This window comes from Nycticebus coucang, chromosome 10 (genome assembly GCF_027406575.1).
Source record: "Nycticebus coucang isolate mNycCou1 chromosome 10, mNycCou1.pri, whole genome shotgun sequence".
Classification (NCBI taxonomy): domain Eukaryota; kingdom Metazoa; phylum Chordata; class Mammalia; order Primates; family Lorisidae; genus Nycticebus; species Nycticebus coucang.
The window spans coordinates 55,479,655-55,551,743 of NC_069789.1; the positions used below are offsets into that span (position 1 = coordinate 55,479,655).

The following is a 72,089-nucleotide window of genomic DNA, read 5'->3' on the forward strand; positions in this document are numbered from 1 at the left end:
ATAGATACGTATCAAGATACATAGATGTATATCAAGACTGAGACCAATGCCTGCATAAGTTGGCACTCAAAAACTTATCTATTGGACATGTAAATGGGTGAATAGGGATGGGCTCTCACTCTTAATTTGCTCAGAGTCTCCTCGAGAAGGTAAAACTATCACAAAAAAGGTAGATAATCCAAGACTGGTAATGGAGAGCTATCAGAAATACATACACAAGTAAAAGCAAATGGGTTGTACAGATACAGGTATGTACTCTAGAACCAGAGCCAGCCGCAGCAGGGGGAGACCACTTAGTACTTGAATGATCAGTACAGCGTCCACAGAGGATCCAAGGATTGAATGGAACTTTGAAGAAGAAGTATGGTTTAGAAAGGAAGGGATCTGGTGGATTCTTCCTCCAAAGGAGGATCTGGTGGATTGATTCCTCCAAAGAGCATTCCTCTGCAATACAGAGCATTCCACCCATGAAGTCAGCACTCATTCAATCCCTCAAAGACACAGCTACTTTTCCTACAGTTGGGAATTTCAGGGCCCAAACAGAGAATTTTATTTTTATCTTTTTAGCAGCTTAAGACAACAAATATTTATTATGTCACAATTCTGAAGGGTCAGGAATATGGTGGTGGCTTGGCGGGGTGCTTCCTGGCTGAAGGTCTTTCCTGAGGTTGCAGCTGGAGCCGCCATCTCATCTGAAGGCTCAATGATGGAGGATCTGACTCCAATCTCCCTCACAAAGTTGCTGGCAGGATTCCGCTTCTCAAAGGCTATTGTCAGAGGACCTCTCTCTGTTCATTCTCATGGGCTTCCTCACAGGCCAGTTCACAAAATGGCAGCTGACTTTCTGCAGAACAAGAAAGAGAGAAGCATCTCCTGGGAGGGACTTGCTCCAGATATCCTCATGTCTCTACAATGGAATGAGGAGCATCCAGTCACACAGTCATCAGCGCAACAAGTACCAGACAGAGAATTTTAGCTTGGAAAATTTCATCCCATCTTCTACCCCTCCACCCCAAATAAAGGTGCAAAGGCAACTGAGAAAACAGATTGAGGCAGGAGGATTCTTTGGGAGATGGCTCTCTTGTGTTCCTGTGTAATCACTTGGTCATTCTGTTGGGCATCTCTGTTCAGGAACACTTTGAAGCACCAAATCGCCTCCTCATTGGGTTTGTATTGTGCCTGGAAAGACCCTGACATTAATAAAAGTTTATTATGGAGAGTAAAGACACAGCCTATGACTCATGATGCATATTCTTTTCATCTTTATTCATCACAATTCCTTCCATGTCTGGTTACTTTCAGCTTCTCCCTATCCAGATTATTCCAATGCACCTAAGCTAGGGGATATCCTCAGGCAGGGAAACTAAGAAGAAGGTACAAAAAAAAAAAAAAAAACAGCTGCAAATTAAGAAAGTGACAATTCTAAAGGGTTGACATTAACACCAGGGAATGTCTATGTTGGAAAAGACCTCAAAGCTCACTGACCCCACAGCACAGGGGCCATCTTTGCCCTGACTTAGATAGATGTCATTCACCTAACTGTGCTTCACGACTTCCAAGGCCTGGTAGCCACATCCTGCGATTGTCTGCAAACTCGTGGGGTGAGTGTGCAAGCAAGCCACATTAAATATACTCGAAGCCTTTCTCAATTTTGCACGGCTAGGTATGTCCTTGTGCTGCCTTACAAGAAATATGAGAGGAGAAGCTTTTATGAGGGGGAGAAAGCAAAGAGAGACAGGGTGCCTGATACTGCAGTGTCCAAGATGGAACGATTTTCCCCCTCACCTTCCTGGAGAGGTTTCCAAGTGCTATTTCTCAGAGCAATGCCACCTTCCTTGTTGGAGAGCACCCAAGGAGGCTTATACAGCCCCATCCCTGAAAGTTGACTTTAGTACTTCTAGAGCAAGACCTGGACCTCTGTATTTTTTTTAAGCTTCAAATCATTTTGAAGTGTATCCAGGTTGAAATTCACTTCCTTGGAGAGCTCTGAACTGGATCACTCCATCCCTAGTGATTAAAAAATCTCATGCAAGAAGATCACTCTTGGGTCCTCTGGCAGTTCCCTGCAGCGTGTTTGTGTACTGCTGAAGGCAGCTGGAAATAATGCTCTCCTGCTCTCCCCAACCCCAGCCGTGCCCTAACGGATCACCTGAAGCCCGGGCCTAGGCCTCTCCTTCTCAGCATATCACCCAGCTGTGCTCTTTGTTGTGGGCCAGCCAAGGTGCTGACAGGAACAAAAACGACTTGTTTTTGAAAGTAACGATACAAGCTATGACTCAGATGACGCACACACGTCCACACAGGGAGACTCTCACATCCGACCCACCTTCTTCAGTCCACAAAGAGTCACGTTGCTACTGTAACCACATCACTAATTCGGAAAGACGGGGACTCCTACACTCGGCCTCCAAGTCAATGCCTCTAATGGGGGCAGGGAACTGGAAGGCATCTAGCCCCAAATTCCTGACACCCCAAGTTCTCTTGGCAGCAACAGCAAAAGCCAAGGGTGTAACTGCATCGCAGGAGGCAGTGTTCTCAATTTATGGATTCTCTGGGCACTGGTTTAAAAAAGAACACTTTTGGAAGGAAACCTACCTTTTGAGTAATCAAAACCAGGTAATTCTGAGTAAGGCTGGTGTTTGCATTTTACCCACCTGAGACTGAATCTCTAAAAATAAAAACTCTCTGGAAAAGAGAAAGACTTCCCTTCCAGGGCCATGGCTGCATCTGTTCCTGAGATCTTGGCCAGGTTCTTGGTTTCTTTGATGCTCCCTTCATCTTCCTATCCCACTGTCTTCCTTAAGAGACATTTTCATCTGCCAAAAGATTGGTCTTTTTTTTAAGCCTGGCAATTAACCTTGCATGGAGATCCAGTTTTTACATTTGGGCAGAGAGAAGAGTGAGGAGATGGGACAAATGGGCAGAACTGAACAGGAAGGGAAGTGACAGTGTGTGGATCAGCATCCAGGCTTAGAGTTTGCCGATGGCAAAAAAAAAAAAAACATAGAAAGAAAGAAAAATCTATGCCCTTATTATGTCATTGAGAATGGAATTATTAAGCTATGACTCACCCATTGAACTCTTTCCCAATTAGCTTGGGTTGTGGAATCAAAAGACCTGGATTTACGTCATGGCCTCAGTCACTTATTAGCTATGTGATCACGGCCAAATCTGACACTCAGTTCCCTTATCGGTAAATTGAGGGTAATCACCTGATAGGACTGCTGTTAGTTTTGATGAGATGACATGTTAAAGTGCCTAGCACAGGTTTTTGGCACTTGGAAGGCAGTCAAAAAAAAAAAAGCACTAGATATGATTGATAATATAACCCCGCAACATCTACCTTTCCACACTTACCTCCTCTCACTCCTCTTACTATTCTCTAAAGCCACAATAAGCCACAGGCTTTGGAGTCTAACAGAATTGATCTAATCTCATCTCCATCCCAATTTATGAGCTGTGTGACCTTCCTAAGCCTCAGTCCCCTCCTCCATGAATAACAGTCACCTCACTATGTTTTTGCCAAGGTCCAGTGCGTCAATGCACAGAAGAGCCCAGGACTGAGCTTGGAGACCAACATGCTTCATCTTCTCCTTCCCCTCCCTCCCATAGCCTCCCATGTCTGTCCATACCTTCCGTTCGTGGTACTTTCACCCAACTGTTTCTTCCACCTGAAATCCCTCTTCTGCTCTTTCAGCTTGTTGAAGTCTTCCCAAAGCTGTCCTCATCCTACCTCATTCCCAACAGAAAAGATGCCCAGGTAAACCACCGTTCACAAAGAGTACTTACTGAGAGCCTGCTCTGTGGCACTCACTGTTACTAGTACCTAGATATATAGAAATGATTAACGTCTAGTCTCTGAGCTCTACAAATTCTGTCTAGTTAACAAAAGAATAAATAACTATCTGCCAATGAGGGAGAGTAATAGCAGAAGTGACTCGAAAGTGCAGAACAGCACAGAAGAGGGAGCTCTTTGGTCTGACTCAGGTGGGTTGGGGAAACCTCCACAGAGGCAAGGACCTTTGACTGGAAAGACAAGCAGAGAAGAGGAAAGAAGACTGCCGAAGACTGGGGTTGCAAATGTCTGAGATAGGCAGGTGGGCCAGTAAGGCTGGAGGCTGACCTAGAGTGGAGATGGCACAGAGACCCAACAGGACGGGAAGGAGGAGGGGACCAGGTGTGAACAGCCTTGACTCTCAAAAAAAAAAAAAAAAACCAGAAGAATTGTGTTTCTGCTCATGGGGACAGTGGAAAACAGAGCTGCCACCCCCTGAAGAACATTCTAGAACAGGCATAGTCTTTATAATGCTTCATCTCCAGCCCCATCATAACATTGGTTAAAGAGCCATGGACCAGGCTTATAATTCAGAGGACTTGGGGGTGTGGAAACACACTTCTACTGTTTTTTTTTTTTTAACTACAAGTGAACAACTTTTTTTCTGATTTCTTAAATACAATTGCAAAATTTAGAAAATCCCATTCCACTCACAAGGGAGTGAAAGTTAAAAGACCTGGTGCTTTCTGAGGAAGAATGCAATTTGGGACTGAAAATTTCACCAGCATCTCACCATCTGGACATCTCTCTCCCTGAACCAAATGGAGGTCAATGACCACAGGGCAGTAACAATGCCTCATCCTTTGGCCTTCTACAATGTGCTCCTGACCACAGGTCATTGGTGGTCCTGTCCCTCAGGCCTAGCCAACATCATTGCCACCCCCAGGCCCAGGGCAGCTGGCTGAGACACTCATACCCTGCTTCCTGGGCTTAAAGCACAAGACTAAGAGGGGCTGTGGCCAATCTTCCCATGTTTCTTGCACTCCAGACATACTGAGTGTCTCACCTTACTCCAGACACACCAGCCCTTCCACAATGCCTGAAATCTCCTGCCAGATAAATTGCTCTAGTTGGAAGAGTCTTATGACCTTCACCCCTATCTCCTGCCCCCTGCCCTCGGCCCCCTCAAACACACACACACACCACACACACCACACACACCACACACTCACATACCCAACTCACACTCTCCCTGGCAACCTCCTACTCACCCTTCAAGTTCAGTCATATGCCACTGTTCTCAGCAAAACCTCCCCTAGCCATCCCCTTCTCCCTCAAGTAGCAAATAACTCTCCCCTTGAGGCCTTGCAGCACTTCTTCTCCATCCCCTAATAACACAGTCCTTTTGTGCAGCAATACACTTGACCATTCATCTGTCACCCCCAGAGAACTGAGCTTTTTCAGGGTGGGGCTGGAGACTTACACATATCTCTCCTGAGTACCCAGAATAAAGTCTAGTTTCTAATAAAAACTGTGCCGTGAGTGATGGTATTTATCACTTAATCTGGAAGCTCAGTGGAGTAAAAATTGTCCTTGCCCCGTTTAACCTGATACCCTCAGCAGCCAGGACAGTGCCCGACAGGCAGCAGGCCCTCTATACAAATTGGTTAAATTAATTTAATTTAATCAACTTGGGACAATTCAATGAAATAAAAAACTTAGCCAGGTTGCTTAAGTTTCTTAAAAATTGATCTATTTAGAGATGACCTATGACTTTAGATGTTTATCAGGTACATGTCCAATTTCTTTTATTGCACAAGCTCTAAGATAAATTAAGATAAACCAGTTTATAGATAGGAGGGAGAGGAGATAAGATGTTTATAAAGACAATACTAACACTAGGTAGATACAAGCCAAGAAGAGAGATAGAAAAAGTGCCTCTCTCTTTTTCCCTAGGAGAGAGAGGACTTCTTTCAGAGGGTTAGTCATGGAGAACACATCGTTTGACTTGGGACAACATGTGTGAATTTTTTCCACCTTGACCCTAATGGCCATATGACCTTGGTCACTTGATTGGAGGATGGACACCTGACCTAAACTGAACTGTTGGTCTCTTAGGAATTGGACTTGGAACGTTAGAACACTAGTCAATCTTGGCTGGTCCCTTGAATTAAAGACAAGTAACCCTTAAAGCTATGTAGTTGTGGTCTCCTGAAAACTGCTCAGAAGTTCAGAGAGCTGGTTTGGGGAGAAAGCAGGATGCGGGGGCACCAAGAAAAGAAAGTAGTGGCTAGGTGGCCTACAGCAGCTTCTGTTCATGGATATTCTGAGACTAGCTTCCCTACAATAAATCCCCTACTTTTTGCTTTAGGTAGCTGAACTGAATCCATGCACCTAACAGCTTTGGTGAAGACTATGTAGGTGTGAAGAAATGGACATGACTAGGATGGAAGCTGATGGGAAAGGATAGGAGGGCAGGGTTTATTGGTCTTCCTTTCCACCCTACACTCCATCACTTGCCTTCAGCTTCTCCAACCCAGAGGCCCCTTCATTCCCCTAGACCTGGCCAGCAGCTTGGAAGTAAGGGAACTTGTGACTCAAGCAAAGGCAGTCCTGGCAATTCACCAATGCCCAGAAGCCCAGTCTTCCAGACCCTTGGAAGTGACTCAGCCCCGGGAACAGAACCCAGAAGTGTTCGCACATACACACACATGCATGGTACTGCACATCCATCCGTGTGGATGGTGAGGAACACACAGCTCCACACGCTCCTTGTATGCGTCTTCCTGGAACCATGTTTGAGTATGCAAGCACTTCTCTATGGAGGAAAATCATCACTACCAAAACAAAAAAACTGTTAGTACTGTAAGCTCCCTCCTTCTGGTGGCTTTGAGGTCTGCAAAATTGCACACACGGCAACCTCTTTACAAAAAATCAACACAACTACTCTGAACCGAAGCACACCCTCAATCAAAGCTCATAGCGTGTGTGAGAGCTACATGGGGAGCAGGACCAGTGGCATTTCTCAGTGTGGGACTCTGACATTTGTCAAATCGGGTGAGAGAAGGGGGCAGCCAGATTTTATAGTGCTCTGAGGCATATACAATAAGAAGGAGAACTCTTAAGAATAAAAAAAAAAAAAAAAAAAAACACATAAAATTACTAATACAAAATTAGGTCCAGGGCTTTGGAAAGGGCCAGTATAAGAAGGACATCGTGACCCTTTAGCTTTATTAGCTTCACAGGAAATCGACTTGGGGGTGGAGGGATGGGAGCTTGAACTTAAGGTTCACTTTCTTTTTCTCTGTCCTTGTCATTTCTATACAAATTGAAGCTCCCAAGGATTGTGGTTTCACAGCAATACTGCTTTCCTTGCAGAGGGGAGACCTAGGCTGTAGTGTGAGCTTGTATATAGCTCCTGTGGGTCAGAGAGGGGAAAACTGGATGAAATACTAGAACAGGAGCCTGACCTTGGCAGCTTGGAAGCAGAGCGAGGAGCCACTCTCCTACCTAGCAGTTCCCAAACTTCATCTTGTTTTTTTATTTTTTTGTTATTTTTGGTTTTTGTTTCTTAGATAGAGTCTCACTCTGTTTCCCAGGCTACCATGCCATGATATTGGCCTAGCTCATAGCAACCTCAAACTCCTGGGCTCCAGTGATCCTCCTGCATCAGCTCCCCAAGTAGCTGGAACTACAGGTGCCGACCACAACACTTGGCTATTTTCTTTCTATTTTTAATAGTGATGGGGTCTCACTTTGCTCAGGCTGGTCTCAAACTCCTGCTCTCAAACAATCCTCCCTCCTCAGCCTCCCAGAGTGCTAGGATTACAGGCATGAGCCACCATGCCTGGCCCCAAACTTGATCTTGATCCCATTACTTCTACCTCTCATAGATCATTCCCATTTCTTGACCCTCCCCCAGTCACGCAGTCTCTTTCTTGGGGGCAGGAGAGGCAGAAGACTGACTCACCATTCATCCTGCAGTACGTCTCTGGGTCTGGGAGGTAATGCAGCTAAGAATGGGATGGAGCCCAGCTCTGCCACTTAGCTGGGAGTCCTTGGGCAAATTATTTCAAACTTCCCTTCGACTTTCAGTTTCTTCTCTACACAACTGAGCAAAAGCTAGGCCCTATCTCATAGGGTTATCGTAAAAATAATTCTGTAAAAATGTCTAATACTATAAGGTTGACTCTCATAGGTCATAAGTTGCTAGAACTATTGGCCAACAGCATTGGAAGTTAAGGCTCTGGTCTTACCATTTCATGAAGAACATGCCCTCTTGTTGGAGAAGTCTCTTCCCTCATCTATCTCACTGAGGATCTTAAAGCATTTCTCAGATATCCTGCCTTGGAGCAGTGGAAAAGAACTTGAGGCACTTTCCCTTTCTCCCATTTTATAGCCAGCCAAGGTAAGGCCCAGAGCTGTTAAGGACAGGGCCAAAGCTTGAGAGAAAAGCAAACGGGATGTGTGTAAGTGGAGCAAAGGCCTCCTGGCCCTTTGGTGCTATTGTCTGGACAGAGAAAGGGTTAGAGCTGGCTCTATGGAAAACTTTGACTCTGCCTGGGACCCTGGTAAGGAAGCAGGGATGGGCTGCAAGTGGTCTCAGATGTCACCTGTCCACACGACCTATAGCAAGTATGTTCTGCTTCCTCCTTCAACTTCCATTTGGCACAACAAAACACAGAAGATTCTGGGCTCTCTGAGTAAGGATTGACTATCAGGAGGTCTGTCGGCTGATCTAGCCATAGCTTAGCCACTAGCTATCTCTGAAATTCACTTCTTCTGTCTGTAAAATCAAGGATTGAACTGGATAACATTTAACATTATTATCTTTAACCTATTCACAAATTGCTTCATCTCAAAGTCATTTGAAGAAAGAGCCAGAAGCCAGTATCCCTGAAGGAGGCACTTCCTACCAGGCACTAGGCCTTCTTTGGTTTCGCATTTTGTCCCAGAGAGTCCCAATCCCCAAGGGGACCAGGCCTGAAATGGTCAGCTGCCAGCACCCTTTGGCCATGGAAATTCTAGTGTTGGTAAGTGCTGGGGGTGGGCCTGGAGGAGGCACTGGGCAAGCATGGTTGGGTCTTACACAAGAAAAAAACCCAGAAAACTGAGGTGCTTGGATTACAAGAGCAATTTTTCAAGTAATATCTTTTTTTTAGGCAAATGAACACAGACACCTGCCCATTACCAGGACAGGAATTCACAAACTTGCTCCTGTTTTCTAGGAAAAACAATGAGGGATTCAGGCTCAAACTAGAGTAGCAGAAATTCAGACATTTGAAAGAGTACCTGAACTCTCTGAGGTAGGGGATGTGGAAATGGGTGACTGCAGGTCAATGTGGAAACTCTTCTGTGCTCTGACGTCCATGTGTTCTTTTTAGGAGGATGTATGACATGACCTCCACCTCACCCCACTGTCCTCCATGGATTCCCTTCCTGCCTGAGAATTCAAGAATTATGCATGAATTGAGCAAGAAAGTACAAAGGAGGACTGACATGGCAAAATCCCACAAGGCCCCGGTGAAAGGAACAGGTTTGGCAATGACTGTGTTACAGTGTGACCCCAGACAAGTGACTTAATTTGGCTGTGCAAAAATCAAGGATGTTCACATCCTGTCTAGCAACAGTCTCCACGCTGCACAGGGTAAAACCTAACCCGTCAAGGCTGAGCCCAGCCAAAGAGTCAGGGAAGATTGTTCCTCCTCTAAGCCTTACTCCTCTAAGCCTCACACTCAGCACAAAGACGCTCTGTGCCCTGGGTCACCAGGCAATGCTGGCCTCCTCCTGGACTGTGAGCAGCCCTGGGTTTGTAGCCCTGACTGGACAAAGAGTGGGAACCAGGCAAAGATGATGGCGTCCATTGCCTGCAGGGACTCCTAGAGTAATGGATGAAGTTGCCAGACTAACAGAGATCATGAAGGACACATAGACAGTCATGCATCACTTTAATGACAGGGATAACGTTCTGAGATATGCATCGTTAGGAGATTTCATCATTGTGCAAACATCATAGAATGTACTTACACAAACCTAGATGATATAGCCTGCTCCCACACACCTGGCAGACAGTATGTTATACTGCACTGGCTACTGTAGGCAATTGTAATACATTTATAAGTATTTGTGTATCTAAACACATCTAAACATATGATACAGTAAAGTAATGATACAGCAGTATAATCTTACTGGGCCAAGAGTCCTATATGCCATCCATCATCTACCAAAATGTCATTCTGCAGCACATGACTGTAATCTTACTGGAGCTCATGGAGAAAAACAATAGTAAGTAAAAAATAACACAGCACGAGCCACCCAACCAGTAAAGGATTGGGATGGTTAATTTTATCTGTCGGTCTGACTGGATCATCAGCTGCCTAGATGTGTGTTAAGCATTATTTCTGGGTGTGCTCCTAAGAGTGTTTCTGGAAGAGAGTAGCATTTGAATCTGTAGACTGAGTAAATTGTCCTTCCCAATGTGGGTGGGCACCAGCCAATCTGTTAAGGGCTTCACTGGACAAAAAAGTGGAGGAAAGGAAAATTCACCCCTCTATCTGACTGCTTAATCTGAAACACCCATCTTCTGTGGTCTGGGCAGTTCTGCTCACGGGCATTCTGATCTGAGCTGCAATCCACACCATAAACTTTCTGGCTGTCCGGCCTTTGAACATCATCAGCTTTCTGAGGTCTCTAATTTGCAGATAGCAGCTGTGGGACTTGTCAGCCTCCACAATTGCATAAAGACAAAACTTTTGTAAGAAATTATATATGGATATAATAGAGATTTACACATACATACATATATACAGATGGCTTTGATTCTCTGAAAAAAACAATTACAAGAATCTCCCTGTTGTCCAGCACCCATGGCGATTATTTTTTTTTCTGGATAAATGTTGTTTCCAGTTACTTAAGAGTTACTATTAAAAATAAGCCTAATTCTATACCCCATACCATGCGATGCCATACACTCTGTATTGACTTTAATATTAATTTTAGAATACACTAATTAAAAGCAAATAAAGGCAAATTTCATTTCCTGTAACACAGTTTTACTGTATTATAAAACAGCTTTATAAATACAGTGTACAATTTTAGTTAAATGGTGGTCAATACATTTTGCATCTTCACTACCACATTTTTTTAACTTCAACTAACACACACTAACACACATTAACACTTCAAACTGTTAACAGAGAGCACGTGGGAGCCACAGGAGTGATGCAGGAAGCGTCAGCTTACTGAGGGTACAGCACACGAAATTTAAATTTGACTTTTCTTTTTTTTTTGGCCGAGTCTCACCTGCCGTTTGCTTGAGTTCTGAATAATGGAGAGTTTACTATACAGGAATGAACTGAATTAATCAAAGAAGCTTTCTCCGAGGAGGTGAGAAGAGATGACTGGAGCTGGTGATTCTCATCTGTCATCTTAGCACTTTGGGAGGCTGAGGCAGGAGGTCTGCTTGATGGTGGGAGTTTGAGGTTGCAAAGCTATGATGCTGCTACTGCACTCTGTCTAGGTGACAGCGTGAGATCCTGTATAGAAAAGACAGAGAGAAAGAGAGAGAGAAAGGGAGTCATTATCCAGACACAACTGGTAGAGTGAGAATGACACAGGGGTAGACACATGCATAGCCATCCACACGCAGAGGCCACATGAGCTCACAGCAAGTTACTCCCAAGCCCAGAGTCTCTCTCCCCTTCCGTAGAAGAAGGTAAACTAGCTAGTTGCTATCGCTCCTGCCAACTACAGCATTCTACAGTCTGCGATCCTAAGAGTGTAGAAAGGAGTCCTAGGGAGAGTTGGCTTGGGTGGAGCAGATGTTAAAGAGAAGAGAAGTAGGTCAAGCTCTTGAGGCATCCAGTCTGGGAGTGATTCAGCCATGTCCAGTTGGGCTAATGAAATTCAAACACCATCCTTGATGAGACATCCACAACTAGTTCCTGTTGAACAGCCCCAGGGCAGAAGACAATCTATGGATATGACATAATAAACCTAGCTGGATGCAAAAAAAAAAAAAAAAAAAACCTGAAATGTCTCAGGAAGACAGGTAGGGTATAGAGAGGTGCTGCAGCTTTGAGATGACACATCCAACCCTCTAACAGCAGACCACTGCCCATAGACTGCTGCCAGGTTGAACCGCACCAGCCTTGGCAGCCAGGTGCTACTCTAATTCTCAGATTCTTCAGCTGGCCCACGTGTCTGAACTGTTTGTACAGAGAAAACAAGATCGCTCCACAAGGGATGCCCAGGCCAGAGCAGAACAGACAGAATTGTTTTAACTGGCTTGGGGATCTCCCTAGGAAGGATTTGGAAGACCGTGAGTGATATTCAGGGCACAGAGAAACATGGGGGGCCCTTCCTGCACTCATTGGCTTTTGCCCTGAGATTCCAATATTTTCTATCCCATAGCACCTTTGCCAGTTCAAATAGGTGCCATGGGCAAAACTAGGTATGGAAAGTGGGGAGCGTGGCAGGATTCCAACTTCACAAAGCTTGGGCTGGGTACAAGTCATGAAACATGGTCCAGGGAAATCCCCACACTGAAGTGCCCCAGCTGGTTTCCCCATCACTTTGGGTAACTTTCCATTGCCACACACCCACCCCTCCCTACCCCCCAGGTCTCTTCTAAAGAATTTATTGCTCACCTAGTAACTAGTCAGGCATGAGAATCAGAAGCCATGAGCCCAGTTTCTGAACTCTAGAAACTATAATCTATGTGAGAAGATGAAACTTACATTCATAAGACATGTAGGGAGGACCCCGGAGTCTATACAATGACCCAGGGCCAAATGGCAGCACAAGAAGCCTGATAGGTTGGGGGGCGGGGGGGCGGTCCACGTGACCTGGAGCAGTGGGAAAAGGGTTCAAGGAAGAGAGACAGCCAGTGCACAGCACACAGGAATTAGGGGGCAGGGCAGGGAGGGAGGACAGGGAACAGGGGACAGACACTGGAGTACAGGATGTGACTGACCCTAAAGAAAACTCAAGTGAAATAAACCACCACTTATTGTGTGCCTACTGTCTATATGCTGTGCCAGGCACTTTCCTTCTGTTTCTTCAGTTTATCCTCCCAACAAAAGTGGTAGTGTTCTTATTTCCAGCTGGCCAGTGGGGAAACTGAGAGGTCTAAATACATTTAGACTTGACCTGATGGCCAGTGAGAATCTCTGCCAGTGGCTAAAGTGGGGCATAACTTGATAGTAATGATGACAGAGTCAGATTGGCCTGGGTGTGGTGTCCCGGGTGCTGGAGCACACTGCCCACCAACCACCTGAAGGGTCATGACCCAGGAGCAACGCTAAATGCTGACCTCTGACCTGGGGAGTTCGTCCTTTTGACTCAAGTGCACTAATACCAGCCTTTGCACCAAGGGCCTCTATCCACACCTGCTCTCTTTCCCCCAGTGCCCAGCCTCTCCTTGTCAGTGGCACCCTCCTTCCGGGCCCTTCCACTGGGTGAGGTAACTGTTAGGAGCCCAGCGAGGTGTGACCATAACAGCCACCCAAACTGTAGCTATGACTAATCGAGTAGCGCTAGAAATGCAGGAAGCATTAATAATTATTACAATGGTGTTTTTCTGCTTTGTTTTTTTTTTTTCTATTTTTTGAGGTTCCACGCATGAGGTTGAGGGTGAAAGGAAGGGCTGAGCTTTCCGGAATTGAGAGGACGAGCCGTTGTGTTCCACCTCCCACCCTGTTGTGGGCGAGGGGACTCCCTGCAGGGATCCTAGTTGACTCTCCAGGAGGCACCTGGATAGAGGTCTGAGCAATCTGGGGCCTGGGATGAGTCAGGCCAGTTGGGGGAATCGGAGGCATTCTTTCGGAGCGCAACTGCGTGCAGTCGGGGAATCCCTCAAAGGAACCATGGACCCACGCTGACCAAATCCGGCTTATAGGAAAGCCCTGTCTTGCTACATGACCCCTGATTCATGGCTTTCCCCTCCTGGGGCCTGTCTCACGTGCTGCCCCTGAAGTAGCCACCACCAGCTGCCTCGTGCTATTTTTAAAATAGTCACCCTTCAAAGTCCTCAGAGGACAAACTCCACCTGAGAAGAAGAGACTGAAGTGTCAAAACCATAAAAGCCATCTTCAGAAGGCGTAGGCAGCATCCAGCTCCAGACACAAACCCCTGAGGACAGGGCTGACCAGCCTGGGTGACTGTCTGGGGTCTACATGTGTCAACCACAAACACATTCACGCTCACAAGTGCAAATCCTTCTAACTCTAATTGATCCTTAAAGCCCTTCATTCCACTGTTGTTAAAATGCAAACCATTCCAGCGGAAGGAAGACTAATATTCTAACATTTATTCAGTATTTTCTATGTACTGGGCACCAAGAAGTACTTTATTTCAGCTAATCATGTGCCAATTGGTTCCTCCATTACTCTGATAAGGGACAGCAGAGAATGGCGTCTGCAGCCACACCACCCAGGATTTCAATCCTTGTTCTGACACTAGCTATGTGGAATTAGATTGGGCACATCACCTCTCTGAACCCAGATTCCCCCAGCTATACGGTGGGCTTATAAGAAGTACTTAATATCAATTACACAGATAGATAGTAGGATTGTTGTGAGAATTAAAGAAATTAATATACATATGCCATTTAGAACAGAGCCTGATGCATTCCAAGGGTTAGCTTTTGTTTTGATTGTGTTGTTTATTCTGAAGAATACATGATTCTTACATCAGACTCAGTCCTAGAAACTGCTGTTAAAAACAGAGGGAATGTGAACGTGCCAAACCCCAAAAGGACAGCCAGAGCATCACATTTTTGTCATTGCCCAGCTCTTCCTAAGGTAGCCCTGTCTGAGAGCATACTTAACTGCTGTACAGCCTTTAATTAGGGGAGAGAGGCCCTACCCAGGTTGGGACTGGAGCAGGAGAAGATGATCTAAGTAATTTAACTGGTCTCCCCTTGCCCAGAAATACCCAGTAATATTCACTCAGGAAATAGATGGGCAGTTGGTTTGTTTACATATTATTTCCAGGGTAGACTTTTCATACTGTTCCCCAGGCTTCCTCAAAAGCTTAGAACAAAAGGAAGGCATCCCAAACGCAACCTTCACAAGCCACAGATATTACCAAGATGTGGCAATTCTAGAGAATTGGGCGCTGTTCATCTTTCACACTGGGAAAGGCAGATGAGACAATAAATCCAAAAAGCTTGGAAAGGCCCAGAGCCTGCCCCCACCCACCACCTCACACACACACATACATACAGCCAGGAATGTTCCAGTTTACTTAGATACCCTATCTGGGATATTACCAGTTAAAACTATAGATGTTTTCCTGGAAGGGTGAGAGATTGCAGTTGTAAACTATCTTAAAAGGTGTTCAGTTGGCCAGTTACCTATAAGAAAAGGGGGCTTTTGCCAGGGGGAGAGAAGCCAGCACCTGTTTAGGGTGAAACTCTTGAAGCTCTTCATGATGGAAACCACACTGAGGCTTTGGAAGCCAACGCACTGCTGAGAGGGCACCAGAGACCCAAACATGGCTCTCAGGAAGAGATGGGGCTGGGCACAGCACGCAGGGAACCAAAGTCAAACTGAGGAACCCCTGGTCACACCCAGCAGCAGAGCCGCTGAGAATTTGCCCAGCCCCATCCTGATAATGAGCAAATCATCGTAATTGATGAGTCTTCTCCATCCAATCCTCCTGCAGTCCCTTGAAACAATCTCTTTTTTACCAAGGGGGAAGTGGAAAAGGTCACGCTGGCAATTTGATGGGAATCTGAGTATTGGTGGATATAGGGACCCTGCTCATCTTCCGTCTCTTGATCAGTAGATGAAATGGTAAATCTGACAAGCCCAGGGAAAGCCCCTCACCCCTCAGTCCAGGAATGTCTTACACACACTGCACAGGAGAGAATAACTTAGCAAAAAGGACTCAAGAAAGATACAAATGCCATCTACCAAGTAACTTCCTGGAATCTCCACTAAGAGAAACTCCTGTGGAATAGAGGCTCTTGCCTTCTCTCCTGCCGGCACTGCCTTAAGGCTGGGGTGTGTGCTAAGGGGATTCCAGAGATGGCAAAACCCCTAGCACCTTTCCAGCAACTGCTTCTACCCCCTAACCTGGTCCTGTCAGAGGTGGGCAGGGGTGGGGCGGAAAGGGGATGAAGTGTTAGAGGCTGGGACAAGCTTGTAAACCCCCACACACCTGCTGGAGCCCTAAACCTGCGTCAGAGTCTGTCTCCATCGAAAGGAAAGAAACCAAGGGTGCCACAACCAAATCACAGTAGCTGGAGTGGAAAATCTAGCTCTGACACAGGCTGTTGGCTCTGGGGAAAATTTTGCCGATGAACCATATTGAGATTCAAACTTGTTTATTTTCTACAGTTTCCAAACTTGGGTTGTTATTTTTTTTCTCTCTCTTTCTTTTTCTATTTGGAAGGCAGTGCGTATTTTCCCTTCCCAGCTCATAACCTTGGGCACAACCAGAGGAAGAGGCCGAATGCCGTGAAGCTCAGGTTTTCTTCTGGGGTATTGAGAAAATGGCATGATAAAAGAACCACACCCTCGTGACACGTTTAAACCGTTTAACAATTATGGGCGCCACATTGTCATCTCAGCATGCTGTTGTGGGGGAAGGAATGAACTGATTATTGGAAGACCAAAGTTCTAGTTCCTTTCAAGGACTTCCTCTCGGGCAAGTCCTTGAAAGGCTCTACATTTCAGTGTCTACACCTGTAAAAAAAAAAAAAGAGGGAAATAAAGAAATGAACTGTAAAATAAATTCCAAAATTCCTTTCAGCGCTAATAACTCTAAGCATTTGACTTGGGCTTGAGTCTTAGCTCTATACATTCAGGCTGTCTGACTTTGGGCACATCAGCTAACCTCTGTGAGCCGCAGTTTCTTCATCTGTAAAACTGCGGTAAGAACCCCTGATGCTTCTACCTCCCCAGGTGGCAAAGAGGATCAAATGGCACAGTACAGATAAGGGCATTTTATAAACCCTGGAGTTGCAGACACATGGAGAACATGTGTGTCATCTCCACTTACCAGGGCAAATATCAATGGAAGAAAGAACATTCTGATGATCTGGAACTCCAGGCACTCCATGAAGTTATCAACAGGTTTATAGTCAATCAGGAAAGGCCTTGATTGGGCTGAAAAAAAAAATTGGGCCATCAGGATCCTTAGACACTATGGAATCTTTGCTAACAGGCCTTATGAAATGACCATTAGTCATTACTTGAAGGCAGGGGGCTAGACCAAATGACTCCTAGTTCCCTTGTAGTGCAAGAATTTTTTTTTTTTTTAGTTTCTCATATAGGGGCTAGACTAGAGAAATAATCCACATAGCTAAAGACACTTGGATGAAGCTGAACCATTCCAATCTCTAAGGCTTATTGGAACCTGGGGATGGCTTCCTGGAGAATGCTTTTAAAGGATGTGAGTTCACGGACGTTTTCCAAAGCATTGGGAGGATGGGTGGAGTAGCGAGCAGATGAGATAAAAGAAATGCAGAGGAGTAATTTAGTAGGTTTCAAGCGAAGTTCATTGAGCAAGTACAGCTACTCAGAAAATTCTCGCTGAGATAAGAAGTTTCATGGTATAGTCCTGTTAAAGATCTAAGTTTGGGGGTCAAATCTGGGTTCGTATTTCTGCCCCAACCTCTTACTAACTATATGACCTAGGATTAGTCATTTGAGCTTTATTTTATTTCTTTGTAAAATATTATGGTTGTTATAAAATGTAAAATGAAATAATATAAATAAAGTATCTGGCACATAGTGAGAAATCAAAGAGTGATAAGGGAAATCCGAGTAAGGCAGGGTGTGGTCTGCTGCAGGCATGAGCAGAGGCCCCAGGGCTCCGTTCAGGGTGTGCCATGGTGCACAGCGGGCACGCAGTGGGCGCACAATATACAGTAGCAGAGAGCTGGCATCGGTTAGTCACGGGACAGCTGCAAGGAGTCACAGACACACACGTGAGCACACACTCACACAACAGATAAGATTGCTTAAGTCGTCTCTGGGATTGAGAAGATGAATAAGAGATCTGCAGACCAGTGTGTTTCCCCAACCATGTCACAAGGAAGGAAGGTCCACAGGGTCCCTGAGAACCCTGGGTAGAGGGGGATTTTAGAAGGAAGCTTGCTGAAAAGCACAGATTCCCATGCTATGGATGTGGCTGGTGGGAAGGAAAATAAGCCTGATGGGGCTGCACCACATGGTACAAGGAGAGGGGAACGCAGCCCAGGGACAGGGTGTGTGGCATGGTGGCTTGTGGCAGGACTGGAGAGAGAAATTCCTGGGTCCTAGTCCTGCTGCCAGCTGTGGGAAAAGCCACCAAGGCCTCCCTCCTTGAGCCAAGGACAAGACCACAGTGGGGCCAGCTCTTCTCTGTGTTTAGCTATTGTGTGGCCTTTAAGCATTCCCGCCTATCAGCAAGCCCCTTTGATCATCAACATGGAGAAAGAACTGAGGAGGCTCCGCAAGTCACAGAGACTCACTGTAGATGGATGACATCTCCAAAGTCACACAAGAGAAAGACAAAAACCCAGCACTCCTTTTCCTGGACCTGGGGCTTTTCCATTTGAGAATCTGAAACCCAAACCCTAGTCAAAATAAGCAAAACAGTGACACCAAGCTAGACTGTGTCTCCTCTCTATCCTTGGCATACACAGTAGAACCTCCATTGTTGACCCCCTTCTACATTAACGTCCTCCTTACGTTACCCTAATTTTCATAGACCAGACATGCACCCCATGTATGTATCAGGACAGTAGGCCTAGTTTCTTGTATTGACCACCTCTGTATGTTGACCAGTTTGTTACAGTCTCTTGGGTGGTCAACTTACAGAGGCTCTACCTTATAAAACAGGTCTCAAGGACAAAAAATGCACAACACACACACACACACACACACACACACACACACTTGTGTGCGTACACCTGCAACCATGCAGGAAAAGCTGCTTCACAACTCTAGGTAGTGCGCACAAAGTGCAGCCAAGGATGGTCATAAGCACTAGGACATTTTTTTTTTTTAATGAAATCTCACTGGTGTCAGGTTGTTGAAGCCTCATGGAAAAGTGGCACTGAACTGGAAGGAGCCCGTCAGATGAAAGGCGGGTGGGTGCTGCAGGCCAATAAAGCCATGTGTGAAAGCAAGGACATGGGAGAGGACACGGGTGTCTCTGACAATGGTGACGGCCCCCTTGTTTCAGCCAGAGGCCTTGCACAGAGACTCTGTGGGAAAAGAAGGCTACAAAGGCGTCTGCGAATGCCAAGTTAGGCTGACCGGGCTCTATTCTAAAGACACAGGGCAGCCATTGAAGGTTTATGAGAATGGGGATCTGGGAATAAAGTTAGTGTGTTGAAAAGTGTTTTTCCTGCCTTGGTGGCCTGGAAAAATCTAAAATGACTTCAGTAGTGTATTCTGTTCTCTGGTGGCTCATAGGACAGAGGGGGTGATACATGATAGGGATTAACTTGGTTGCCCTCAGAACATCAAGAGCAGTGACTGCCAGCTACAGCTGAACTCCATGTGACCCTTGGCTCAGCGAGGGCGTGACATGCAGGTGACCAAAGGTGGGATCGCTGTGACCGGATCGTAATTCACACAGACCACATGGACCCAGATCTTGATCATGGTGGTCCTGGAGCCCCAATTTTCCCTCTGCTGCAGGATGCACAGGAGCAAGCTCTGGCTCCATCTGGCCTGCTGCAACCCAGCCTCTCCTCCTCCCCTGCAGTTTACCCTAAGGCTTACTGATTTTACATGAAATGAAACAAAAGCCACAGCTGTGGTCACTGTGGCCTGAAGCTCCGTGTCCCACTCCAGCCCATGCGCCTCCACCAAGGGCCCCACCTCAGTACTTGGCAGCAGCCTCCACCCACATCACAACAGACTCGGTGGGATGTTAACTCCTCCTCCCCTCGCACCAATTTTGGATGTTCAAAGTCATTTCAGGAGGCCCAGAAGGGAAAGCGAAATTGTGGTGGCATCAACAGTCACAGCTGTTCTGATAGCAATGGTCGTAGTAGTTGCAATAGTCAAGGTATAGTTAGTGTTGTTGTAGTGTAAGCAACAGATCATCAAGTAAGAGTTGAGTATTTGCCATGTGCCAGGCACTATGACAAGCATACACCCCACTTTCTTCTCCTAAGCAGGAGGTAGCTGTTTTTATTGTTTCCATCTTACAGATGGGATAGGTTTTCCTTGGTGAAGGACGTGGGGTTCTGGATTCCAATGGCAGAGCTTCCAGCTTGCCCATGACTCCCCCTGAGATTGCCTTATCCTCTCTCTCCTCTCCCACTGCCTCAGCCTCTCCCCCAACACCACCTCTCCCTAACACAGTTTAGCTCTAGGGACTCCTTTAATCAGGGATATATTTTTGTAGTTCTGTGCAGGTACCATTCAGCTTTTGCACATATATCTATAAGTCACTTTTTGGAACCTGGAAACTCCTCTTATAAATGCTGATTTGTTCCCAGCTTACAATGAGGTTGGGTTGCATTATAGCACCAACCTCAATTCACGTTCTTAGGAGCTAGGATCTGTGAGATGAACAAAGGAAAGCTCCCTTCTCCTAGGGACATATGACCAGCCTTCAACATTTGAAATAAACAAAGTTGTCTTGGGTCACATCCTATCATGCTTTACTCCCTCTCCCTGGGACCCCCTTCTGGGTTCCTTCCTGCTTTTCCCTCTGAGGGGCTCTAGGCCCTGGATTGAAACCCCACCTTCTGCCCTGCTTACCCAAGTGCTCCCCAATGACTTGCTCTCCTCCACTTATCCCAGCTTCTGATCCAGCCTCACACTGAGCTCAGCCTCTGGAGCCAGCATGCCCAAGGGTTGCCTGCTCCTTTTTCACTGCTTCTTACCCACTGTTACATTTGATCCTCTGATACTCTAAAAGTTAATGGACCTTTTCTTTTCTTTTCTTTTCCTTTTCTTTTTCCTTTCTTTCTTTCCTTTTCCTTTCTTTCTTTCACAGAGTCTGGTCTCAAACTCCTGGCCTCTAGCAACTTTCCAAAGGTGCTGGGTCTGTACGTTTGGGTCACCATGCCCCACTACTGCTGGTTATTTCATAAAGGCTTTCTCAGGAGCAGGGTTGAGGAAGAACCAACTGCTGCCATTTCAGTCTATAGGAAACAGCCACTTCTGAATTGGGGGGCGACACATGCATTCTTTCACACCGTCTCTGTGATATTGCTGTATGGGTCTTCAGTCTAACCACGCTGCCCGGAGCTTCCCTCATGGATCCACAGATCTGCCGATCCAGAGCCTGTATGATGCGCATGTTCATATTCATGGTTTTCACCATGGTGACCAGACATCCTGTTTCCAGGACTGTTCATTCCTCTGCCTTCTCTCCTTTCCCCTGTAGGATTTGATGGAGGGGCTGGAGGGCTTTAGTGTGTCAAAGCCTGTGGTAGTTGGCACCTCCTGGGAATGAACCAGCATTCAAGCCAGCCTCATGGTGCTCTGCCATGGGAATCCAGCACCCATGGTCACCTCCCCCAAGAGGACCTATTATCTGAGCCCCGTGTCAGGAGCCAACCACACCAAGAACACTTCCTCCTTGGCGCAGGCCTGCCTCACAGCAGACATCAAAACAATGCAGACATTTTAGCACTCGGCGCAGATACTTTCTTGAGAACACGGGGGCCCTCCTGAAAGAGAGGTGAAGCACTCTCTAGGGCTTTCCAGTAATATTTTTTCCTCCCCGAGAGAGTCAGTGTGAGAAATCCACTTCCGGAAAGTGATCACCTCCCTTCCACGCCCCCGCCAACCCCGGGTCCACGCTCTTGAGGAAAAGGCAGCATCACGTCCTCCTTACCAAGCTGAGGCCCCTCTGATTTCCACTGCTCTCAGCAGGCCTGACTCACAACGAAACTGCAACCTCAAAGTGCTGGGGGCCAGGATTGCGAGAAGGAAACACAGGTGAACACACGCAAAAGCTGCTTGAAGAAAAGGGTTTTTTTCTCTTACAGAGTGGCACTTGCAAGGCTGGGCAGAAGCCATGAACTGAAAGAGGGTGAAGGGGCCTGGTCTTGTGCTGACCTGGTGGATTTGGCAAGGAGGGAAACTGTGCCTCAGAACTACATGTGTCGACTCAACTACCGGGCTTTGCTGCAAAGATAAGCCCAAAGGCAGAGCACATCTTGGGTTTCCACTAACAGAACACTTGGACCCAGGGTAGAGTTGGGGGGTCCAAAGTGGGGAAGGCAGGTCCCACCTTTGCCATCAGAGGTATATGAAATGTATTACATAAGGAAGGCTTCAGTATGCAACCTTAGCCATTCTTTTGTGTAATCAGTCAATTGACTTATTACCAGTTTATATCTAACCCTCTACTTGAGGTTCCTGACCTCAAAGTGCCAGCTAGGGACAGTCTCAAATCACCCAGAAGCCAAGGCACAAACAGATTCTCTTCACTTATTTCAAAGAATAATATTTCTTCTTCTTCTTCTTCTTCTTCTTCTTCTTCTTCTTCTTCTTCTTCTTCTTCTTCTTCTTCTTCTTCTTCTTCTTCTTCTTCTTCTTCTTTCTTCTTCTTCTTCTTCCTCCTCCTCCTCCTCTTCCTCCTCCTCCTCCTCTTCTTCATCTTCTTCACAGTTTTTGGCTGGGGCTGGGTTTGAACCCGCCACCTCCGGCATATGGGGCTGGTGCCCTACTTCTTTTGAGCCACAGGCACCACCCCAAAGAATAATATGTTTTAAAGCATTACTTTTAAGATTAAAAGGTAATACTTATTACAGTAAATGCCCTATTTTCTGGAACTCAAGCAACTGGCACACAACCTGGCCAAACACACACACACACACACAACAGAGTTTAAACTTGGTGTGCCATGCCGCCAATAAGCTGACGCTTTATGCACCACTCCAACAGCTTCCACATACTCTCTTAACAGTTTTAAGTGTTAATGTGTGTTAGTTGAAGTTAAAATAATACGGTCGCTATGTTGAAAAGTGTTGATCACCATTTAACTAACATCGAACACTGCATTTACAAAGCTGTTTTATAATACAGTAAAACTGTGTTACAGGAAGTGAAATTGCCTTTACTTGTCTTAATGTGTTTCTAACTAGTATATTCCAATATTAATATCAAAGTCAATCCAGAGTTTATGTTATGGTATGGTATGGCTATAGAATTAGTTAGGCCTATTTTTAATATTAACTGTCAAACAACCAGAAACTACATTTATCCAGAATTGACCCATCTCCATCGATACAGAACAACAGGGGAATTTAGTAGTTTAATTGAGTCTTATTTGAACTATATCTGAAGGTTGTAGCATTTTAGGACCTTGGGAGTTCTTAGTCCAACTCTGGGGGAACAAAGAATTTCTATTTTCATTCACTTTATAGAAGGTCTCCCCCAGTCGGATGAGCAACCAGAGATCAAGCTTTAATTTGAGCACACAATGTCTGGCTCAGTTTCTAAAAGAATACCCACCTAATAAGGTAATTTCTCAATCAGTCACATCAGTGGGGTGAGAAGATCATGGCAAGCCAATGATATTGATAAGATTGGATAAATCCTGGCCAGGTAAGTTGGGGAATGTATGTTTTTATTTCAAAGGTGCTTCTAAAAACCTGATACAGCAGAATTTGTAAGCTGCCCCTCAGAATTGAAGGAGAGAGAAAAAGAGGGGAATAAAAGGCAGAAGTGGAAAGGTGAGCCCAAGATTCGCCTGCAGCAGAGCTCCCCTGACAGCTCTGTGACCCCCGACCACATGCAGCCCTGGAGCCGGCTCCCTGGCCTGGGGAAAAGGGGTTTATAGTCATGGGAAGGGCACTGGCCAATCAGCCCCCAAACTCCTGTGGGCTCTGACTTGACACCACAAACACTCCCCATGAGGAACTTCAGCTTCTATGACATATGAGGGGCTCATGGGACCCTAAAGGACCACAGTGGCTGTTTTGGAAACTCTGAATAAAGAAGATAGAAGTATCAAAATTGAGTACATAGGATTCATGCTTCTCCATTCTTGTGATGCTTTACTAAGAATAATGTCTTCCACGTCCATCCAGGTTAATACGAAGGATGTAAAGTCTCCATTTTTTTTAATGGCTGAATAGTATTCCATGGTATACATATACCACAGCTTGTTAATCCATTCCTGGGTTGGTGGGCATTTAGGCTGCAATTATGGTTATGGGGGGGGAAACAGAAAGAGGGAAGGAGGGAGGTGGGTGGGGCCTTGGTGTGTGTCACACTTTATGGGGGCAAGACATGATTGCAAGAGGGACTTTACCTAACAATTGCAATCAGTGTAACCTGGCTTATTGTACCCTCAATGAATCCCCAACAATAAAAAAAAAAAAAAAAAAGAAGATAGAAGTAGACCTCTCCTTTTTCACCAGGCGCCCTATGGGAATGCCCCCACGCCTTTCTCTAAGGCCACACCTTGATCATTCTCCTCCACTCAGCCTCACCTAGAGATTGCTATGAAACACTTAAGTCATCAAGCGCAGTCCAAGGAAGGCCCTATCTTTTCCAACTACTTATCTTGTGAAACTGGATTTTCTTCATATGCTTCAACCAAAACAACATAGCACAATAGACTGAAGGCCGGAGCAAAGGGGAAAACCCAGCTTCTTCTATCAAACCAGATAGTTAAAAAGACTTGGGGAAAAAAATGCAAAACAATCCACTTTTCTCACTCAATGTGCTTGAGTTTGGAAAATAGTTACCTCATTTAAAAATATATTTTTGATATTAACCGTTAAAGGGCTTATTATTGTTCATGACCTTAAAGTGATGTCCTAAATAGATTTTTCTTAATTTTATCAGTTCTATTTTTTAAGATGATAAATTTTGGTAGACATAACTCACGTAAAAGCTCTTTGGGGGTCCTCAATCATTTTTAAGAGTGTAAAGGGGTCCTGAATCCAAATAGGAAGCTTGAACACAGTTTTGCATGCCTGCCCTCCTTCCTCTCTTCCTGAGTTTACGACCCAAGACTGGAACATGTAAATGACACAGTCACAGAAGAAGAAGCACAAGTCCAGGATGAGAGGAAGCACCCGGGTCTTCACAGGCAATGCCGATGTGCATTCAAAGCACACAAAAAACACACATCAAAAACATGCGGAGTATGGTGGAAGGTTTAGAGTCAGTGGCACATTTCAGAGATAAAGATCAGAATACGCAAGATGAAGGGAAGTACTCAACTCTCCTCTCTTTCATAAGGTTTCTTGAATGTGCTGGTGCTTTGGAGGCATGCCAAATTATGCTTTTTAACACGATCATACGGCAGTCATGTGTCAGAGGTACAATCTAGCAGAAACACTTTACTGTCTGAAAATATTCTTAGCTTTTGAAATATTTCCCCAAAATATCTATGTAGCCCCCACTGCCATCCCTAGTTCCTAAATACAAGTCTAAGCACCCAGCAAGTACCTACTAGATGGATGGAAGGTTATTTCCACAGCCTTTCCACTCTCCTCCATACCACAACCCCACACACTGCGCAGGCCTAGATAAATACCCCCAATTGTTGGTGCGGGCCCCAAAATTTCAGAGCGATTTAATATTTCTCTGAGTCAAGGAATTCGGTATTGATTTGAAAAAGAGAATTGGTTTCAGAGTCCACCTATCTCTAGTGCCTGGAAAAGTCATTTCTTCTTTAAGTTTCAGTTTGCCCATCTGTAAAATAAAAGGCTCCTCCTTTTCCGACATCCTACTCATAAGACATTTTTAACATTCCAATAACTGTGGGGGTTTTAGGTAACATCTGCCTGGAAGAGCATTGGTTAGTAATCAGATCATTAAAAAAAAAAAATGGAAAAGCTATATAGGGAATAGGCATATAGTTTGTGAGGAAAGCTGTTTCCTCAAATGCATATATTTTCTGCTTTATATGACATGGAAGACCAGCAGACACATCGCCCCTTAGGACTATAAAAGGTGTAAGGAATCTGTGCTCAGTTGCTCGGTCAGCCAAGAAATGTTCATTAAGAACCTTGGCTGTTTCCAAAACCGTGCTGAGTACTAGGTGAACGATGATGATCCAAAACAGGCATAGGTTTTGCACTTGAGGTGGTTACAGGCTAATGGAAGAGATGAGGATCAACTAAAGATCATATAGTCACACATATAATTACAAACTGTCTTAAGTACTATACAGGAAAGGAACAAGGTGTCCTAAAACGATATACCCAGAAGACCTGACCTAAACTGGGAATCATGAAGTGCTCATTTGAGGAAGTCACATCTGAGCTGGAGGATGAAGAAAAGGGCGAGCAGGAAGAGAGAACTACATATGCAAAGGCCCTCTAGTAGCAGAGAAGGCCTGGATCATTTGACAAAAAGAAGAAGAAAGCCAGTGAGGCTAGAGTGCAGAGGGAAGTGGAGAGTGCAAGTTAAAGCAGAAGAGATAGGCCGAGTCAGATGACAAAGTGAGTTGTAGACAGGATAAAGAATTCAGGTCCTTATTTTACCAAGAGAGGGAAAGTGGGAAGCTATTGAAGGGTTAAGCAGCAGTAAAGTCATGGTCCGATTGGTGTTTGGAAATGATCACTCTGGCTACCCTGTGAAGAATGTTTAGAGAATGGATATTAGAACACAATTAGGCAGTTATTTTGGAGTGCAGGAGATAAAAGATGGTAGCTGGAATCAGAAGTCGTTGCTGGTGAGAATGGAAATGGAGAGAAGTGAGCAGATCAGAAAAATGTTTATGAGAAAAATTCTGGAGGACCTGGTGACATATTGGACACAGGAAAGCAAGGAAGAGAGAGAAACCAACTCATTATTTCCAGGTTAAATGGCAGTTCCATTTACTGAGTTAGGATGCACTGCATGAAGGCAAAACCAGAGAGAGGGGATGATGATTCTAGTCTCAGGTACAGAATCAACTGCATAAACTGTGGGGAGAGGGTAGAAAAATGAGAAGATGTGACCCCCTGCTCTACAAATACTGAGAATTTCAACAGAGACAACAGAGAAAGGTCAGGACTCTTCTAGTCATGGGACCATGTGTGACTGGAGAAGTCACTCATTCATGAAGTCAGGTCTGCTCAGAGATGTTGGGTTTGAGGTGCAGCTATGCAGCGAGGTCTGGAGTAAACTAAAGCCCATCAGAGTGACAGTTCTGAAGCTGAGAGAATCCATTCATTCTCTGATCTTGGGAATGCACTAGTTATCCTAAAGAATCATGCAGACAGAACAGAAAACAGCTATATCCTCTGGGCAGCCAGGTCTCTACACCTGGCATCCTGGTCCCTGATAAGCCAACTTCTTATATGACAAGTGATAGACCACAGTGTCCGTCCCCTAAGGAAAATCCAAATTGCTTGTTTTGGTGCCACAGTTGCACAAAGGGGAATTCCACGTTGGTTGATCCCCTTCCGCTGATTTGTGGTTTGCAGTGTCTGCAGGCCACAATCCTCAGAAGGGCACCCAATCCAGTTTGCATAACCCTGGCTCAATTGATCCTAAAGACCAGCCCCAAATCCAGCTCCTCCTAACCTTCTGACCCACGAGGCCTTTACTCTGAAGTACCCCAGTCACAAGGCCAGTATCAGAACAGCCCAGAAGAGGACAGCACCCACAGACCCCTGTCCCCTTGGCTCTCCACCCAGCCACACTTTGGGTGTGTGGTGCACGTGGGGTCTGTTGTGGCAGCACTGAGGAAGCCTCTTCTCAGGGAGCTGAGGAAGGTTATTCAAGGGAATACTAGAAATTTCAAGTTGGGGAAGCTATTTTACATACTAGATGTCCTGGATAAGAAGAAATGAAACTCACTATCAGCCTCAAAAAGTAACTACTAATGGGAAGTAAGAGCCAAACCCCAAGGGGATTCTTCATAAGGACAGTTGTCACCCTTTCCCCCAGTGGACACGATCCCATCTTTCCTGCCTGCTTCACCCACCTGCCTGCTCCCTACTAGCTGACCCTATTGCCAAGCAGGCTGTCTGAACCCAAATCCAGGAAACCCAAATTTCTGAGCCTTCTCTTTGCAGTTCCAGAGCAGCCCCACGGGGCTTGAGGTTGCTTCCCACTCTTGCGTCCAAGCTGCTAAGTTGCAGCACAGTAGAAGGCAACTACACCAAGAAGGCTGCCATTTTGATGAACATAAGAGTAGCTGGGAAGTGAATTTCTTATAAGATCTGTACACTGTAGATAGGACCCTCAAAATCTCCTTGTGTGCATGCACATCCGCCTCCCCACTACCCTGTTCTTCCCTGCCCCCACATACACTGGATTTCTTGTCTGGTCAGATTCCTCCATGGCTAAAGTGATGAAACTTATTGGGTGAAACCTCCCCAAAAGATTATTAGGATCTCCAGGCCAGGGGTACCTTTGGACTTTGGAACTTTACCACCTCCCTTCTCTCTGACACTTGGCAACAGAATATAGGAGGATAGGAAGGCAGAAAAAATAGGTCCAGGATGAGATCTGAGACTGCCTACCAGCCCTGGACTGCCTGCGTCTGCACTGCTCATTGGGTGGGACAAAAAAAAATAATAATATATATATATATACATATATATATATATATATAAAATCACCTCTTCTAAAAGAATGCTGAGTCTGGTTTTTGTTTTTTTGTTTTTTGTTTTTTCTATTTATAGGTGGATACAGAAATTAGGAAATATTTTGGAGCAGGGGTGGAGGAAAAATCCCCTCCCAAAATCTTCCTTTGAGTTCCCAGTGTACTCCCACTTTCCCACTGGAAAAAATCATTTAAATTCAATTTAATAGACATCTGCCATGTATCTGGATTTAAAGGCAAACTAGAGTGAGGAACTCACAGTCTGATGACAGGCCCTGTGTCCTCTTGAAATTCACAATGACACGGCATCCATCCACAGGTGCTTGGGTCTTCATTTCCTTCCCTACACTGGCTCTTCCCTTATACCGAAACCCAAACTCAAAATCTACTAACATGTGACTATTGGCATTTATGTCTCAGATGTGACCTATGGGTTTGGGACTTTTCCCAGTGGAGTTTGATGACTTTTCAGATGAATAAATGTCTTTAAAACATGAGAGATGTTGAGAACAACATCTTTCTTGTTCTTGTTGTTTTGTCTATATAAGGGAACACCATCTTAACTTTACTCAAATGTTAATCTCTGTATCTTGACATCAATACTATGCATTAAGTTGATAGGGAAGATATTGTCTCTATCTGTTAAGTAAAGACCTATAACCATTTAGATTCTGAAATTTTGAGGTTGGAGTGAATAATGATTTCAAATCAATGGGGAAAGTTCAACTATTCAACAAATGTGGCTTGAGATAAATGGCTATACATTTCAAAACAAATAAAAAAGCCTGATCCTAACCTTAAACCTATTCCATGGATTATGGATTAAAGAATGATATAAATGGCTTCTACGCACCTCCCTTCTCCCTGACACTGCATGTGTATTTATATCTATTTCTTAAAGAAAAAAATGTAAGAGATGCTACCCGCTTCCTTAAGTTGCTCTCTCTCTCTCCCTCTGAGTGTTTTACCAGTGCCCAGCCTCCCTAGTGTGGTATCCTCCCAGCACACAGGGCACCCTGCTATGCCCATCTCAAGTATAGCTGGTCCCTTTCATGGGCAGGACTCAGTACTACGTACCAGATTCAGAAAGATTAATCAAACAGCATCCTGCTTCAGGGAGCTCACGGCTCACTGGGCAAGACAAGGTGTACATACGGATGGCAGCAATGTAAGATGGTAGATTTCCTTGTGAGGTAAGTATGGGGCAGGGTGGGAAATAAAGACAGGAGAGATTTACACAGCCCGGGTCAGGGAGGACCTCGTAGCCTCAGAGGGGGCTCAGGAACCCTGGCCTGCCTGGTCTATCGTGCTGTGTCTACACCTGGAACACGCAGCTCAGAGACAAGGTAAGCCCTGAAGGCTAAACCAGACAAAACCCAAGAGCTGAGAAAAAGGGGAAAGGGAGAAGGGATGGGAAACTCAGTTCCTGGTCCCTTTCTCTCTGCTTCCTGGTGGGAGAACTTAGAAAAGTACTCCGGACACCAGCATAACTCTAGCAGGAAGGCCAAGCATGATGACTCACACCTGTAATCCTGGCACTTTGGGAGGCTGAGGTGGAAGGATCACTTTAGGCCAGGAGTTCAGGCCAAGCTGAGCAACATAGTGAGACCCCATCTCTCAAAAAAATAGAAAAATTAGCTGGGCGTGGTGGCATGTGCTTGTAGTCCCAGCTACTTGGAAGGTTGAGGCAGGAGGAGCACTTGAGCTCAAGAGTCTGAGGCTATAGTAGCCTACAATGACACTACTGCACTCCAACCTGGGCAACAGAGTACACCCTGTCTCAAAAAAATAAATAAAAATGTTTTAAATTAAAACTAAAAATAAAACAATTTAAATCTGTCAAGAGCACACATTCCTCAGTTAGCTTCCTTCCAATTTCTAGAAAGCTTTCTCCCTTCATGATTCTTAGGTTTCTGTGTTGATATTCCCTGCAGGGCTGAGAGAAGAGGCCAAGGTCCCCTGGTCCTGCCCCATAAGTCACCACAGCAGACACACGGTCCTTCCCTCCCACTCACTCCAGACTACCTGCGCCCCAGGGCACCTACCCCGGCACAGTGACCAGTGGGGCAGGCTTGGGACCCTTTGCCATCAGCAATGTCCCTGTGCTGATGCCGGAAGGTGAGGAAACAGCAGAAATATTGGAGATGCCCTCCATCTGGGTCCACTTGTTACTTAAACCAAAGCTCCCTGCAAGGCAGGTGCTAGTGCCTCCTCAGGACAGATGGAACACAGACACAGGGAGGATGAGTGACTTGTCCTGGGTACAGAGGAACAGAGTCCCCAGGGACTATCTGAACTGGGACAGTGGGAGGATCCCCCCAGGAAGCAGGAAAACAAAGCAATCAAAGGACCCCCGGAGACTTTCCCAATGTCTGAAGAAATCCTGACATCAGTGTCTCCATCACCCCTCAACCAAAAGTAGAGCAACGCTCCTCATCCCAGCCCCACCTGGCCACCCTACATGCACACGTCATGCACACACACACACAACATGTGCACACACACATACACACATGCAAATTCAAAGCAAGACAACCAAGGCTGCTTTGGAAAAGGGAATCGGGGACGGGACCTGCTGAGCAGACTTCATGGAATCCAGACTTACATTCCTTGATATTTGTACAACTTCTAAATTTTAGATTCTGGCTGTAGAAGCTTACAACTAAAAGAAACGTCAGGGACGACTTAATCTAGATTTCAGTCTAGACGCTACAGAACGTGCAGAGTAGGCTGAGGGAAGTAAACAGACAGCCAAGCAACCTTATGCGCATTACTTGGTGTCTTCTGTGCCTTGGCTTGCTCACTATAAAGGGGAGACAAGGAGGGTCCTGGCAAGGACCCCCTACCTGACTGTAACAAGCTCTGAAGAGGTGTGGACTAGTCCTACCAACTTCCTCCAAGTTCTGGGACATGGACCTTAGAATCTAAATGGAACAGAGAAGGAGCCTGGGGCACAGCCTGGGACTCTGGTCTGTGCTCTAGGAAGCCAGTTCAGTCTTCTCCAGGGTCAGTCTTCAAGCATAAAGTGGAAGGCCCAAAAGGAAGCTTTGAAGATATTTAACCCATACCCTCATTTTCACATGGGGAAACTGAGGCCCAGAGTCTTAGGTATTCAACCCAGGTTGTGGGAACCCAATTATTTCTCAATCCCGGTACATTCTGGAATGGCCAATTTGTCCACGTCACTGTGACCTAGGAATACGTGAATGGAACCCACAGCTGTGGGCCTCCACACACAGAGCAGCTGTTCTCCCCAGGAAATCAGCTTTTTTTTTTTTATTAAAAGGCTTACATTTATTTTTTTTTAAGAGAGAGAGGTAGCCCATACTAAAAATAGCTGCATGCAGTTCATCATCAACCAGTCCTTTTGCTTACAATGCAAAATTTAAAAACTTTTAAGTTCAACAAATGAAAATTGGAGAGGTCTAAAAGGGAGGAGGAGCTTTAATAAAAAAAAAAAAAGGGCTTTGCCAGGAAATTTGTGACCTTGTGGCTTTCATGAATGGCGAGGTCGCAATAAGACACATACATATAAAAAGGGGACAGAAGAGGGGAAGGTCTATACATTAGGGGCTTGGTCTTGCAAAACAAAACCACAGGCAGACTTGCAGAAGAAGGACAGTTCCACCATGCCCAGCCTAGCACTGCTATGTTGCCTGGTCTTCTTGGCTGGGGTGGGAGCCCACCAAGGCCAGAGTACCCAGTCTGAGAACAGCTGCACCCACTTTCCAGCCAGCCTGCCCAACATGCTCCGAGAGCTTCGAGATGCCTTTGGCAAGGTGAAGACTTTCTTTGTGAGTATAATTCCCACCTGCCCTTTCTCTCTCTTCCTGGGACTGCCTGAACTAGGCCTTCTGCTGGAGCTATAAGAAGAATCCTTTTACTGCTCCTCCTCCATCCCTAGCATCCAATCCCCCAAACTTCAGTTTTTAAGAGAGTCCTAGATTAAGCTGTGGGTTCAATGAGTTAAGCTAACCCCAGATGATAGAACATAGATGCAGGAAAAAACTGCCTAAGAAAGTAAATGCACTTTCTCCTATGCTCAGAAACTTCTTTTAAGATTCTACACTTAAGTGGCTGGGAGAAGTCCAGAGGGTCTGATCAGATGCAAAGATGTTCCCTATGTCCTGTGGCAAGGAAGAATAAATTGCCTCTGCTTAGAGTATTTCCAGACCTGAAAGGCTGATGCTTTGGGGAAGCACCTGGGGGAACCTGCATTAGGAAATGCTTCCCATCCCCAGAAATCTTTCCAAGGTGGAGCGGTGTAACCACAGTAGGGAGAAAGAAAATCAAAGAGCAGAACACCAAAGGGGACTCAAGGGCACTGAAGGGTTAACATAATTGCCCCTTCAAATCTGATGTGGGTCTGCAGAAAGAAGACCAGGACTGAGTCAAACGTTTGCCTTTGCTTCCAAATCGGCCAGATTTTAAAGACAAATTGATGCCAGTGGCAAGGAACACTGGTCTAACTAATGCTTGTAGCACTATTGAATCCGGTTTTTAAAACTGTCCTACATTGATTAAAAATCAAAAATTCTATAAAACAAAAGTGCATCAGAAAGACATGCCTATCAGGTGTTACTCTAAACCTCAAATTCATTCTCCTTTTGTTCTCCTTGCAGCAAACAAAGGATCAGCTGGACAACATGTTGTTAAATGAGTCCTTGCTGGAGGATTTTAAGGTAAGACCAGGGACAAGGGGGTGGAAGGAGCGTGCACTGTGATTAAGGGAAGGGAGGCTCTGCTTCCTGACTGCAGGGAGCTGGGTCTGCTTTCTTCACTTTGAAAAGGAGAAGTAGAAAGATCTTAACTCAGCACATAGCTGGCAGCAAGGGTTATGAAGGGCTCGGTGCTGGGGAGAAGCAGCTGGTAAAGGCAGATCCAGAGGACAAAGTTGTCCTCTCAAGCTAGTTGTAGCAGCAGCCCTTCCTCCCAGTCACCGCCCCACCTTTGGCTCCTTCCCTTAGGGTTATCTGGGTTGCCAAGCCTTATCTGAGATGATCCAGTTTTACCTGGAGGAGGTGATGCCGCAGGCTGAGAACCATGAACCAGGCATCAAAGAGCATGTGAACTCCCTAGGAGAAAAGCTGAAGAATCTCAGGCTGAGGCTGCGGCGCTGTGTAAGTAATAGACCAGTTCTTTTCTTGGCAGCGATCCCCAGCATACCATCTCCTACAGGCCAGCAGGGCCACTCACATCCAGAGACACACCAAAGACATAGTCTGGCAGGACCGGCTAAGAATTTGGAAAGGTGCCTAGAGTCAGATCTTGCTCATTGCTCTCTGTGCAGGGGGTGGGGGTGGATGCTAGGCATTTACATGTGAAGATTTGCAAACAGCTTTCCTGTTATTTGTGAGTCATTTGTGGGTTATTAACTACTCCCCTCTCTCTTCTTGAAAGGGGCCCAGAGCTTCAGCCTGGGCTCCTCATCCCTTTAGACCTTGCCCCTGGGCTGGGAAGTGAAGACTTCCAAGCAGAGGAAATCATCACTCACCTTTATTCTTAAACTTACTGAGGTCTCCAACTGTCTGACAGGATTTCCTCTGGTGTTTTAGGAAGGTCCTCAGCCCCAAGCTAGTATCTATGAATAATTCCCCCAGATAATTTATTTCTCCAACTAAAATGATACCCTCATCACTAACAATTTCTTTCATTCTCTTCCTGATGTTGGAAAATCAATTGGTCTCTGTTTACAGGATAGGGCTATGCAAAGGGTTTGGTCTTCGTAGCTATGACCGTGTTTCTGCTCCTCAGATGCTTAGACATCAGCCTTGGTAGCTGCAACAGAAAGACAGGGACAGGATAGAGAGGCAAAAAGGATGGAATGAAGAATGCCTAGCTCAGCATGTAGGAGACACCAGGGAGCTCTGATGAAGGAAACCCAAGATCTGGGTTGTCCTCTAAGCCTTGCAAACATCTGAGTGGCTTCCCAGGAAATGCATCTCAACGCCCTGGGGCTGTGGTTAAGGGGCCAGTGTGTAAGAAAGAGGCAGGGCTCTGTTCTCCCTGGGAGCCACAAGGGGAGGCCCCCTTTTCAGGCTACCAGCTTCCAGCTTATTAGTGCTTCAGACTATGGGAGCTGGGAACCAAGGTTATCACCACTTTCTCTTTTTTCCCACAGCACCGGTTTCTTCCCTGTGAAAATAAGAGCAAGGCAGTGGAGCAGGTGAAGAGCACTTTCAGTAAGGTGAGCATGGAGGTGGTAGAGAGGGCTTGCAGAGCACAGCCTCTGCCCACTCCCCAAAGGGTAGAGGGTGGCAGGTGTCAGCAGGCCCCTCCTTCAACTGGAGGGGCCTGGGAACCTGACAAATGGTGTGACCTCCTCAGCCAGTGAGGAGCCGGCTCCTCGGTTATATTTGTATTCTGTTAAGTGTCTCTGGGGTTTCTAAATGACTGCACTCTGCCTTTGCAGGCTTGTGGGTTGAGCTGGCCAGCCAGCCTATGAACACAGTGAGCTGGGTGCTGGGGAGAGTGACAAAGGAAACAGAAAGTACAGAAAGTAGCTTGTTGGGAATCTAGGTTGAACTCACACGTGCAGGAAGCTGACACGTGAATGTGAAGACACAAACACACCTAGGAGTTCGGCCTGAACGCCTCAAAACTCAGAAGGAGCAGGAAACAGAATTCTCACTTATCCAGAGTGGATTCAAGTTCATTTTCCTTCTGCCCCTTGGACTCCCAAGGTGCCTGAGAATGTCAACTCCCGAACCAAATGGGGTTTCACACTTCCAACTGTTCGTGAACCTCCTAAAAGACCATTTCCCAGAAATCATGTGGCCATGCCCTGCATTTGTGGGCTGAGGACAGACACTGGGCAGGGTTTCAACATCAGGAGACATGAATCTCCTGACAGTAAGCCAGCATAGCAGGGCAGGTCCTGCTCAGAGTTGGTGGGAGAGCTCAGATGTGAAAAAGGCACTTTTCTCTCTAAAATCACTGTCATGCTTTTAAGGTACTTCCTCCAGTATCTTTTCATCAAATTTTGCATAAGCACCATGTGAACACATGGCCTTTAAAATTCTTTAAAAGGCAGCATTTTGAAGACTATGCTTTGCAAACATCCAGTATGGCAACCCTTTGGACTCTAGGATGTAAATTGGAGATCTCCAAAATCTGAGCCAATGTTCTAGGATAGCCAACCCAGTTGTATAGTCCCCTTGCTACCTGATAGCTGTGCTCAGGTTGGGAGGAAAAAAGGTCTATGCACTGCCTTTCCCAAGGCAGCTGGACATGTCCTGGGGCTCACCTGACATCATGAGTTATGCCTATCCCAGTGTAAGGGAACCCATTTAATCCTAGATGGGGTTTTAACTAAATGTTTATTTCCCTACCCAGCTTCAAGAGAAAGGCATCTACAAAGCCATGAGTGAGTTTGACATCTTCATCAACTACATAGAAACCTACATGACAATGAAGATGAAAAACTGAAGCGACCAACATGGCAACTCTTTGAACTCTAGGACATAAATTGGAGATCTCCAAAATCTGAGCCAATGTTCTGGGATAGCCAACCCAGTTCCTTGGAAAACCTTGTACCTCTCTCCTAAAATATTTATTACCTCTGATACCTCAACTCCCATTTCTATTTATTTACTGAGCTTCTCTGTGAACTATTTAGAAAGAAGCCCTATGTTATAATTTTTTTTGATATTTATTACTTTTACCTGTGTTTAAGCTGTTTCCATAGGGAGATACCCTATGATATAGGAGCGTTTTAAGAGAAATTATGAGTTATATAAGGGGGAAACAAATATTCCTTTGGGAGCCAACTGAAGCTTCCATTCCAAGCCTGACCACACTTCATAGCTATTGGGCTGTTTTCCCTGACCTCCCTCTAACAATCTGGGGTATTACAGACTCTGACCCTCTTAGGAAGAGAAACTAGGGAGCCCTTTGATGATTAACCTTCCAGCAGCTCCGAGGGATTCCCCTGACCTCATCCCCCAACTATTTCATTCTTGAAAGCTGTGGCCAGCTTGTTATTTATAGCAGCTTAAAATTGGTTCTACTAGAACTCAATTTTAACTAGAAATGATTCAATTCCTCTGGGAATGTTAAATTGTTTGTCTGTCTTCAAAGCAGATTTTAATTTTGAATAAATAAATAGATCTTATTCAAATCATGTTGTGTCCATTGACTCCCGTCTGACTAAAATTGTTGCCTTGTGCTTCCAAGACAAATGAGAATGGCTGAATGAAATCTGCATTTCAGAGAAAGGAAGCTAGCTACCCTTTCTTGGAGAGAGGGCAGACTCCAAACCAGAAGGGGGGGGGGGCCTATATTTACACTTCAAAAGCCAACAACAAAGACCACCCTGGTCTTCTCATAACTCAATCTTTTAAGGCTCTATCCCTAAATCCTTAAAGATCTTGCAGATGTTCAAGGCTATGGAAGAGATTCTGTACATATCAAAATTAGAAAAGTAAGCTGGGAGAGTTTTTAGTGCGTGTCCCTGTGTGTAGGAGGGGTTGTTTGGTTTTGTTTCTTCAAGCTCCAAAGGTCCAGGGGTGAATACTAATTTGCCTGGGTTATCCTGAGGACTTAGACAAAGTGCTGACATGGTCCCTGGTGCTAGGAGGAGGTTTCAGTACATACAGTTGGTTGTTAACACAACTAAAGCCTCCTATTGAATCCTCTTTGAGTTGGGATCAGAGACAACAGGGCTATACCCAATAGAGCGGAATATAAGCAAAGTAGCCCACTTGATAGGATATCCAAGGCTCAAGCTGCCGCTCCTCTGTCCCCTCCATGAGCCAACAGACGATGACTTCTAGCCGTGCCTATTGGGAGGGGCATGGTGGCCGGGGCAGCCCTACTCAAAGCCCCATGACTTGGAGGAGATAGGGGAAAGAATGGGCTGAGTCCCTCTCACTACTCTAGCTCTGCCAAGGCAGCCCTGGTGGGGGAGGGGGAGGGTGGGAGCTGACTAGTTGTGGTCAGTTTTTCAGTAAGACCTGAGTCACTTTGGTTAAAGTAACCATAGGAAGGAAGTGGGAAACATCAAAGCTGAAATTCTGAGATGAAAGGTTAGAAGGAATGCAGGGTAGCAGAAAAGGAGGAGAGAGGGACTGATGCTTTCTCCATGGAGGTTCTCTAGACTGAACTGGAGAAGTCCTGAGTCCCTGCCTGGGGAGGCTTGGGCACTTAGGACTCACTGCCACACAAGTCATACTAACTCAAGCTGCAGGTTGGTACCTCATTCAAGGGAAGGAGGCAGATGAAACAAATATAAACTGCCTTGAAGAAAGCCACACAGCTGGCTGGGCATGGTGGCTCACACCTGTAATCCTAGCACTCTGAGAGGCCGAGGTGGGTGGATCGCCTGAGCTCAGGAATTCTAGGCCAATCTGAGCAAGAGCGAGACCCTATCTCTACGAAAAATAGAAAAACTAGTCAAGCATTCTGGCTGGCACCTGTAGTCCCAGCTACATAGGAGGCTGAGGCAAGAGAATCTTTTGAGCCCAAAAGTTTGGTGTTGCTGTGAGCTGTGATGCTACAGCACTCCTACCCAAGGTGACAGATTGAGACACTGTCTCAAAAAAAAAAAAAAGAAAAGAAAAAAGGAAGAAAGCCACACAGCTGATAAGATGTTAACAATAACTACAATATACTAAGTATTTATTTTGAGCTACTCAGTATTAGGTATGTATCAGATATATGTGGTATGTATACGGTATTATTATTGCTGTTTTCTATAAGAAGAAAAGACACTCAGAAATTTTTATCAGTGTTATTTTTGCTTATTGGGTTCAATAATCTAACATTCTGTAGATCATATTAGAAGTGCAAATTTGTTGAACTACCATATTAATTCAGCTCTTTAAACTATCACTTGATCATAGATTAATCTAAGAGAATACATAAGTGGGGGAGTCAGGTTTGTAGTGTAGGTTAGGCCAGGCGTTTCTGGAGGGCTTGTGGACCAGAGTCCAAGTTGCTCAAACCCCTCAAGGCTAGCAATAGCCTGGTGGTCTACACAGGATGTCTGGTACCCAGCAGCCTTAGGTCTAGAATTCTGGGTGTCTTGTTGACCACAGTCCAGGATCCTAGGCCTCCCTGCTTTCAGGTGCCACAGATGGCCCGATGGTTATCTGGTGGCCCAGAACAGAATGCCTAGCAAAGGATTATCATCACCTGAGTCCCGCCCAGGCATAGATAGGAATCACTGAAGTGAGTTAGGCAAGTTTATCCCAGATTTGTAAAGTATATGTTGTAATCACATGGTGTGACAGCACAATTTTTCTTTCCTTTGCTTCCTTTCTCCTGACTGTTAATGATTACGTGGGGTCCTTGGCTTTGAATAATCTATGAGTTTTGATTGAATAAAGACACCTATGGGAGCATGGGCCAGTGCCACACTTGTCAGCTGCACTTGAGATGGCTGCTACCTACAGTGTAAGCCTCTCGTAGGCTCCCATCGGTTATTTCATCTGAGATAACAGAGTCTGAGTTTTTTCTCATATCAACTGCCCTTAGTGCAGATCCCAGCAAAGCTTGCGGGGACCATGAACAGAGAGGGACCCTTTACCCCGGTTCTAAGTGGTGCCACAAACAGGGACCTTTGCCCCTATTCTAACTTCATCTGCCTACTGAGGCAAGCCATTGGTGCTGATCTCCCAAGCCCAGGAAAATGGGAAGAGGGCTGCTCACCCAAGGTAAGGGACACGGGTGTCAGGGAATAGCCCTGGAGACCCTCAGTGAAATCGTACAGTCAGGTTTCAGCCTGTGAGATCTTTCCATGTCTTCCTTCTTTCTAGCTGCCTCATTTTAATACTATATCCTGCCCTTTTCAAGTGCTGCGCCAAGCATACCTCTCACATTGAGCCATCTCTCTTAAATGTCATTTCTCTGTCTCTCTGGACCTCATACGGCGTAAGGCAGTCCGCCCCGAGCTTCTCCTTATCAGGAGATTCCATCTGGGGGTCCGCACTTGGTCGGGGGATTATACCCTCCTGCCAGTAGCTAAGAGGCCAGGGAATACTTTCCTTTCCCCTCCGTTCTCTCCCACTGATTGTCCCGTTTAGCTGGGGAAGGAGTGTCTCAACTAAAGGATTCTGGCTGGGGCAACTCCCCCGTGTTTCCTGAGGGGGACTCTCCTGAAGGAAGGCCACAGCTTGCCCATTAGGGTGTCAACCAGTTGCTTCATTTTTCAGCCTTTCCCCACTTTTGGCACACATCCCTATTAATAAGAAAAACAAAAGGGGGGTACTGCCCCTTATCCACCACATTTTATAAGAACTGGGCATGTGTAGCAATTTTTGAAGCAGCTATCTTTCATTTATTCCTATTTCTTCTTCTATATTTTATTTAATGTTTATGTGCCCTGGTTTAAACAATTTTTGTTAATATTGGCCAGAGATTTGCAGTGGTATCCTCACCACCACCCCCCCCTTTTATTTAGTGAGTGAGTCAAAGGTTACAACAAGAAATGGAAGGTGTCCTTTTTCTCTCTAATTACCTTCTCATTAAATTCTGTTTTCCATCTTGTCTCTTCATACGGAGGACTTGCCGGTATTAACCTCCTTATATGGAAGACTTGCTGGTATTAACTTCCCCGGGTCCCTCAGATCAATACAAATGGACTGGGTAGTTGTTAATTTCATAGGCCTCTGGCCCAATCTCCCTAAACTTAAAGGGAATGATGGGTGTCAAAGAACTAGCCTGGGACGCCTGTGGGAAGATCGAATGTGGGGTCAGACCTGTAAGATATCTTTCCATTGCCACTTTACTTTCACTTTTCCCCCCCCTCTTCTTTCTAGCCAATTCTCTTTCCTGAAAACAGTGTAATCATAAACTGCAGCTTCAGGGCCTATTACAGGCCATTGATTGCAAGGTATCTCTCTTCTAACTCCCTCCTGTCCAACTTAGATCCTGACATTAGGGAAGAACATTTTATCTTGACAGTGCACTTCATTTCCCAGTTAATCCCTGATATTTGGCACAAACTCCAAAAGCTTATAAAAGAGCCTCAACTCCACAAGTGTTAGAAATCTTTCAGAGACAGAGAAAACCTAGAGGCTTTCTCCCTAGACAAAAAAAAAATGATTAAGGCTCTAGTAACATTCTCTCTATTAACACCTCTGTTCTCCCTGGATTTTAGAATCTGTATTTTCTTCTCCTATCTCCATCTCTGGAGTAGAAGATAAAATACAACCCCTTGTGTATTCCACAGCTTTTTTGCTGCTAAGAGATCAAATCTAATTGGCTTAACTTACACTTATAATTTGTTTTTAGTAGAAGATATTAATATACCAATTAGAGGACTTTTTGTAAAACCTAACACCCATATGTGGGGCCCCCCTCCTCCAGGAACAGCTGGATGCATCATTGGCAGATCCATAAAATTAACTTGTTATATTTTAGTACTACTCACATACTTCCCCCTTATTATAAAGGCCAAATTCAAGTAACCCTCCTCTTAAAAGTTTGTATGGACTTCAACTACCCATAACTCAATTTAATCCCATTGCTTCCATTCCCATAAAAGAAGCTCTGACTGTTTTTATTGACAGATCAGAATAAAAACTGGCAAGGGCATAGTGACTTGGAATGGAGATAAATAATGGAAACATTCTCTCCATACTGGCCATTTCACCACCCACAGAGCAGAATTAGCTGCTGCTATTTTACCATTAACTTTATTTTCATTACAACCTTTCAATATCATCACTGACTCTTCATATGTAGTACACACCATTAAAGTTATTGCTGATGCATTAATTCAGCAATCAGCTAGTAAAAAATATTTTCTTCCCTTCAACAATTATTGTGGAAAAGAAAACACCTTGTATTTATCCACCCGTGTCCATTCTCACTCTAACCTCCCTGGTCCTATCACAGAAGAAAGTAATCACACTGAACGGAAAGGAAAAAAAATCATACTAAAGGAAACATGTAGAATTTTTTAATGCCACAGTTCGAGCTGCTATTCAACCCACCAATTCTTCCATCAAAGTCCATGAGCATTAACTAATGCCTTCCAAATTACTCTATCTCAAGCCCACGACATTGTCTGGGGTTGCCCAGAATGTCAACAGTCCTCCACCCCTTCTCTTATTGGAGTTAACCTTCGAGGTTTACAATCTGTTAATTTGTGGTAGGTGGATGTTACTCATTGCCCTCCTTTTAGCAAACTTAAGTATAGTCATGTTTGCATGGACACTTGCTCAGGTATGCTTCATGCCACTTGCCAAATGTAAAAAAAAATACTTTAGGCGGCACCTGTGGCTCAAAGGAGTAGGGCGCCAGCCCCGTATACCGGAGGTGGCAGGTTCAAACCCAGCCCCAGCCAAAAACTGCAAATATATATACAGTATAATATACACACACACTTTATCAGAAACTGCTACTGTAGGCCTTCCTCAACAAATTAAAACTAATAATGTCCAGCCCTTATTTCCAACTTTCTCCCTATTTTGTCAACAATGTCAAATTAAACACATTACTGGTAGTCCTCATAATCCAACAGGTCAAGCAATTATAGAATGTTCTCATGCCATTCTAAAACATCAATTAACAAAACAAAAAAGGGTGAGTATGGTAGACAGGTTAACTCTACAAGAACAAATTTACAAACCACTTTTCACCCTTAATTTTTTTAATTGTTCTCACCAAGGTATTATAGCGGCTGAAAAGCATTTCAGCCCACCTGAAAAGGAGCCTAAAACTGTAATGTTGTGTAAAGAGCCATCGGTGGTTCTCATGGCTAGGCCTGGATGTTATCATGGGGGACGCGGGAATGCAGCAGTTTTGTCTTCCACAGGGCCTTTGTGGATACCTGCCAAAACACACCAGAGACCCCGTGACTCCAGAAAACCTTTTCATTTCCATGCTAATAAAGATCACAATTAATTTTCAAGCCAGTCAGATAATCTTCATTATTCTAGTCATTCTAACCTTTTTGGTAGGTCTGGTAAGTACCAAGGTAAGTAACCTGCCTCATTTATATAGGGCTCACTTCTTAGAACCCCTTCTTTTGGCTCAGGGCCCTTAGCTCAGTGATTAGGGCACCAGCCACATACACTGGGGCTGGTAGGTTCACACCCAGCCCAGGTCTGCTAAACAACAATGACAACTACAACAACAACAACAACAACAAAAGACGGGCATTGTGGTGGGTGCCTGTAGTCTCAGTTACTTGGGAGGCTGAGGCAGGAGAATCACTTTAGTCCAAGAGTTTGAGGTTGCTGTGAGCTGTGACACCTCAGCACGCTACTAACAGTGACATAGTAAGACTCTGTCTCAAAAAAAAAAAAAAAAGAACCCCCTCTTCCCTCTCCCATCATGTGGGAAGACCCAGAACCCCCAATATCAACCAGTGATTCCCAAGTTACCAGAGGAACTTGTTTACCGCCCTCCGGACATTTATGGGATTGTAGTTCAAAATATTGTGAGACCTATCAGTTAGCCATAGATGGCATAAGTTGACTCAAAACTGGTCCTTTTTAACAGAAGGTTTACCTCCATGTCCACAAGAATATACTTCAGTTGACCTTCCTTATTGTGTTCTGTTTAGGCCTCAGTGGTATCTGAATTATATATATATCGCAATGGCTCTAAATTAACTGACATTTCTTATCAAATATTCATTCAAACTGTGGGAGTGGGAGGAAACAGTTTCATGAAAGGTTTTCATAAGCTATCCATTCCTGTCTGTGATCATCCTTGGATAACTGGCCGAGATCTCCTGCTTTAGGCTTACCTTGGACTTACTGTTCCTCTCCAAATTTTACCAAAGATTATTTGCCAAATAATTGGGTATTAGAAAATTGAGGAACTACCAGACTATCAATTCTTGAGTCTGGTCAAATGTGGGAATTTGCTATGCCTTATATTTATTATAAGGCTTCTAAAGAATGGAAACCCGGCCTAGCAGTGCTGCTCTTAAGAATCCAGCAGCCTTCTGTACAACCTCCTTATACTCCTTTAAAAAAGGAAATACAGAGAATAGCTTTACCTTTTCTCCCCCATGTGATCACACATGATCATTACTCTCAAGTTTTGGGCCCAAACAATCCCTACTAATGGGCAACTGAGGACAGAGCCAATGAAGTAATAGTATGCACCTCTAAACCCTACATATATGTAGTAACTTCTCAAGCTGCCTCCATTCAATTCACCAATTAAAAAAATTACCAGATGATGCTCAAAAACAAACCCTAAAACATCTTGACAATGTACCTAATTCGCTTAAACCCCAAACATGGTTTTCTGGTCTGTTTAAGAATGCGCCTGTGGCTCAGTGAGTAGGGCGCCAGCCCCATATGCCGAGGGTGGCGGGTTCAAACCCAGCCCCGGCCAAACTGCAACAAAAAATAGCCGGGCATTGTGGCGGGCACCTGTAGTCCCAGCTGCTCGGGAGGCTGAGGCAACAGAATCGCGTAAGCCCAAGAGTTAGAGGTTGTTGTGAGCCGTGTGACGCCACGGCACTTTACCCAAGGGCTGTACGGTGAGACTCTGTCTCTACAAAAAAAAAAAAAAAAAGAATTTAGATTTTGGACACTTCATCAATTCTTTTGGTTATTTTTTTTTTCATGTTGCTAAATGTCATCTGCTGACTGTTTCCAAAGACTGTTCAAGCTGAAGCAATGGGGGCTATTCAGATGTACAACTACCCAAACAATGATGGTGCCCCAATTTGAAGACTCCCTCAATATTCCCTTACTTTTCTCTGTAACAAATCAAATGAAAATTAATTTTTTTTTTTATTAAAGGAAAGGAGAAATTGTGGGAGTCAGGTTTATAGTGTAGGTTAGGCCAGGCATTTCTGATGGCTTGTTAACTATAGTCCAAGTTCCTCAAATCCCTCAAGGCTAGCAATAGCCTGGAGGTCTACACAGGACATCTGGTACGCAGCAGCCTCAGGGCTAGAATTCTGGGTGTTTTTGTTGACCAGAGTCCAGGATCCTACACCCCACCCCCTTCAGATGCTGCAGATGGCCTGATTGTTATCTGGTGGCTGAGAACAGAATGCCTAGCAACCAAAGATTACCATCCCCTGAGTCCTGCCCAGGCATAGATAGAAATCACTGAAGTTAGTCAAGTTTATCCCCAATTTATAAAGTATATGTTGCAACCACATGGTGTGCCTGCATGATTTTTCTTTCCTTTGTTTCCCTTCTTCTGACTGTTAATGATTACTTGGGGCACCTTGCTTTGAATAACTTAAGGTTGTGCATTATATTGTCAATGCGATTTATGATTTTTGATTGACTAAAGAAGCCTATAGATAGGAGAATGGGCCACAGCTACACTTGCTAGTTGCACTTGAGATGCTGCTAGCTATAGTATAAGCCTCTCACAGGCTCCCATCAGTTATTTCATCTGACATAACAGAGTCTGAGTTTTTCTCACATCAACTGCCCTCAGTGCAGATCCCAGCAAAGGTTGTGGGGACCTAGGCCCCCCCCCCCACAGGCTTCATACTTTCAATTTATCATGTGTTTATCACTGTCCCAGTATTCCTAATATGTATATTAATAATAATATGAACATTGACCTAAGTCATTTACTGGCTACTTTGCTAAGTAATTCATATGTATTAGCTCGTTAGTTATTATGTAAAACTAGGTGGTATTAGAATGAAAATGAGACCCAGAGAAGTTATATAATTTACCTTTGGTCATCAAGCTGTTGTTAAACGACAGAGTCCGTGGTCTTAGTAATTATTCTATACTCTTATATATCATTTTTATACATAAATTACTGCATTATTCTTTTTTTTTAAGCATTATTCTTTTCTAACATTATCATATGTCTCATTAAAAATTGAAATATAGCTTTTGGTTGTGTACCCATTTTCATTTATTTCAATGTGTTTTTTAATTTCTCTTTTAATTTTGTCTTTAGCCCATTGGTTGTTCAGGAGCATGAGAAATGTCTCTATCACTTGGCTACATGGGTAACATAGAGAATGAAGAACTGAGTATAGCATAAAATACCTTTCCCTTTATATTTATCTATTGCTGTCCCCCAAATTTAGCCACTTAAAACAACAAACATTTATTATCTCATAGTTTCTGTAGGTCAGGGATCAGAATTGACAACTAGGAGCTCTACTGAGATTGTTGCCAAAATGACAGCCAGGGCTGCCATTACTTGAAGGCTTGACTGGGCTAGAGGATTCCCCTCTAAGGGTGCTGACTCACATGGCTGTTGGTAGGAAGCCTCAGTTTCTCTCTAGCTGTTGGCAGGTGGCCTTGTTTCCTCTCCATAGGGCTTGTCGAGTAGTCTCAGGACCTTGCAACTGTCTTCTCCAGGGCCAATGATGTGAGAGAGAATAAGGAGGAATTTGTATTATCTATTATGACCTAATCTCAGAAATCTCACACAACCATTTCTGCCATATTCTGTGTGTTAGAACTGAGTCAGTATGTATAGCCCACATTCAAGGGAAAGAGAATTAGATTCCACCTTTTGAAGGAAAGAATATAAAAGAATTTGTGCACATATTTTAGAACTGTCACACCCTTATAAGAATTTAGGATATTCTAGGGCCACCATGCTTGCCAGACAGTAACTGTTTAACAAATTTTGACAAAATGAATGAAACTCTATTTACTGAGTGTTTTGTCTGTGCAATGCTTTGGCACCTATTATTAAATAGGATTTAGACTCTGCTGTGAAGGTGTTTTCAATATGCATGGTGATGTCTAGGAAAAACATGCAGAACTTGGATCTCTGACCTATGTTATCTGCTTCACTCACTCCAACCTACCTGGGTACTTGAGTAGTGTCTACTGTGTCTTCACCTTCCAGGGTTCTTTGCTTTGCTCCAGACAGGTGATGAGGTCTGGTTTAGATACAGCAAGACCTGTTCTATTAGAAAAAAAATTGGTGGGCAGTGCCTGTGGCTCAACGGAGTAGGGCACCGGCCCCATATACCTCAGGTGGCAGGTTCAAACCCAGCCAAATCTGCAAAAAAAATAAAAAAAATTGGGGTTCTTCAATTGGCAATGTAATGCCGTGCTGAAGTAGAGAAAAGGACATTTTAGAAGATCCTGAAATAAGAATCCCAAGCAGATTTCCGTGCAGAAACATCAGAATCTTTAAAAAGTATTTAAAGTTAAAAATAAAAAAAAAAATTAGGCTGGTGGAGACAAGATGGCTGACTGAAGCCAGCTTTCCACAGAGGCTCCCATCCAGAAGGAGAGTTAAAGGACAGAAATTTAGCAAGTAACCTGGTGGATTAGAGCTGCACCAAGAGAGAAGGTTGAAGAATACACATCAACCCCGCTGAGGCGAGCTGCAATCCCAAGGATACAAACAAAAGGTACAAAATTCATCACCAAGCATACAAGAGTCCCCGCCCCCGTGGGAACAGCTCGAAGTTCCCAACAAACAAATGAGGAGAGTTCAAAGGTCCTCCCACTATACTCCACAGGAGAGACCCTCTAAAAACTGGACCTACCTCCCCTACTAGGGTGTCATAGTGTTCTCCTGCCAGGCATAAAACTGTATAAAACTGTATATATTCTCTATCTGCAATTCTGAGCTCCTAGCACTCCCCTCCACTCTCACTGTGAGGTCTGGAGACCTGTCCCCCAGGGGTCCAGATTCTTGGGTGATTTCTCGAGGGGTGTGGACAGGGCCTGGACTGCAGCTGGTCTAGCGCTGATTCTGCAGCACGGGAGTGAGGAGAGGATGGTCAGCTGAGAGGGAACCACGCCGGAGCAGAGGTGCCCTGAGGCACAGAGCAGCACCTGTTTTTGGCAACAATAGGGCTCACCCCCAGATATTCCAAAGCCACACCCCCTGTCTCTCTGGGCAACCAGAGGAGGCCAGGCATCTTCTCAGGTGGCAACCACCACGGAACAGATCTGGGACAGAAACGTAGGCCCTGTGAGTAAAGGGTTTGCCTGAGGCAGTACCAACCTGGGTGGAGCACGGGGACTAGAAAACACACACAAAGAGCCAGGAGATTCCTAGGGTGGGGCTGACTCAGAGGACTGCTTTACTGAGCCTAAGACACACTGGCCCTCAGGGGATCATCAGCCTATAGACAAAGGAAGGTAGGAGGCTAGAACTGACACTTAACTGTGCTGTGAATACAAACCTGCAGGAGCAAAGACAGGGCCTGAAGTACAGGTTCTGGGAACTCAAAACAGCTTCTCTTCTACAGGGGAATTTAGCCAGGACAGAAACAAATTCCACAAAGTTGTTTTGTTTGGTCAGTAACATAAATCAGGGTTGGGGCTGGAACTGAGTGAACACCCCCCAGCCTCCATCAAGCACCCCAGGATATTAGGCCTTGGCTCCCCTGCTGGATAGAGGCAGAGAACACCAGCCTGGCTGAGCAGATATAGATTTCCTTGTGATTCAGGTAGGTACAAACGCCTGAAGTATCTGCTCATTAGAGGCAACTGGGTCACAGCCCTGCGGGGCTATCAGTGACTGGGTGTGACAGAGGTGCAAGGTGGGGAAGGAGGCATCAACCTTCCCAGACTAATCTATTTGCTGGGTGGGTCCTCCTGACTTCATGGAGCACCTGAGCAAGTCATACTTGAGTTGTCAGCAGACCCCTGCAATCCAGTTGCCAGAGAACTTTTAAACTCTCCCACCTGAGACAGGTGCTGACTGAGACAATTGATTTGGACTTTTTGAACCAAGCCAATCACCAGAGGACTATCCAAGTGGTGCCCTGGGTGTGTGGTTGTAGGAAGGTTTGATTTTCCTTTTCCAATTTTTACCTGTGGGGGGCAACTTAATTGCTGGTATTTCTCCACAGCTGAGACTTCAACCCAGACTAACTGTTTCACTAGGGTCACACAGAGACCAGCTGAAAACAAGACAGAACTACTTAGCCCCACCACACCAAACAGGTCGCCAGTTTCTCAGGCTGTAGCACTGTACAGGTCCTTGACAAAGCTCCAGGGGAAAAGTCAAATAGTGTAAAATAATCATGGGGTGGAATCAGTGGAAAAACTCTGGTAACATGAATAACCAGAATAAATCAAACCCCCCCCCCCAAGGAAAGATATGGCAGATGTAATTGAAGATCCCATTCATAAACAGCTGGCCGAGATGTCAGAAATCGAATTCAGAATTTGGATTGCAAACGAGATTAATAGAATGGAGGAAAATTTGGAATTAGAAATTCGAGGAGCAATTCAAAAGTTGGAATTAGAAACTCAAGGAGAAATTCAAAAGTTGTCTCAAGAATTCAACAAATTTAAAGACAAAACCACCAAAGATTTTTACACACTGAAGCAAGAATTTGCAGCCCTCAAAGATCTGAAAAATACAGTAGAATTCCTCAGTAACAGAGTGGAGCAAGCAGAAGAAAGGATTTCTGACATTGAAGACAAAGATTTTGAACGCTCCCAAACTCTCAAAGAGGAGAAAAATGGAGAGAAAAAATGGATCATTCTCTCAGAGAGCTCTGAGATAATTTGAAGAAGGCTGCTATCCACCTCATGGGAGTCCCTGAAAGTGATGAAGTGGCCTCGCAAGGCACAGAGGCCCTTCTCCATGAAATTATGAAAGAGAATTTTCCAGACACGCCAAGAGATTCTGAAATTCAGATAGCAGACAGTTTCAGAACCCCAGCACGATTCAGTCCGAATAAGATATCCCCCAGGCATATCATAATTAACTTCGCTAAAGTTAATATGAAGGAGAAAATTCTGAAAGCAGCCAGACGTGAAAAATCCATTACCTACAAAGGGAAGAATATTAGAATGACTACAGATCTCTCTGCTGAAACTTTTCAAGCCAGAAGAGGGTGGTCATCGACTTTTAATCTCCTAAAACAAAATAACTTTCAACCCCGGATCCTGTATCCAGCTAAACTGAGTTTCATTTATGATGGAGAAATTAAATACTTTAATGACATTCATATGTTGAAGAAATTTGCCATAACCAAACCAGCTCTTCAGGATATTCTCAGACCTGTCCTCCACAATGACCAGCCCAATCCTCTACCACAAAAGTAAACTCATTTAGAAACTTGTGAAGCTAGTGAATGATTCCCCATGATCAAGGTACACAGCTATGATTTAATAAAAAAAATAAATAAATAAAATAAAAGCACAGAAAAATAAAAAAAAAGAAACTTTTGATCAAACTCCAACTTGCACAGTGACAAAAGGATTAAAAATCTCCACTGGACTTTCGAAAAACTCAATACCCAAAATTTTACCAGACTTTTCAATATTCTCCATTAATGTGAACAGCTTAAACTGTCCTCGAAAGAGGCACAGGTTAGCTGACTGGATAAAAAACTCAAGCCAGATATTTGCTGCATAAAAGATCACATCTTACCTTAAAAGATAAATATAGACTCAGGGTGAAAGGATGGTCGTCCATATTTCAGGCAAGTGGTAATCAGAAAAAGCAAGTGTTGCAATTCTATTTGCAAACACAATAGGCTTTAAAACAACAGAAGTAAGGAAGGATAAGAATGCTCACTTCATATTTGTTAAGGGTAATACTCAATATGATGAGATTTCAATTAGTAATAATATGCACCCAACCAGAATGTGCCTCAATTTATAAGAGAAACTCTAACAGACATGAGCAACTTGATTTCCTCCAGGTCCATAATAGTCAGAGATTTCAACACTCCTTTGGCAGTGTTGGATAGATCCTCCAATAAGAAGTTAAGCAAAGAAATTTTAGATTTAAACCTAACCATCCAACATTTGGATTTAGCAGACATCTACAGAACATTTCATCCCAACAAAACTGAACACACATACTTCTCATCAGCCCACAGAACATACTCCACAATCGATCACATCTTAGGTCACAAGTTTAACCTCAGTAAATTTAAAGAAATATAAATTATTCCTTGCATCTTCCCAGACCACCATGGAATAAAAGTTGAACTCAGTAACAACAGGAATCTGCATACTCATACAAAAACATGGAAGTTAAAAAACCTTATGCTGAATGATAGCTGGGTCACAGATGAGATTAAGAAGGAAATTGCCAAATTTTTGCAACAAAACGACAATGAAGACACAAATTATCAGAATCTCTGGGATGCCTCAAAGGCAGTCCTAAGAGGGAAATTTATAGCACTGCAAGCCTTCCTCAAGAAAACGGAAAGAGAGAAAGTTAATAACTTAATGGGACATCTCAAGCAACTGGAGAAGGAAGAACATTCCAACTCAAAACCCAGCAGAAGAAAAGAAATAACCAAAATCAGAGCAGGATTAAATGAAATTGAAAACAAAAGAATTATACAACAGATCAATAAATCAAAAAGTTGGTTTTTTAAAAAGGTCAATAAAATAAATAAACCTTTGGCTAACTTAACCAGGAAAAAAAGAGCAAAATCGCTAATCTTATCAATCAAAAACGACAAAGACAAAATAACAACAGACTCCACAAAAATTTAAAAATTCCTTCATGAATATTACAAGAAACTTTATTCTCAGAAATATGGAAATCTCAAGGAAATTGACCAATACTTGGAAGCACGTCACCTTCCAAGACTTAGCCAGAATCAAGTGGAAATGTTGAACATGAGTATATCAAGTTCTGAAATAGCATCAACCATACAAAGTCTCCCTAAAAAGAAAAGCCTGGGACCAGATGGCTTCATATCAGAATTCTACCAAACCTTTAAAGAGGAACTAGTAGCTATATTACTCAACCTGTTCCAAAATATAGAAAAAGAAGGAAGACTACCCAACACATTCTATGAAGCAAACATCACCCTGGTCCCCAAACCAGGAAAAGACCCAACAAGAAAAGAGAATTACAGATCAATATCACTAATCAACATAGATGCAAAAATGTTCAACAAGATCCTAACAAACAGAATCCAGCAACACATCAAACAAATTATACATCATGACCAAGTCGGTTTTATCCCAGTGTCTCAAGGCTGGTTGAATATACGTAAATCTATAAGTATAATTCAGCACATAAACAAATTAAAAAACAAAGACCATATGTTTCTCTCAATTGATGTAGAAAAAGCTTCTGATAATATCCAGCATCCCTTCATGATCAGAACACTTAAGAAAATTAATACAGAAGGGACATTTCTTAAACTGATAGAGGCCATCTACAGCAAACCCACAGCCAATATCATATTGAATGGAGTTAAATTGAAATCATTTCCACTCAGATCAGGAACCAGACAAGGCTGCCCATTGTCTCCACTGCTCTTTAACATTGTAATGGAAGTTTTAGCCATTGCAATTAGGGAAGAAAAGGCAATCAAGGGTATCCATATAGGGTCAGAAGAGATCAAACTTTCGCTCTTCACAGATGATATGATTGTATATCTGGAAAACACCAGGGATTCTACTACAAAACTCTCAGAAGTGATCAAGGAATACAGCAGCATCTCAGGTTACAAAATCAACATTCATCAACCGGTAGCCTTTATATATATCAACAATAGTCAAACTGAAAAAACAGTTAAGGACTTTACTCCATTCACAGTAGTGCCAAAGAAGATGAAATATTTGCGAGTCTATCTAACAAAGGACGTGAAAGATCTCTATAAAGAGAACTATGAAACTCTAAGAAAAGAAATAGCTGAAAATGTTAACAAATGGAAAAACATACCATGCTCATGGCTGGGAAGAACCAACATTGTTAAAATGTCCATGCTACCCAAAGCAATATACAATTTTAATGCAATCCCTAGTAAATCTCCACTGTCATACTTTAAAGATCTTGAAAAAATAATACTTCATTTTATATGGAATCAGAAAAAAACTCAAATAGCCAAGACATTACTCAGAAATAAAAACAAAGCAGGAGGAATCACGCTACCAGACCTCAGACTATACTATAAATCAATAGTTATCAAAAGCATGGAACTGGCACAAAAACAGAGAGGTAGATGTATGGAACAGAATAGAGAACCAAGAGATGAATCCAGCTACTTACCATTATTTGATCTTTGACAAGCCAATTAAAAATATTCAGTGGGGAAAAGATTCTCTATTTAACAAATGGTGCTGGGTGAACTGGCTGGCGACCTATAGAAGACTGAAACTGGACCCACACCTTACACCATTAACTAAGATAGACTCTCACTGGATTAAAGATTTAAACTTAAGACCTGAAACTATAAAAATACTAGAAGAGAGTGCAGGGAAAACTCTTGAAGAAATTGATCTGGGCGAGTATTTTATGAAGAGGACCCCCTCGGACAATTGAAGCAGCTTCAAAAATACACTACTGGGACCTGATCAAACTAAAAAGCTTCTGCACAGCCAAGAACACAGTAAGTAAAGCAAGCAGACAGCCCTCAGAATGGGAGAAGATATTTGCAGGTTATGTCTCTGACAAAGGTTTAATAACCAGAATCCACAGAGAACTCAAACGTATAAGCAAGAAAAGAACAAGTGATCCCATTGCAGGCTGGGCAAGGGACTTGAAGAGAAACTTCTTTGAAGAAGACAGGCACACAGCCTACAGACATATGAAAAAATGCTCACCATCCTTAATCATCAGAGAAATGCAAATCAAAACTACTTTGAGATATCATCTACCTCCAGTAAGATTAGCCTATATCACAAAATCCCAAGAACAGAGATGTTGGCATGGATGTGGAGTAAAGGGAACACTTCTACACTGCCGGTGGAAATGCAAATTAATACATTCCTTTTGGAAAGATGTTTGGAGAACACTTAAGGATCTAAAAATAGGTCTGCCATTCAATCCTATAATTCCTCTACTAGGTATATACCCAGAAGACCAAAAATCACATTATAACAAAGATATTTGTTCCAGAATGTTTATTGCAGCCCAATTCATAATTGCTAAGTCATGGAAGAAGCCCAAGTGCCCATTGATCCATGAATGGATTAATAAATTGTGGCATATGTACACCATGGAATATTATGCAGCCTTAAAGAAAGATGGAGACTTTATCTCTTTCATGTTTACATGGATGGAGCTGGAACATATTCTTCTTAGTAAAGTATCTCAAGAATGAAAGAAAAAGTATCCAATGTACTCAGCCCTACTATGAAACTAATTTATGGCTTTCATATGAAAGCTATAACCCAGTTATAACCTAAGAATATGGGGAAGGGGGAAAGGGAGGGGAGGGAGGGGGGAGGATGGGTGGAGGGAGGGTGATTGGTGGGATTACACCCACAGTGCATCTTACAAGGGTACATGTGAAGCTTAATAAATGTAGAATATAAATGTCTTAACACAATAACTAAGAAAATGTCAGGAAGGCTATGTTAACCAGTGTGATGAAAATGTATCAAACGGTCTATAAAACCAATGTATGATGCCCCATGATCGCATTAATGTACACAGCTATGATTTAATAATAAAATAAAATTAAAAAAAATAATTTAGAATAAATAGCTTTGTGCTTTAAGCTGGGTGGGAGGAAGGGAAGAAGATGGGTAGGCATCAGTGCATATCAATGGGACATCATAATGGACAATACTTTCTTCAGTCCCCTCTCATAGGTTCCGTCTAATATATTTACTTCTCTTAGTCTTTATTCCTCATCTCGAAAACTAGCAAAGCTTCTTCCCAGGTGCTATGAACTGAACACTTGTGTCCCTTCCCCAAAAATTCGTATATTGAAGCCTAACCCCAAATGTGATGGTATTTGAAGGTGGGGGTTCTGTGGGGTATGATTAGGTTAGATAAGGTCATGAGGGTGGGGTCCCTCATGATGGGATTAGTACACTTATAAGAAGAGACATCAGAGCGCTCACCCTCTTTCCCCACCACACGCACCCTCCAGCCCACTCAAAGAAGGTGTATGAACATACAGCAAGATGGCAGCTACCTACAAGCCAAAAGAAGAGGATTTTAGAGTGAAACCTACCTTGCCAGAACGTTGATCTTGGACTTCCCAGACTCTGGAACTGTGAGAAAATAAGTTGCTGTATTTTAAGCCACCCGATCTATGGTATTTTGCTTTGTCAACCTAAGATGACCAACATACCAAGTTTGCTAAAAGGGCCAAATGAAATCTCAGGTATGAAGGTATATGTGTTTTGGACAAAACTTTATTCACTAAGAAGAGCAACCACCTCATCTACCCCCGTGTCCATTCTGTCCCCTAACCTCAGAGTTTAGATAACAGTGGAGAATAGGAATCTCCATTTGTTTGTGGTCCTGGCTGCCGAGGTAAAGAGTGAAATTGCAGTGTGGGATGGCAGTGTGGTTACCCTATGTAGCCAATAGCAGAAATTAGATAAGAAGTAAACAGGTCCTTCCATCTGAGGAGCATGACACAATCCAGAAGGAAGGGGATGATATCAGAGATGAAAAGAAAGAGGAGAAAACTGAGCTGGCTCAGTGGAAGAAACTGCCTGTTCTCAGACACGTTTCCCCCTCAAAACACTGGTGGGAGTGGATTTTACTAAGGAGTATGGGGACCAACTTAGGCCTGGGGCAATTTAGGGAAAAGCTGATCATAGAACATAAACCCAGAATTTAAAATGATGGGAAGATCCATGAATGTTTATAGGCTGCAGGACTAGCTACAGAATGAACCAGATAACTATATTTCTTAGGGGCTAGTGACTCCCAAATGACATATAGTATTATTCAATACCCCTTTTAGGCACTAACTCATTTGTGATTTTGGAGGAGTCGATTACCTCAATAAAATAAGGAAATGGATCTAATCAATGATCTCCAACCTGGGGCCACAGAGTGATGACATTCATGGTGGGGAAAAGCTGTCTTTGGGCAATTCCCAAAGTTTGAGAGAACCTAATGGAAATTGTGAATTTACCACCACCCTCTCCCATAAGTCTGCATAGGCTCATTCAAAAGGGATTCTTCCTGTCTGGCTGGAGTCATATCCACTTTGTGTGGAAAAACAGAGTATCTCAAGCTGATCAGAAGTTCTATTTGGTAGTCACCTCATGTCTTTGATTAACAAAATCAGAAAATAGAATTATTCCTTTAAAATATTTTTAAGCAGACAAAATATTTTAAAAGAGAGAGTCTCTGGGGAAAAATAATTTTTTTTTTTTGAGACAGAGTCTCAAGCTGTCACCCTGGGTAGAGTGCCGTGGCATCATAGCTCACAGCAACTTCAAACTCTTGGGCTTAATTGATTCTCTTGCCTCAGCCTCCCAAGTAGCTGGGACTACAGGTGCCTGCCACAATGCCCAACTATTTTTTTGTTGTTGTTGTTGCAGTTTTCATTGTTGTTTTAGCTGGCCTGGGCTGGGTTCAAACCCACCAGCCTCTGTGTACGTGGCCGATGCCTTACCCACTGAGTTACAGGCAACGCCTCTCTGGGGAAAATTAATAGCAGCAGTCCTTTGTGGTTGAAAGCTTCAAAAGCACTAAGTTAGATAACTTCCAAGTTCTGTTCAAGCCCATAGTTTCTAATGCCAGTCTCTGCTTCCTTCATTCCCACTTGTCCCTTCCTCCAGGACACAATCCTATGCCTACAGAGTCTGCACCGCTAATGTTCCTGACAGTTCCCAGTTACCTGTGTATCATCAACAGCTCTCCTCTCCTAGCCTTGACCTTCCAGAAGCTTCTTTGATACTCGGGCTGGAGAACTAAAAGACCTAAGGGACACAGCTTACCTCTGACCCCATAGCACAGGGCTGATATTCACAGCTTCTGGAATCTGATAGATCTTGGTGCTAAGTCCAATCTTTAATGCCTGTTACCTACTGGCTGCATGACCTCGAGGCATCACCTACCTCAGTGTTCTCTGTAACATGGGAAGAGTAAGTATTTCTTCAAGATGTTTCTGTCCATGAAAAATGAAGGCATGAATACATGTCCTGGAATAGAATAAATAATAAACAGCTCTATCCCTTAGTAATTGGGAAAATGCCCACAGTGAAGCAGGTAGAAGGGTAAGTGAAGGGTAAGTGCTAACACCATGAGAAACAACTGGACATACGTTGCACCTGTGCTAGACCTGGACTTTCCTTACAATCCTTTTCGCCTCCTTACCCACCACTTCTGGGTGAAAAAGAAAATGATTTGCTCCTGCATTTGAAAGGGAAAGAAAAGAAATAACCTTTTGTGTGTGTGTGTGTGAGTGCCTACTTTAAATTCCCTAAAATTGGTTTCAGAAATGCTTGGCTTGGTGAAGTAAAAGCAAATATATGATTTACAGCCCCTAGAGTTGCATAAATTTAGTGAACTGTTTAACATAGATGCCTAATTGTCATTCAGAGCACTAAATGTTGCACATACATTACATGTAGATTAGATTAGCTGTGTAGAAAGCTTTGATTACAACACTGGACTCTGCTCATACATGTTCATTCTCCATCATTGTTCCTTCTCTACTAGCAATCCAAAATATGAGAATTCAGCTTACTACTCTGCTTTTTTTTCTTACCATTATCTGAGGGGAAAAAACATGTTTTCCAAGGTGAGGAAGCCATTCCATAACAGAGTCCAAGGTTTATGCAATATATAGTTCAGAATCTCATGCCTCTTTGAAGTCCTCCTGGATCACTTAGTGGGGGGGATGTCATTTCCCCAAACTGACCCTATCATACCCCCTCCACCAGGACTGAATTAGTAACTTTGGCTAGTATACAGCCTTAAATAATACATCTCATCTCCTTACATAATAATCTCTACATTCATGTCTGATAAAGACAATACCCAAATCAAAACAGAGGCAGACTGGTTTCCCCCTGACCTCTGTCCCAAGTCAGAATTTTTACAAGATACACACTCATTCACTCAGAACTTACTCTGCTCTAGGTACTATGTTGGGTACTGAAGAAAAAGCAGTGAATAAGACAGACATGAGCTCTGCCCTCACAGATTTAACACTAGTGGAAGAAACAGACATTATAAAGTTAACTATACAATTCTATTTGTGACGATTTCTATTAATGAGAAGTGGGAAAGTTAACAAAGCATCTAACCCTACACTCAGGATTGGGGAAGGCTTCCATGAGAAGGTGACATTCAGCTGGACATGAGGTCTAAGGAGGAGGTGGCTGTGTGAAGAAGGAGGTAACTGGAAGCAGAATGAGATGTGGATTTAAAGACTCTTAGAACTTAAAAAAACAGGGGGAAAGGGTTTATCTTAAAGGGTAGATTTGTGCTGATTCACAATGCAGCTGGAACCTGGGCCCTCTTAAAGGCCCTCTCACTTCTCCACCCCATCTCACGTTCTGGGGCCTCGAGGTAGGAAAAAGCTTAAACTATTCAAGAAACTAAAAGATGAATCCCAGAAAATGAGGGACATTATGCATGAGAGGGGCAGATTTAAGATAAGCTTGAAGAAGTGGACAGGGGTCTGATGGCTCAGGGATGGTAGGCCATAGTAAGAATTTTAGACTTTAATCAAGAGCAAAGGAAAACCTTTGAAGGCTATTAAGTAGAGAAGAGAATACATATCTTCTATATAAGACCACTTAGGAGTTATTTGCTTCCAGTTCAAAGAGGAAATTGTAGTCTAGACTAAGGTGGCAATAAATAGGAATTAAAGGAAGGGCAAGGGTTCAAATATTCAGCAATTATTTAGGTGAGAGTGGGTAATAGTCAAGATGAACCCCTGAACTTTGGCCCTAACAATTGAGTAGAGAAGAAGCAGGTTGGAAGGGAAAGGACACATTCTTCATGGGCCCTGATCAGTTGGAGGTACCTCAGACTTTGCATGTGTGGTCAAATGGGCCTTGAGATCTAATCTGGAGATAAACACATGGGTTTCATTGATCTAAAGATGACAAGTGAGTGTCCAATAGCAGGGTCTGGGCAAGGGGAGGCAGTCCCATGTTTGGCTGCAAAGGTGGCAAAAAATCCCCTGAAACAGCCCAAGAAGTAGACCAAGGAGGTAAATGAGGAAGATCCAGGACTTTCATGTTCAAAAAGATACAAAAAGAGGAGCAGTCTGTAAAGCTAGTGAATGATGCCCCATGATCATATCAATGTACACAGCTATGATTTAATAAAAAATAAAATAAAATAAAAAAAGAGGAGCAAAAGAAACTTGAGGAGCTAAAAAGGAAGGCTGTGAGGAAGGAACCCTGACCACAGTTGGAATTAAGAAATCTGGCACAGGCTCGGCGCCTGTGGCTCAAGTGGCTAAGGCGTCAGCCACATACACCTGAGCTGGCAGGTTCAATTCCAGCCCGGACCCGACAAACAACAATGACAGGTGCAACCAAAAAATAGCCGGGCGTTGTGGCGGGTGCCTATAGTCCCAGTTACTTGGGAGGTGGAGACAGGAGAATCGCTTAAGCCCAGGAGTTGGAGGTTGCTGTGAGCTGTGATGCCAGGGCGACAGCTTGAGGCCCTGTCTCAAAAAAAAAAAAAGAAAAGAAATCTGGCACAAAAGGAAGCAATAGGGACCCTTGATTCCTATTTAAACATCTATATTTCCTGCCATGACATCTTTTGCCACCTATCGCTAAAATAAAGTGTTGTCTCAGAGCCTGTTATACACTTAAGAATAAACTTTCGTAAAAAAAACAAAAAAAAAGTCATGCAGTGGATTATCATCTCTTCAGCTGTTTTCACTCAGCTATTCTGTGAATTAAAGTAAAACCAGCCCACAATCCTGACAAAGTGTGTTTTTTGATCTTTGTTCTACCCTAAATTCTGTATCACCTACCAGCTAATTTGGAAAAAGATGATAAGTGAAATCATAGAAGTGGATAAGACTACCAAGGGGTACAGTGTAGAAATAGAAGAGGAAAGGGCCCAGAACCCAGCCCTGGAGAACTCAGAATCATTAATGAGTGGCCTGAGTGATCCCAAGAAACGCTAGGAGAGAGAGTGGCAGCCCTGAGGACATATGAAGAAGCTATTTCAAGAAAGGCAGCGTGGTTGTCTGGATCTAATGCTGTAGGGAGGCAAAGTAAGATCAAGATGAAACAGCCCCTACTGCATGTAGTAAATGGGGGTTACTATTGACTGTAGGAAGAAGACTGAGGAGCAGTGGGATCGGGAGATGGCTGGTTGCACATAAAATGGGAGGTGACAAGCCGGATGACAAGTGTGGATGATCTTTCAAGACACTGGGCCAAGAGAAAAGAATTTGAAGATAGAGGAGTGAACAGGGAGAACTGATGAAGTCACGTTTCTCAGAAAGCAGGAGGGCCTGGGATACAGGTAGAGGAAAGAACTACCTTTTAAATGAGGAGGACATCTCCATTGAAAGGGGACAGGAAAGAAGTAGGGATGATGGATACAGAAGAAGGTTGGTCTGAAGAATTGTTGGCAGGAAGTCAAGGATAAAGCCATCAGATGGTTTCTGCTTACTCTTGAAAGAATGAATAAGAAGGAAAGAATCCAAGAGAGTTTGAAAAGAAACAAAGATCTGAAATGTTTTCAGAGATATGGAAATCAAACAACTAGAGAAATATGATAAATTCCCAGGCCCCAGCTGAGGTATGTGATCGTGAACTGAAGTGTCTGCTAGAATGTAACAGATCTCTCAGGGTTCTTTTGGCAGCCCGGGGCCAAACACATGTGTGGGTCATTATGAAATTTTGATATACGCAAAATCAAGAAATGTAAAATCTACATGGATGGAAATAAAGGAAGCCCTCCCATCAATACCAACCAATAAGTTGAGAAGTTGAAACTTGCATGGGTGAATCAAAAAGGGTGCAGTCAACTGTGTTTCTTGGAAGTGAGATAATGGACCATAACACAGTCTTGTCTCTTTTGTTCCCCCCTGCTTTTTTTACTTACAGACCAAAGTAGGTGAAACGCAGTCTGTCTCAAAACTTTTGTAGAGACCTACATATAAGACAGAATTGTTTTGCCCCAGGAGTATAACAAAAGGATAGAGAGGAAAGCACTTCACTTTACCGCACATTGCAGATACCAAGATTTTGCAAAGTTAAGATTTGTGGCAACTCTGCATCAAGCAAATCTATTAGCACATTTCTCCAACAGCATGGGCTCACTTCATGTCTCTGTGTTACATTTTGGTAATTCTCACAATAATGAGAACTTTTTCATTATTATTATACCTGTGATGTTAACTATACTTGTTTGGAGGAGCCATGAACCATGTCCATGTAAGAGGGAAAACTTAATTGATAAATGTTGTGTGTATTCTGACTATTTGTTTGATTTTCTGGCCATTCCCTGGTCTCTCTCCTTATCCTCAGGCCTTCCTATTCCTTGAGACACAACAATATTGAAATTAGGCAAATTAATAGCCCTACAATGGCCCCTAAGTATGAAAGGAACAATCATACATCTCTCACATTAGATCAGTAAAGTAAGCAGACAGCCCTCAGAATGGGAGAAAATATTTTCAGGTTATACCTCCAATAATGGTCTAATAACCAGAATCCACAGAGAACTCAAACATATTAGCAAGAAAAGAACATGTGATCCCATCTCAGGGTGGGCAAGGGACTTGAAGAGAAACTTCTCTAAAGAAGACATTCGCACGATCTACAAACACATGAAAAAAAGCTCATCATCCTTAATCATCAGAGAAATGCAAATCAAAACTACTTTGAGAGATCACCTAACCCCAGTAAGTGTAGCCCACCTAACAAAATCCCAAAACCAGAGATGTTGGCGTGGATGTGGAGAAAAGGGGCACACTGCTTCTACACTGCTGGTGGGAATGCACACAAATATATTCCTTCTGGAAGGATGTTTGGAGAATAGTTAGAGACCTAAAAATAGACCTGCCATTTGATCCTATAATTCCTTTACTAGGTTTATACCCAGAAGACCAAAAATCACAATATAACAAAGACATCTGTACCAGAATGTTTATTGCAGCCCAATTCATAATTGCTAAGTCATGGAAGAAGCCCAAGTGCCCATCGACCCACAAATGGACTAGCAAATTGTGGTACATATATACCATGGAATATTATGCAGCCTTAAAGAAAGATGGAGACTTTATCTCTTTCGTGTTTACATGGATGGAGCTGGAACATATTCTTCTTAGCAAAGTATCTCAGGAATGGAAGAAAAAGTATCCAATGTACTATGAAGCTAAATTATAGCTTTCACATGAAGGCTATAACCCAACTATAGCACAAGATTATGAGGAAAGGGCCAAGGAAGGGGAAGGGAGGGGGGAGGTTAAGGTGGAGGGAGGGTAATGGGTGGGGCCACACCTTTGGTGCATCTTAGAATGGGTACAGGCGAAACTTACTAAAGGCAGAATACAAATGTCTACATACAATAACTAAGAAAATGCCATGAAGGCTACGGTGAACAGTTTGATGAGAATATTTCAGATTGTATATGAAACCAGCACATTGTACCCCTTGATTGCACTAACGTACACAGCTATGATTTAACAATAAAAAAAAAAAGCTGAAAATGATTGAGCTTAGTGAGGAAGGCAGCCTCTTGTGCCAAACAGTTAGCCAAGTTGTGAATGCAAACGAAAATTCTTGAAGGAAAAAAGTACTACTCCAGTGAACACATGAGTGATGATAAAGTCAAACAACTTTATTGCAGATGTGGAGAAAGTTTTAATGGTCTGGATAGAAGATCAGATCAGGCACTTGAGTCCAGGAGTTCAAGGCTACAGTAAGCTATAATTGTGCCACTGGACTCCAGTCTGGGCAACAAAACAAGACCCTGTCTCAGAAAAAAAAGAGGATCAAACCAGGCACAACATTCCCTTAACCCAAAGTTGAATTCAAAGCAAACCCCTCGTCCTCTCTAGGAGGGCTGAAAGAGGTGAGGAAACTGCAAAAGGGAAGTTAGAAGCCAGCAGAGGTTGGTTCATGAGGTTTAAGGAAAAAAGCCATCTGCATAACATGCAAGTGCAGGGTGAAGCAGCAAGTGTTGATGGAGAAGCTGCAGCAAGGGATCCAGGAGACCTCACTGAGATCAGTGATGAAGGTAAACAACAGATTTTCAATGTAAATGAAACATTTATCTTGGAAGAAAATGACATCCAAGACTTTCATAGCTAGAGCAGAAAAGTCAATGCCTGATTTCAATGCTCCAAAGGGACAGACTAATCCTCTTGTTAGGGGCTAACACAGCTGATGACTTGAAGTTGAAGCCAATGCTCATTTACTATCCTAAAAATCCTAGTGCTGCTAAGAACTACACTAAATCTACTCTGCCTATGCTCTGTAAATGTAACAACAGAGTCTGTATGACAGCACATCTGTTTACAGCATTAAACATTATTTTAAGCCACCTGCTCAGAAAAAAAAAAAAAGGATTCTTTCAAAATATTACTGCTCATTGACAATGCTCCTAGTCCCCCAAGAGCTCTGATGGAGATGTACTAGGAAATAAATATTGTTCTTATGCCTGCTAATACAACATCCATTCTGTAGCCCATGGATTAAGAAATAACTTCAACTTTCAAGTCTTATTATTTAAGAAGTACATTTTGCGATGCTATAGCTGCCCTGGACAGTGATTCATCTGATGGATCTAGATAAAGTCAATTGAAAACCTTCTTGAAAGGATTTACCATTCTAGATGCCATTCAGAACATTCATGATTCATGGGAGGATAACAAATATCAACATTAACAGGAGTTTGAAAGAAGTTGATTTCAGCCCTCATGGATGACTTTGAGGGGCTCAAGACTCCAGGGCAGAAAGTAACTGCAGATGTGGTAGAAATAGCAAGAGATATAGATTTAGAAGTGGAACCTGAACATGAGACTGAACTGCTGGAATCTCATGATCAAACTTGAACACATGAGGAGTCACTTATTATGGATGAGCAAGAAAAGAGGTTTCTTGAGATAGAATCTACTCCTGGTGAAGATGTTGTGGGCATTGTTGAAATGACAACAGAGGGTTTAGAATTGTATATAAACTTAGTTGATAAAGCAGTGGCAGAGTTTGAGAGGATTGAATCCAATTACGAAAGAAGTTTTACTGTGGGCAAAATGCTATCAAACAGCATCATATGCTACAGAGAAATATTCATGAAAGGAAGAGTCAGTCAAAGCAGCAAACTTTATTGTTATCTTACGTTAAGAATTGCCACAGCCACTTCAATGTTTAATAACCACCTCCTAAACAGTCAGCAGCCATCAACATTGAGGCTAGACCCTCCAGCAGAGAAAACATTACTGCTCACTGAATGAAGACTCAGATGATCAACAGCATTTTTTAATGAAGGTATGTCCATCTTTTAGATATACTGCTATGATACACTTAACAGACCACAGTATAGGGCAAACATGACTTTTACATGCACTGGGAAACCAAAAAGAATGGGTGGCTCACTTTATTACAGTGTTTGTAACTGAACCTGCAGTGTCTACAAGGTATGCCTGTACAGGTAAGATCCTGATTGGAAAGATGGAACAAGGAGTCAGCGTTGCTTAATGAGGGAGAGCTGATAAAAAGGGGTAATGCAAATGAGACTGTGGACTGGGCCTTTTTGACCATAAGGTCAAGGAGTTGTAGTAGGAAGATCTGAATCACCAGAGAGAGGAGGCTGTGGCCAGAGAGTGGGATGCTTGTATGAAGAGAATTTTGGAGGGCTTGCAGCTTTAAGATATGACAAAATCCAGGCTGTGACCATTAGAACAAATGGCTTAGTAGAGGCAAAAAAAAAAGTCATGGAAATATGCAAGCAATGGAATTAAAAAGCCTTATGGATGAGTCATCCATAAGGACCCTGAAGTCCATCAGATTTGTGGCCATAGAAGGAGAGTATAAGTGCTCAAATTGTCTTCAAATGAAAGGGAGGAGGAAAAGATATTTGAGCATCCTGTAGCCCCTGGTGGATTCTAATCTCCACATGCATAGAGTTCTCCAAGTCTCATATACTAGACCAATGATCATTCCAGATTTCTTAAATCTCAGAAGAAACTAGATCTAGATTTCTTGGAAAGTCTTCCTAATACAACTGGAATTTCCTAATAAATGACATACGTTTGTAAATATATCTTTCCAGAGTGATTTTTTTATACGTCAGAGAAATAACTTTTGTCTGAGCATTCACCACACGCAACCTTAGAGTCACTCAAATCAAGAAGCTTATGTTTTTTTGCCAAGATTAATCATCATCCAATGAGTCATCCAATGGGGAACCTCCAGCAAATCTCCAAATACAGACCTTTCCTCTGGTGTGCAGGTTCTTCACCTCCTGAGTCCCTTCTATCCCACATATTTTCATTGAGCTCAATCTCTTTGCTACATAGCAAGAAGATGGAAAATCACCATCAAGAAATTGTTTCCTCAAGTCTCATAGAAATCTCTTGATGAAATAGAAGGTCCTATGCAAACTGTAACATCTGATGTTTGGCTCAGTACTACAACCAGTAATTCTCACATCCTCATCTCCACAGAGGCATCCCAGTATCTGGCATCCTCGGTTGCAGTCTAGGGAAGAGGACTGAGGCAGAAAGCTAGCTAAATCAGAACTGCTTAGCATAGGCTGAAAAACACTGCTGGACCATGAACTATTTGTTACCAGGTCAAGTATAGAAATTCGGAGTGTTTAGGAAACTTTATAGCAATTTGACAGAGTATTTTTTGTGTGTTTGTTAGAATGAGTAATTTTTTTTTCTTTTTTATTAAATCATAACTGTATACAATGATATGATTATGGGGCATCATACAAGAATGAGTAATTTTTTTTTGTTTGTTTTGAGACAGAGTCTCACTTGGTCACCCTGGGTAGAGTGCCGCAGCATCACAGCTCACAGCAACCTCAAATTCTTGGGCTCAAGAGATCCTCTTGCCTCAGTTTTTCTATTTTTAGTAGAGACAGGGTCTTGCTCTTGCTCAGGCTGATCTCAAACTGGTGAGCTCAAGCAATCCACCCTCCTCGGCCTCCCAAAGTGCTAAGATTACAGGCGTGAGCCACTGGGCTGGGCCACAGGCCTTGCATTTTGTTCATGTTTATTACATCTGCATTCCATTTTCCTAGTAAGTCTTTTCATTGTATTTTACAAAAAGGTTGATCCATAATGGTTTGGAATTGTTTAGCAATCTGGTTCTTAGCCAAAGATAATTTGAGAATCCCAGGTCTAAATCACATTCCCAGGCTTGTTCCCAGACTCGTGGAAACTCTTAAGTTGGAAGAAAACATTAGTGAGACATCAATGGGAAAAATAAATGCATTGTACATAGATTAACCCGATTTCAAATCCCCATTCTACCACTGAGGTTAACCTTGGTTAAGTTACATAATTTCAGTTCCTTATCTGAAGTTATAAATAATAATTCTTGACTTATAGATTTGAGATGAAGATTACATGAGATACTGTGCCATGGACCTAGCACAGTACTAGGCCCATAGCAGGGATTTTTGAGTTGCCTTAAAGATCATCTGGCTGAATCCACAACCTGTTGCTCCAGTGAGAACCTGAGTCCCCACCAGCAAATTAAGCACAGGCACTCTAGCTCAGCCAAGTGTATCCTGACCTGGATGCCTAGCTCAGGCAAAGCAAGCAGTACTGGCCGGGTCCTCTCTACCCTGGTCTTTATTATACCTAAACAATTTAGCATCCTAACTAAGACGGAAACACGGCATGCCTTATCTCTAACAATAAAGAATCCAGAGTTTGTTCAGATGTGATGCATGCATATGCTTCATGGGAGCTGGGCCCCCTCCCAGGGTAATCCCATTTACCTGTCTGGTGACTGATTTGGGGTGGGTTTGTGATGTAATGAAACCAATGACCATGAGGAGAGATCCAAGTGTTTCTAGGACTGAGGGGCTTCCAGGAAATACTTTCTATCTCTTAGAAGCCAGGAAACCCGGCTTTTTTCTGCTTCTAAATGCCCACATTTAAAAAATTGCAAGGCACCATGAGGAGACTCAGCCTATGAGTATGAATCAACACAGAGAAAACAAAATAATGGAAAGAAGTAAGATTTGGATGATTTTGGTAAACCATGAATTAACCAATCCTAGGTCAGAACTACCTCAGTGTTTGCAATATGTGAAATAATTTCCCTTTTGTTTAAGTTATTGTTACTTGGTTTTTGGCTGCTTGAAGCCAAAAGTATGTACAAAAAGAACGTGTGAACCGTTGGGCTATGAACAGTCAGGCACCTTCAATCCTGGGGCTTCCCCTACTCCTCCTTCTGAGTGACTGAGTCACCTCTGACTCATCCATGAGCCCCAAATATTTAAAGGAGTTTAGGATAGGCAAGGAGTTCACTCCCTTTCACCAGATAACATGACGCCTGTGTTTTAGTAAATTCTCAGGCCAGCTTCATCCTGTCTTTCTCATTGGTTTTGGCTAAGGAAACCAGAGTGCTACAGAGCTCAGCACAGACTCTGAGACTGTGAATGAAAGGCGTGAGGAGCAGCTGGGCCTGGTGGTTCACACCGGTAATCCTAACATTCTGGAAGGCCAAGGCAGGTGGATTGCTTGAGTTTGAGACCAGCCTGAGCCACAGCAAGATCCTCAGGAGACTGAGACTGAGGCAAGAGGATCACTTGAGCCCAAGAGTTTAAGGTTGCTGTGACAAAGTGAGACTCTGTCTCAAAAAAAAGAAAGGTGTGAAGAGCACCTGCTTGTGTACTGAGCCGTGTCTGCCTCCCCTCACAGGCCCTGCCATCAGCCCCTTCCTCCTAGAGTAGACCCTTCTCTCCAGCTCTTTCCCATCTGCTGAGGACTTTCTCAAGCCCCTCTCTCCATGAAGTTGACCACCACAGAGCAAAACCATCCCTGTGCCACATGGTAAGAGACGGGGTGATATTCTGCAAGGCCCTCCTTTCTAATTGCTTCCTATGAGCATGACATTGCCCCTCCAACCTGACTGTGCACCTGAGTGCTGGGATGAGTACAGCCCTACATTCCCAGCAGTGCCAAGCACAGAGGGTCATTAAACAAATGTTTGAGTTCAAGTAAAAAGTAAACATTCCCCAAGTCATATAATCACAAACATTTTGAATTAGCCCCTCAAAGGCTCTGTCAGCCACTGGCTGCCCACAGCAATGGACATCTCGCTCGTACTCCAGTGTCGGCCATGAAGCAGAACTCCTTACTCTGTGCCACCTCTTTCATTCTGGACAGCTCTCGATATTGGCAAATTCTTTCAATTTTAGTATCAGGCCCAAATTTGCTTCCCTATAATTTGTCTTAACTTATTTTATTTATCTTTCTGGGATAAGAGAGAATGAATATATTCCATCTTCACGTAGAAATATTGAAAGCACCTATTATATCTGTTTTAAATCTTCACTTTTCTAAACATAATATCCTAAATTACTTATTCCGTAAAAGGTATGGCTTCCAGAATTTTTTTGCACATTTCTTGCAGGCACTCCAACTAGCCATTTCTCTGAAAACTTCATTTATGTTTTTAATTGACAAATATTAAATAGTTAAAAACCCCATTTATTGGATGTGGGACACATTATTCTTAGTAAAGCATCACAAGAATGGAGAAATAAGAATCCTATTTACTCAATTCTGATATGAGGATAATTAAGGTCCTACTACACAGTGGGGGGCGGAGAGCTGAGAAAGGGAAGGAGGTAGGAGGTGGGGGGTCAAGGGGTTTGGTACACCTTTGGGGGGCAGGACACATATATAAGGGGGTCCTTATCTAACAAAAGCAATCATTGTAACCTGGTTCTGTGTACCCTCAATGAATCCCCAACAATAAAAAAAATAAATTTTATTAGTTCAGCAAATATTGAGTTCTTATTTTGTGCCAGGTTCACAGCAAAGAATCAAATGTGGAGCTTGCAGTCAAAAGGGAAGACAATTAAGGAGTGACAGTGAGGAACACCATGTGCTGGGTTATTGCACCACTTCCAGGGCACCATTCACACATGATACAACACAAACTTCACCCCTGAAGTTGTGCAACTTGGTAGACCAGTCACTGATGAGGGCAAGCAGAGTGTGGATCTGGAAAGGCCTCCATAAGAGAGAGGGCATGGAAACTGAGACCTGAAATATGAGTATCAGTTGTTAGGTAAAGTGAGAGAGGAACAGTGTGCTGGGCTGAGGGAACAGCATATGAAAAAATATGGGGAGGAAAGGGGAGAGAGTGAGAGAAAGCAGAAGGAATAAAGAGAAATGAAGCTCAAAGGAGTTAAACAGAGATCAGAACTTGTAGTCTCTGCCAGGCCATATTAGGGAGGTTGACTCATGTCCTAAAGAGGGCGGAAATCCATTGGGTTTTAAACAGCACAGTAACATGATCATATTTGCATTCTGGCTTCTGTGTGGAAAGTGGATTAGAGAAGAATACACGAGCAGCTTAGAGACCAATTCAAAATCTAAGTTCCCCCCTCACCTCCCAAAAAATCAGACAATGGCCTGAACCAAGGTAGCAGCAGTAGAAATAGAAAGTAAATTCCATACACATATTTGTGAGCTAGTTTGAATATAGAGTCAATTCGATTGGTAGCTGGATACACACATGTAAGGAGCGAAGATGAGGGAGAATTTATGACCATCTTGGACAAGTGGACAGATGATGGTGCCACCGACTGAGACTGGAAACCTTGGAAGCTCGGGTTTTGAAAAAAGGGGGAAAATAAAGAGCCAAATTTTGGATATATCCAGTTGAGAAACCATGAGATACCTAAGGAGAGATGCCTAATTGGATTTCAGGAGATGTCTCCACAGGATGCTGGAGGGTAAAAATGGTAACTATAGCCATGGCAGAGGATCTCAACTCAGAAAAAAAATAGGTAGAATGAGAAGAGAAGAAAGCGCAAACTGCTGAGGAATACCATCAGTTAATGGCTGAATGGGGAAGGGGTATTAGCAATGGAGGCCAAGGAAGAACAGCCAGAAAAATAATAGGAAAAGTGAGAGTGTGTGGCCGTGGAAGCGAGCGAAGCAGGAGGAGGCAGATACTGATGACAGCCCCACAGCTGGGCCCGGCCTCCTTCTCCGGGGTCCGTTATCATGATGCAGCCTCACTACTAAAATGCAGATCCTTTTGTGGCACCTGCAACAGGTGGTTTGCCATACAGGGTGCGGTGGCTTGAACTGTGTCTCCCAAAAGTTACGTTTAATCTGAACCCCTCAGTACCTATGATATGACCTTCTATGGAAATAATGCCTTTGCAGTTACAATGTTAAAACAAGGCCATGCCAAATTAGGGGGGCTCCTAATCCAGTGACTCCCCTTACAACAAAACAGAAATTTGGATGCAGAGACATATACACATAGGAAAGACGGCCATGGGAAAACAGAGGCAGAGACTGGAGTTGTGCTGCCGCAGATCAAGGCATGCCAAAGACTGCCAGCAACCGCCGAAAGCAGCAGCAAGGAGGAATCTTCTCTGGGCCCTTCAGAGGAAACATGCCGGGAGGATACCGTGATATCTTCTTCTAGCCTCCAGGACTGTGAGATAATACATTTCTGTTGTTTTAAACCACCCAATTTGCAGTAGTCTGTTACAGAATTCCTAGGAAACTAATACTCTGGGGTCAACTAAAATCCAGTCTTTTTTTATTTTAACGATGACCAAGATACATGTCTTTGTTCTGTGTTGTACACTGATAATTAAATTTATGATGCATGCTCATCCATCTTTGCTTTGCTCTTGTATATTTTGGGCAACTGATCTATATTTTGATAAATTTGCCTTTTATACCTTTGCCCAAGTTGATAGAACATTGAACATGGTGGGCCAAGGCTATAGTACATCAGGTATCAATCAAGGTCCTTCTTCTAGTTAGAGTTAATAGACAACTATATCTTATCCACAAACTGATCACTTAAGACATTCTCAGATGCCTTGATGAAATCCAGATATACCAAGCCTACTGGAAATCCAAATCTACCCTCCCAATGACCACATGAAACAATTGTCTAGACCAGAATGACCTCAAATATGCCCTCTCTAAACAAGTAAGCTATGGTGCAAAGTATTCATTTTGAGTGAACCTCAATTTCTCTAGCATAGGCAATCTGACTCCCTCATAAGTCACTTATTTTGCTCTTGCCTCAGCCTTCATATTCGAATACTTTGTCTCCCCAAGCATGACCTTGCAGCTCCTCTGATACCTGATACCTGACTCTGCATCCATCTATAGACTCCTTCTGACTCAGGTGTCTCCCTCAGCATAACCCCAGCTAGTGGCATTTACAGCCTTAGAGGTAGGATCTACACAGTGAACCCTAACTGACTCCTAGTGACTGTTGCATTTTTCCTACTTGCCCACACACCGAGGGTTTAACAATCTAGCATCTCACTTCACTCCTATGGTAGAAAGAAGCAGCAGGGAGCCTTCTACATAGAAACCAGGAGACAGCCAGAAGCCGAGAGAGGAAAGGTGTGGGTTGAAACGCTTTCGCTGATGTGAGAAACAGGTGTCACGGAAAACTGAGGCTTGTTAAACAGAAGACAATACAAATGTACAGTAAACTCCCTGTTATCTACAAGTCAAGCAACTAGCATGTGGCCCGGCCAAAAGAAAGAAGAAAAAAATCTGAGTTTAAACTTAGTGCACGGAGCCATCAGTGAACTGAAACTTCATGCGTCACTCCTGCAGCTCCTGTAACAGCTTTAAGTGTTAATTTACGTTACTTGAAGTTAAAAAAAAGATGGTAGCGAAGTTGAAAAGTGTATGGACTACCTACCATATAGCTAAAATTGTACACTGCACGTACAAAGCTATTCTCATAAGACAGTAAAACTGTTACAATAAGTTTGCCTTTATTTGTCTTAATTTGCTCTTAATTAGTGTATTTCAATATCAATATCAAGTCAATATAGATTTTATAGTATGATATGGTATAATAAGTGGTATAGAATTAGTTAGGCTTATTTTTAATAGTTAACTCTCAAGCAACCGGAAACCACATTCGTCTGGAACCTACCAACCCACATAGGCGCCGGATAATGGGGAGATTACTATATCTCCATGTTTCTTGCCAGAAGCCAAAGCTTCGTATGTACAATGTCACAAGGGGGAGGGCACGTGTGCTGTCTCTTTGCACCCTTCCCTTCATCCCTGTCCTGCAGCTGGGTTGGGCCCGGGGACTCCATCACAGGACTGTGTTTATGTGATGGCTGATTTTGCTGTCATGTCTTCTTCCCTTCCCTTTCTTCCCCTGTTGTTTCAGAAGGCATGCTAACCTTCTCTTTCTTCCTCTCTTGCTTCCATGGGAAAATGCTATGAATAAATAAAGACATATTAGTACTGCAAAACAAAAAAATGATCCATCGTTCCAGAATAACAGCATCTTTGTTCCTGTATCTTGAATCAAAAGGCTTCACTAGCCACAATCTCTTTGCTAGGCAGACTCAGCACCTTCTTTGTAGCCAGAAAGGAAAATCCCCATTTTTTTTTCCAGATTTCCCAAAAGATAGTTAGGATATTGGGATTAACCAGATAGACAATGATTAGAACTAGAGAGTCAGCCTTATCATTGGGGATGTTAGTTAAAGTAACACTAGATGCTGTAACAGATAAGCCCTGAACTCTCAGGGGCTTAACACAACTTATTTCTTACTCCCAGAAAGAACATACGTGGAGACGGAAGCAGGGAAGGAGGTAAAGAGGGAGGCAGGGAAGGAGAGAACTCTGTTCCACACTGTCATCCACGCTAAGGGAATTTGTATTATTCATGTCACAGGCACCCCTCAGAGACAGGACAGACCCCACACACCCAACATTTGGTTTGCGTAGCAAGAATGATGATGCCACATATGGAACAAGATATTATGAAGAGGTTTTTATTCTCGTAATGGGACTTTCTGGGGAGATCAGGGAAGGCTCCCAAGCAGGTACAAAAACAGTTTGAGAGAGAGAAGAGAGGGGCAACCAGCTTGGATTTTACGATAGTGAGGGAGTGGGGTAGGGTTCAAGAGCTCCGGTTACGGACTTGGACTTGCATAGTTTGAAGTCACAGGAGGAGGTGCTCAGGCCTTCCCATCAGCTTGTGGGACAGATGAGGTCAGAGAAGCAGTGGGCTTGAGAGCTGTCAACAAATACCAGAAGTGGAACTATGACCCTTTACTGTCATCAGCCCATGGCTTCCAAGGTTGCGCCAGATGTCAGCATGCGTCCAGAAGATAAGAAAAGGGGTGGTGGAGGAGCTCA

The 72,089-nt window shown here is 43.6% G+C and overlaps 1 protein-coding gene and 1 long non-coding RNA gene across 4 annotated transcripts; one reads left to right on the forward strand and one right to left on the reverse strand.

The window, feature by feature from the left end:
* Positions 1-11,105: 11,105 nt before the first annotated feature.
* Positions 11,106-33,369, reverse strand: LOC128597525 (uncharacterized). Of its 2 annotated transcripts, XR_008383268.1 has the most exons (4): positions 33,256-33,369; positions 16,784-16,890; positions 16,317-16,467; positions 11,106-11,310 (listed from the first exon to the last, which is right to left on the reverse strand). It is a non-coding gene; the product is annotated as an uncharacterized LOC128597525 (long non-coding RNA). The 2 variants fall into 2 exon arrangements; XR_008383267.1 differs by lacking the exon at positions 11,106-11,310 and having other exon boundaries at positions 15,718-16,467.
* IL10 (interleukin 10) lies at positions 31,790-36,328 on the forward strand. 2 transcript variants are annotated; one of them, XM_053607957.1, is made up of 5 exons: positions 31,790-32,037; positions 32,866-32,925; positions 33,211-33,363; positions 34,365-34,430; positions 35,579-36,328. In XM_053607957.1, exons 1-5 carry the CDS (start codon positions 31,873-31,875, stop codon positions 35,669-35,671), a joined length of 537 nt encoding a protein of 178 aa, XP_053463932.1. In that variant the 5' UTR covers positions 31,790-31,872; the 3' UTR covers positions 35,672-36,328. The 2 variants fall into 2 exon arrangements, with proteins under 2 accessions (XP_053463932.1, XP_053463931.1); XM_053607956.1 differs by lacking the exon at positions 35,579-36,328 and having other exon boundaries at positions 34,365-35,559.
* The last annotated feature ends 35,761 nt before the right edge of the window (positions 36,329-72,089 follow it).

Excerpts from the sequence above, each read along its gene's own strand:
- IL10 (XM_053607956.1), top strand. The coding sequence starts at position 31,873 with ATGCCCAGCCTAGCACTGCTATGTTGCCTGGTCTTCTTGGCTGGGGTG. Across the intron at positions 32,038-32,865 it reads GCAAGGTGAAGACTTTCTTT|CAAACAAAGGATCAGCTGGA; the intron begins GTGAGTATAATT and ends TTCTCCTTGCAG. Across the intron at positions 33,364-34,364 it reads GGCTGAGGCTGCGGCGCTGT|CACCGGTTTCTTCCCTGTGA; the intron begins GTAAGTAATAGA and ends TTTTTCCCACAG.